Source organism: Salvelinus namaycush, chromosome 32 (assembly GCF_016432855.1).
Source record: "Salvelinus namaycush isolate Seneca chromosome 32, SaNama_1.0, whole genome shotgun sequence".
Lineage (NCBI taxonomy): Eukaryota > Metazoa > Chordata > Actinopteri > Salmoniformes > Salmonidae > Salvelinus > Salvelinus namaycush.
In genome coordinates, this window is record NC_052338.1 from 24,690,844 (window position 1) to 24,762,932 (window position 72,089).

General features: G+C 42.4%; 3 protein-coding genes and 1 pseudogene across 3 annotated transcripts in view; 3 read left to right on the forward strand and 1 right to left on the reverse strand.

Annotated features, from left to right (window-relative positions):
- Positions 1-9,016: 9,016 nt before the first annotated feature.
- LOC120027179 (chloride channel CLIC-like protein 1) lies at positions 9,017-19,273 on the reverse strand. Its single transcript, XM_038972051.1, has 9 exons — positions 18,529-19,273; positions 18,214-18,321; positions 17,998-18,108; positions 17,574-17,798; positions 13,682-13,822; positions 11,463-11,562; positions 11,042-11,139; positions 10,450-10,596; positions 9,017-10,237 (listed from the first exon to the last, which is right to left on the reverse strand). Exons 1-9 carry the CDS (start codon positions 18,667-18,669, stop codon positions 9,428-9,430), a joined length of 1,881 nt encoding a protein of 626 aa, XP_038827979.1. The 5' UTR covers positions 18,670-19,273; the 3' UTR covers positions 9,017-9,427.
- An 18,861-nt stretch (positions 19,274-38,134) lies between these two features.
- On the forward strand, positions 38,135-52,336 carry LOC120027070 (annotated as a pseudogene).
- Positions 52,337-53,822: 1,486 nt separating this feature from the next.
- rp9 (RP9 pre-mRNA splicing factor) lies at positions 53,823-63,918 on the forward strand. Its single transcript, XM_038971971.1, has 6 exons — positions 53,823-54,137; positions 54,471-54,501; positions 54,790-54,919; positions 58,872-58,963; positions 59,763-59,824; positions 62,951-63,918. Exons 1-6 carry the CDS (start codon positions 53,992-53,994, stop codon positions 63,141-63,143), a joined length of 654 nt encoding a protein of 217 aa, XP_038827899.1. The 5' UTR covers positions 53,823-53,991; the 3' UTR covers positions 63,144-63,918.
- Positions 63,919-66,233: 2,315 nt separating this feature from the next.
- The window catches only part of elmo1 (engulfment and cell motility 1 (ced-12 homolog, C. elegans)), a 216,818-nt gene continuing 210,962 nt past the window's right edge, over positions 66,234-72,089 (forward strand). The window contains exon 1 of the mRNA XM_038972332.1: positions 66,234-66,336. The gene's annotated coding sequence lies outside the window, so the exon portion shown is untranslated. The remainder of the gene's footprint in view (positions 66,337-72,089) is intronic.

The following is a 72,089-nucleotide window of genomic DNA, read 5'->3' on the forward strand; positions in this document are numbered from 1 at the left end:
CCAGAGCAGGGTGCCATTGAAAAGAGTGATCACTGGAGTTGCGTTGAGGGTCAACTGAAGTTGAATATTACCGGTGTCTACGCCCGCAGTTTGGTGCATGGTGAAACAGAGAAGACACTGTCTGTACTACTAAGTTTTGATGCAGTTTTTAAAGTCATGTTAGGATGTGTCAGTTATCCCGTGAGAGCTTTTGTCCCGAACCCATTAGTGTTTTAGGTGTCAAGCTTATGATCATGTGGCAGCAGTGTGTAGGAGAGAGATTCCTAGATGTGAGAAGTGTGCAGGAGGACATGAGACAAAGGAATGTGTAGTATTGGTGGAAAAAGTATATAAACTGTAGGCATGCCCATGGTGCTGGAGATCAGAGGTGTCCGGTGAGAGAAAGGCAGGTTGAGGTAAAATTTTGTTGAGGTAACATTTTGATGGAAACTAAAAAAATCCCTACATTCGTTTATAGTCGGAGTGAGGGTCTTGATCAATGTTATGTGAGGGATCCGTTCAAAGTCATGAGGAGTATAATGGAGGCGTTGGGTGAGGTGGCGTCGGTGGGAGTCACAAGAGCTGGTCTTATTCAGATTTTGTGTGTCCGTGGAACAGAATAAGCATACTTTGCGCCTCAAATATTTTTGAATGGAATGTTATGTGTATGTGTTTCCGAAGCATGGCGTCTGTCAAGGGGGTTATTTATGGGGTTGTGCTAGTCTTTGATCTAGCTCTCAAACTCTAGGTGGCATTCTGCCTTCTCCCTACAGTTTTCGGGCATTCTGCCTTCACCCTACAGTTTTCGGACATTAGCTTCACCCAAGACTAATGTTCAGTGGTGTAAAAATACTTTAAAGTACTACTTAAGTATTTTTTTTGGTCATGTCTGTTCTTTACTTTACTATTTATATTTTTAACTACTCTTACTTCACTACATTCCTAAAGAAAATAATATACTTTTTACTCCATACATTTTCCCTGACCCCAAAAGTACTCCTTACATTTTGAATGCTTAGCAGGACATAAAATGGTTCAATTCACACACTTATCATGGCAACATCCCTGGTCATCCCTACTGTCTCTGATCTGGCGGACTCACTAAACACAAACGCTTCATTCGTGAAGTATGTCTGAGTGGTGGAGTGTGCCCCAAGCTATCCGTAAATTTAAAAAACAAGAATATTGTGCTGTTTGGTTTGCTTAATATATTCGTATTTTTACTTTTGATACTTAAGTATATTTTAGCAATTACATTTACTTTTGATACTTAAGTATATTTAAAACCAAATACTTTTAGACATTTACCCAAGTAGCATTTTACTGGGTAATTTCACTCAACTTTCTAGAGCATTGGTCACCGATCTCAAAGGTATTCCTAGTCGATCGCCAAACATTTCTGTAAAAAAACAAAGATAAAGCCTTCTGTTCCTTTTTTCCGTCTCGGGCTGTTGATGGTGGGCGCACCCGATTCAGCTGCCCTGCGCACCGGGTAGGTGAACTGTTGTCATTTTTAACCATGTCTGAAGTATAAACTGTGTGTTCCCGGGGGACCCAGACAGCAGATCAAGTGTACTATTCAATTCAAAATGGCTTTATTGGCATGGGAAACATGTGTTAACATTGCCAAAGCAAGTGAAGTAGATAATATACAAAAGTGAAATAAACAATAAAAATGAACAGTAAACATTACTCACAGAATTTCCAAAAGAATAAAGACATTACAAATGTCATTATGTATATATACAGTGTTGTAACGATGTACAAAAGGGAAAATAAATAAGCATGAATATGGGTTGTATATACAATGGTGTATGTTTTTCACTGGTTGACCTTTTTCTTGTGGCAACAGGTCACAAATCTTGCTGCTGTAATGGCACACTGTGGTATTTCACACAGTAGATATGGGGGTTTGTTTTCAAATTCTTTGTGGATCTGTGTAATCTGAGGGAAATATGTGTCTCTAATATGGTCATACATTGGGCAACGAGGTTAGGAAGTGCAGCTCAGTTTCCACAATTTGTGGGCCCGTGTGCACATAGCCTGTCTTCTCTTGAGAGCCAGGTCTGCCTACGCGGCCTTTCTCAATAGCAAGGCTATGCTCACGGAGTCTGTACATAGTCAAAGCTTTCCTTAAGTTTGCGTCAGTCACAGTGGTCAGGTATTCTGCCACTGTGTACTCTCTGTTTAGGGCCAAATAGCATTCTAGTTTGCTCAGTTTAAAAAATATATATATTTCTAATGTGTCAGGTAAGTATCTTTTTGTTTTCTCATGATTTGGTTGGGTCTAATTGTGTTGCTGTCCTGGGACTCTGTGGGGTGTGTTTGTGAACAGAGCCCCAGGACCAGCTTGCTTAGTGGACTCTTCTCCAGGTTCATCTCTCTGTAGGGTATGGCTTTGGTATGGAAGGTTTGGGAATCGCTTTCTTTTAGGTGGTTGTAGAATTTAACAGCACTTTTCTGGATTTTGATAATTAGCGGGTATCAGCCTAATTCTGCTCTGCATGCATTATTTGGTGTTGTATGTTGTACACGGAGGATATTTTTGCAGAATTCTACATGCAGTCTCAATTTGGTGTTTGTCCCATTTTGTGAATTCTTGGTTGGTGAGTGGACCCCAGACCTCACAACCATAAAGGGCAATGGGTTATATAACTGATTCAAGTATTTTTAGGCTGATCCTAATTGGTATGTTGAAATTTATGTTCCTTTTGATGGCATAGAATGGCCTTCTTGCATTGTCTCTCAGATCGTTCACAGCTTTGTGGAATTTACCTGTGGCGCTGATGTTTAGGCCAAGGTATGTATAGTTTTTTGTGTGCTCTAGGGCAACAGTGTCTAGATGGAATTTGTATTTGTGGTCCTGGCAACTGGTCTTTTTTTGGAACACCATTATTTTGGTCTTACTGAGATTTACTGTCAGGGCCCAGGTCTGGCAGAATCTGTGCAGAATATCTAGGTGCTGCTGTAGGCCCTCCTTGGTTGAAGACAGAAGCACCAGATCATCAGCAAACAGTAGACATTTGACTTCAGATTCTAGTAGGGTGAGGCCGGATGCTGCACACTTCTAGTGCCTTCGCCAATTCGTTGATATATATGTTGAAGAGGGTGGGGCTTAAGCTGCATCCCTGTCTCACCCCACAGCCCTGTGGGAAGAAATGTGTTTCAGTCTCTCGGTCCCTGCTTTGATGCACCTGTACTGACCTCGCCTTCTGGATGATAGCGGGGTGAACAGGCAGTGGCTCGGGTGGTTGTTGTCCTTGATGATCTTTATGGCCTTCCTGTGACATCGGGTGGTGTAGGTGTCCTGGAGGGCAGGTAGTTTGCCCCCGGTGATGCGTTGTGCAGACCTCACTACCCTCTGGAGAGCCTTACGGTTGTGGGCGGAGCAGTTGCCGTACCAGGCGGTGATACAGCCCGACAGGATGCTCTCGATTGTGCATCTGTAGAAGTTTGTGAGTGCTTTTGGTGACAAGCCGAATTTCTTCAGCCTCCTGAGGTTGAAGAGGCGCTGCTGCGCCTTCTTCACAACGCTGTCTGTGTGGGTGGACCAATTCAGTTTGTCCGTGATGTGTACACCGAGGAACTTAAAACGTTCCACCTTCTCCACTACTGTCCCGTCGATGTGGATAGGGGGGTGCTCCCTCTGCTGTTTCCTGAAGTCCACAATCATCTCCTTTGTTTTGTTGACGTTGAGTGTGAGGTTATTTTCCTGACACCACACTCCGAGGGCCCTCACCTCCTCCCTGTAGGCCGTCTCGTCGTTGTTGGTAATCAAGCCTACCACTGTAGTGTCGTCCGCAAACTTGATGATTGAGTTGGAGGCGTGCATGGCCACGCAGTCGTGGGTGAACAGGGAGTACAGGAGAGGGCTCAGAACGCACCCTTGTGGGGCCCCAGTGTTGAGGATCAGCGGGGTGGAGATGTTGTTACCTACCCTCACCACCTGGGGGCGGCCCGTCAGGAAGTCCAGGACCCAGTTGCACAGGGCGGGGTCGAGACCCAGGGTCTCGAGCTTGATGACGAGTTTGGAGGGTACTATGGTGTTAAATGCTGAGCTGTAGTCGATGAACAGCATTCTCACATAGGTATTCCTCTTGTCCAGATGGGTTAGGGCAGTGTGCAGTGTGGTTGCGATTGCGTCGTCTGTGGACCTATTGGGTCGGTAAGCAAATTGGAGTGGGTCTAGGGTGTCAGGTAGGGTGGAGGTGATATGGTCCTTGACTAGTCTCTCAAAGCACTTCATGATGACGGAAGTGAGTGCTACGGGGCGGTAGTCGTTTAGCTCAGTTACCTTAGCTTTCTTGGGAACAGGAACAATGGTGGCCCTCTTGAAGCATGTGGGAACAGCAGACTGGGATAAGGATTGATTGAATATGTCCTTAAACACACCAGCCAGCTGGTCTGCGCATGCTCTGAGTACGCGGCTGGGAATGCCGTCTGGGCCTGCAGCCTTGCGAGGGTTAACACGTTTAAATGTTTTACTCACCTCGGCTGCAGTGAAGGAGAGCACGCAGGTTTTGGTAGCGGGCCGTGTCAGTGGCACTGTATTGTCCTCAAAGCGAGCAAAAAAGTTATTTCGTTTGTCTGGGAGCAAGACATCCTGGTCCGCGACGGGGCTGGTTTTCTTTTTGTAATCCGTGATTGACTGTAGACCCTGCCACATACCTCTTGTGTCTGAGCTGTTGAATTGCGACTCTACTTTGTCTCTATACTGGGACTTAGCTTGTTTGATTGCCTTGCGGAGGGAATAGCTACACTGTTTGTATTCGGTCATGTTTCCGGTCACCTTGCCCTGGTTAAAAGCAGTGGTTCGCGCTTTCAGTTTCACGCGAATGCTGCCATCAATCCACAGTTTCTGGTTTGGGAATGTTTTAATCGTTGCTGTGGATACGACATCGTCAATGCACTTTCTAATGAACTCGCTCACCGAATCAGCGTATTCGTCAATGTTGTTGTTGGACGCAATGCGGAACATATCCCAATCCACGTGATCGAAGCAGTCTTGAAGCGTGGAATCAGATTGGTCGGACCAGCGTTGAACAGACCTGAGCGCGGGAGCTTGCTGTTTTAGTTTCTGTTTGTAGGCTGGAAGCAACAAAATGGAGTCGTGGTCAGCTTTTTTTTTTCAAAGCACTTCATGGCTACGGAGTGCTACGGGTCTGTAGTCATTTAGGCAGGTTGCCTTTGTGTTCTTGGGCACAGGGACTATGGTGGTCTGCTTGAAACATGTTGGTATTACAGACTCAATCAGGGACATGTTGACAATGTCAGTGAAGACACCTGCCAGTTGGTCAGCACATGCCCGGAGCACACGTCCTGGTAATCCGTCTGGCCCTGCAGCCTTGTGTATGTTGACCTGTTTAAAGGTCTTACGTCAGCTACGGAGAGCATGATCACACAGTCATCCGGAACAGCTGATGCTCTCATGCATGCCTCAGTGTTGCTTGCCTCAAAGCGTGCATAGAAGTGATTTAGCTCGTCTGGTATGCTCGTGTCACTGGGCAGCTCGTGGCTGTGCTTCCCTTTGTAGTCTGTAATAGTTTGCAAGCCCTGCCACATAAGACGAGCGTCGGAGCCGGTGTAGTATGATTAAATCTTAGCCCTGTACTGATGCTTTGCCTGTTTGATGGTTTGTCGCAGGGCATAGCAGGATTTCTTGTAAGCTTCCGGGTTAGAGTCCCACACCTTGAAAGCGGCAGCTCTACCCTTTAGCTCAGTGCGAATGTTGCCTGTAATCCATGGCTTCTGGTTGGGGTATGTACGTACAGTCACTGTGGGGACAACGTTCTCGATGCACCTATTGATAAAGCCAGTGACTGATGTGGTGTACTCCTCAATGCATCGGAAGAATCCCGGTACATCTTCCAGTCTGTGATAGCAAAACAGTCCTGTAGTTTAGCATCTGCTTCATCTGACCACTTTTTTATAGACTGAGTCACTGGTGTTTCCAAGCAGGAATCAGGAGGAGAGTTGTGATCGGATTTACCAAATGGAGGACAAGGGAGAGCTTTGTACGCATCTCTGTGTGTGGAGTACAGGTGATCTAGAATTTCTTTCCCTCTGATTGCACATTTAACATGTTGATAGAAATTTGGATGTACTGATTTAAAATTCCCTGCATTAAAGTCTCCGGCCACTAGGAGCGCCGCCTCTGGGTGAGTGGTTTCCTGTTTGCTTATTTCCTTATACAGCTGACTGAGTGCGGTCTTAGTGCCAGCATCTGTCTGTGGTGGTAAATAAACAGCCACGAAAAGTATAGCTGAAAACTCTCTAGGCAAGTAGTGTGGCCTGCAATTTATCACAATATACTCTACTTCAGGCGAGCAAAATCTAGAGAATATTCAACATCTGGTAAAAAAAAAAAAACTTGGCCAACTGACTCGCTACCGGAAAGATGATTGATTTGTCCGGCGAGAGGATGTTTATTATCAGAGCAGAATGAAAGAAGTAACAATATAGCAGATTAAAGTTGAAATGTGAGTCACTGGAACCGCTGCTGGCGGACTACATGCAGGCATCAGGTATCCAATGTCGGATTCAGCCAGTTGATACTGTAGTGTACTGTATTGTGATTTGCCTAGTACCTCAACTCCTCCACAGAGTTGAGTACAGACTACAGTTAATCAAATACAATCACTGACTGTTTCGAAACAGTCGGTAATTGTATTTGATTTAACGTTTTATAAAAGAGTATGGATTTCAGCAAACAAAGACAGTGTCGTAACTATCCTTAAATGTGAAGACTTATATCAAATCAGTTCTCTAGGTTTAATTATGTGATTAAACTAATCATGTAAACATTCATTAACTAGGAAGTCGGGGCACCACGGAAAATGTTGAGATTAAAGTTATAAATTTTCCCAATATAACTATTCAGATATTTTAATATCTGATCAAATAAGTAATTTATTATTACCTCATCAGTTCTCATTACAGAACTTCGCAAACCCTTGGATATCTGCACGAACCCTAGTTTCCAAAATGAATCAGCAATATACAAATTGGCTTAATTATTTATTTATTAAATAATCACACAGAAATAGATAAAACAAACAGTAGATATTGGTTACTAACAATGAAAGAAAAGTCCCTAGTGGGCTAAGCAGATATGACAGCTTGGTAGACAAAGGAAAGGGGTGTGGACAGAGAGCGGGAAAGACAAAATGGATTCACTACACACAGTGGATAATTATACTCATTGAAATGCTAATCCTTTGCACATGAACGGCCACTCATTCAAGAATAATTGCAGTGTATATATTTATGCCCGTATGTCGTTGTTGTCTTCTCTGTTGGAATCCTCGATCGTCCTGTAGAGTTCATCAAAGTGTCTGGTTAACTTTCCCAAAAGTCACAATGCCTTTCGTGGTTGTAGGTGGTTAGAATGGATACTTCAGAGTACCATTCAGAAATGTTCTCATAGAATAGATGTTTCGGCGGATGACGGTATTCTCGTTCTAGATTTACGTAATTTCTAGCTGCAGACTAGTAATTATACGTCTAACATTTGCTCTTATTCTGTAGTGATCGATAGACTCAGAGTTTAACCATTTCCAGCCATGTAGCCAAAACTACAGCTGTATGGTCTCCGTGGCCTATAGAATTGTAGCCATTCCAACGTGGGGACTCTAACTTCTTAACCATTCGAGACATCCGGCTTACGGTGGGTCTCTTTGGCATGAAATGTACATTTCATCACGGGTGGTTTTATACTCTGGAGTAGAAAAGGGCGGTTCCATGACGACGACGTAATGTCTATGCTCACGTACCAAATGAAACACACTCGACATGACTGTCCCTTAAGTGTCCATGGACCATTCCCACACTCTCAAAAGTAGAAATATTGTTTAGTTCTCCCAGGAGTTTTAAACTAAGAGAAGCTCTTTATTCTGGTAGACTCTCTCCCTCAATACGGCATGGCAGTTTCTACCAGGTATCTGTCGTAGGTACCTGTCGTAAAGTCATAAAACTGGAGAGAGGGGGGCTATGATCCTTCCCCCAGGGCACGTCATGACAACAGGCATGCAACAGAGGACAAACATGGGTACACAGTTGAAAAATTTACATTTTTGAAGTATCGATGCATAGCGAATCAGAGGTTATTTTCAAACACTCTAGGCTGGCAATACTGTAATCTTGTTTTTCATTAGAGCGGACTTCTTCCATTTAAGAATGATGGCCACTGTGTTCTGGGGGACCTTCAATGTGGCAGATATTTGTTGGTACCTTTCCCAGATCTGTGCCTCGACACAATCCTGTCTCAGGGCTTTACGAACAATTCCTTCAACCTCATGGCTTGGTTTTCACTCTGACATGCACTATCAACTGTGGGACCTTATATAGACAGGTGTGCCTTTCAAAATCATGTCCAATCAATTGAATTTACAACAGGTGGACTTTGATCAAGTTGAAGAAACATCTCAAGGATGCACCGGAGCTTAATTTCGAGTCTCATAGCAAAGCGTCTGAATACTTATGTAAATAAGTTATTTCAGCTTTGTCACTATGGGGTATTGGTGTAGATTGAGGAAAACAATGAATTCATTACGTTACAGGCTGTAACGTAACAATGTGGAGAAAAAGGGATCTGAACACTTTCCGAATGCACTGTAGTTAACTAGCCAGGCTACAAGATATGTGTTGAATTGGCTATCTAGTTAGTTTGGTCTTTATTTTACAGGCTAGGCCTACCTGCTGCAATGTCTCCCGGCCCACTCGCATACATGCAGCAAACCATGAATTTTACAGGATTTTCATGACCATATGAAGCCTGTTTGCTATAACTCACTAATTAGCAAGGAATATCAACAAATGTGCACACGTGGCTACACACGGATCTCGCAACCAGGGATGATTGAAAGACCGCTCTGCCTATCACTGCAATCCTGCTCAGATATTGGGAGAACAGCAATACATTGCATCCAGACACCACTGATCCTATTCTGATCAGGGCAACTGTTTGATAGGGTGATGTAAACTCAAATCTATAAATGTTAATGTCGAGCCCTAAACACACAGAACATAATTCACATCATTTCAGAAGAGAAGGCGAGTTGCCACAAAACAGTGACAGGTTTATTGCACAACATACATACGTCATTCATAAACATGGGTGTTATTCATGTGTTGACAGTACATGCACATTGACCAGGCACACAAACAAAAGCACAATGGTGGTAAGAAAAACATGTGAAAGAGACAGCAAAAAGAAAATTAGGATAACAAATTTAAAAACACTGAATCAGCTGATTTAAGAGAAGGTACTATTTACCAATTTATGTAGAATCTGAATCATCCCATGTAAAATGCTGTGGTTGGCATTTAAACATTCCTAGGTCAGGGGGCTTATTGACTGTACCCAGAAACATAGTTTCCAATAACCATTAGCATACCGCTTAGAATGAAGCCTATGTGTTGGCCTAACAGACCTGCTACACTGGATGTGCTACTTAAGCTGAGCATGAGCAGCGACTGACATGCTCTCATTGTTGTCAATGAAACCTGCTACACTGGCTGCGTTAGCAGGGTGGGTCTGAAGCGTAAAATTACTCTCTGGTTTGTGTTTCAAGAATTTGTCATGTTGCTCGTGCCCGAGACCACTTGCTGGAGTGGCATGCACTGGGCTGGGGCGACCTGCAGTATACTCAGCCTGGTGCTCAGCCATGCTGTCAGATGCCACGTCCTCCTCATCTGGTTTGGCTTTAGCTTTCACTGGAGAGGGTTTAGCTTTCACTGGAGAGGGTTTAGCTTTCACTGGAGAGGGTTTAGCTTCTTGCGAGTCATTGCCTTCTGTTGTGGATCCAACTTCAACTGGTTCTTGTTGCATCTCTGCCTGGATGTCGGTATTACCCTCTACCGTTAGCGGGTTGGTATCCTCTGCATCGGTGAAATCGTCCCAACACTCTGAGATAATATTGTCCTCGCTGTACCGCCCGTCGGTGTTCCTCAGGGTCTCCACATACCTCCTGGTCGGTTCGTTTCGCGCCCTGTGGGGGGGGCTCCTCTGGCCAACGTAGGTCCTGTCCTGAGCCCCCTGGTTGGCTGCTGGTCCTAGTCGGCGTTTAAGCGGGAGAGGGGAGCATTGAGGGGCGTCCCCCCCTGCCAGTGGGTTGTGGTCTGTCACTCTCAGACGAGCCGCAGGCATGGGCTGATCCAAGGCTGGGGGAGAGGGGTCCCTGGGCCCACCGACACGCGGGTGAGTCAGTCTGGTGATGCCATGCTGGATAGCGGCCTGGGCGCTGCCATACATGAAGACCTGAGGAAGACATTTACTGCTTCAGGGACATGCAGGAAACAGTTTGACTGCTGGGTGAGTCAGGGTCAATTCCACTTCAGAACAGGAAGTAAATAGAAATTCTCGTTCAAGAATTTACCACCAATTCACTTCCTGATTTTACAGAATATAAATGGAATTGACCCCAGACCTTGTGACAGTGTTTCTTTGATTGTGTGTGTGTGTGTCCTTACCAGGATGGAGAGCACGATGGTGATGAGCACAGGGATCTGCAAGGTGACCGGTAGGTCCTTGAGGAGGGCTCGTAGGAACTCGCTGATCGCCTGACCAATGTGCTTCAGAGGCTCCGTGAAGAAGGTGGTGATGGTCATAGTGATAGCCTTCAGAAACAGAGAGATAATACATTATCACACTGCATCCTACAGGTCCAGGAAATAGGCTAAAAGTTAGGTTTAGTTGTCAACAGGGTCGGTCAATTCCATTTGTATTTCAAGTTAATAAAACCCACATTGCAGTCAGACACTGACTTTGATTGATATTGCATTGTTAAATAGACAAAGTTTAAGTTTTAATAAAAGTGAAAATGGCAATATTTACATTTGAGGATACTCAAATAGTTGTTAATTGAGTGACAAGAGTAAGGTATGGGTGACTATCTCTCAGTCCTGGCCTGTTGAATAGGTTAGCCGTCAACAGGGTTACGTCAATTCTATTTCAATGCAGTCATTTCTGGAAGTAGACTGAAAACTTGAAGTGGAATGTCAGTTTACTTCCTGAATTGGCTAAATGGAAATGGACTTTCCCAGGTTGCCAAAAATAGGTTACCTTAGTTGGTGGTACGAGAAGGATGGGGTTGACCATGAGGACTTCGTAGTACATCTTACAGGGGTCGTCTTGGAGAGTCATGGCACCTCTGTACCAATCTGTGGTACAGGCAGAGAGGAGTACACTACAGTAGGCTTCACGACAACATAAACCGATGTGCAGTAAACTTAATGCAACAAAATTGTCAAAATGTATAAGCCCATTTGTAATAAGCTATTTTCTTAAAAACGGCATTACATTATTTGCCAGAAACGAGTGAGAAGTAATGTGTACTTTATTGTATAGTCATGCACCAATGATTATGAAAGTATGATGCATTCAATAAAATGTAGTTTCACTTATATTTCTGAGATGATGAAAATCTGATCCCCCTGTGGAAAGATATGTGATGCCATGCTCACATGTTATTTTTACATCTCACCTTTCAAGTTATCCCACCAGTCAATTTTCTTCCTCCCAGTGCATTTTGCGTCGACGCCCTCCATCTTCACCATTTTGTTTTGGTGCTCGGCAAAGGCAATCTGACAGGTCGAGAAAATCCAATAACATATGGTGGATTAACATAGTGTCATTCGTGTGCTGGAGGCTGGTCTAGCAGTAGTGCTGCCACCCCCAGGACCACACAGTTAAAACCCCAGTACTACGACTGCTTTTATCCCTCATCTCCCAATCACAACTAACCGGTCACAGTCGAGCTCTCCTGGCAAGAAATGTTGTTTCTCTCAAGATATTCCTTGGTAGTGTTCCTTAATTCAGTTGAGTTTTGAAGAATAGAGTCGGCATTTAGAAATACCTGAAATAACTGCTATTTCCCTACCTGCTTATAACCCCCCCCCCCCCAAAAAAACATTATTTGCAGAGACCTGAAATAATATTGTAGTGTTTATTTATACCCTCAGAGAACATGAACCAATCCTGAGTCAGTAAAACCCTACACTGAAGGATGCCAGGAAGCACCTATTCTTTCAGATAATTATACACTGCTCAAAAAAATAAAGGGAACACTTAAACAACACAATGTAACTCCAAGGCAATCACACTTCTGTGAAATCAAACTGTCCACTTAGGAAGCAACACTGATTGACAATAAATTTCACATGCTGTTGTGCAAATGGAATAGACAAAAGGTGGAAATTATAGGCAATTAGCAAGACACCCCCAAAAAAGGAGTGATTCTGCAGGTGGTGACCACAGACCACTTCTCAGTTCCTATGCTTCCTGGCTGATGTTTTGGTCACTTTTGAATGCTGGCGGTGCTCTCACTCTAGTGGTAGCATGAGACGGAGTCTACAACCCACACAAGTGGCTCAGGTAGTGCAGTTCATCCAGGATGGCACATCAATGCGAGCTGTGGCAAAAAGGTTTGCTGTGTCTGTCAGCGTAGTGTCCAGAGCATGGAGGCGCTACCAGGAGACAGGCCAGTACATCAAGAGACGTGGAGGAGGCCGTAGGAGGGCAACAACCCAGCAGCAGGACCGCTACCTCCGCCTTTGTGCAAGGAGGTGCACTGCCAGAGCCCTGCAAAATGACCTCCAGCAGGCCACAAATGTGCATGTGTCTGCTCAAACGGTCAGAAACAGACTCCATGAGGGTGGTATGAGGGCCCGACGTCCACAGGTGGGGGTTGTGCTTACAGCCCAACACCGTGCAGGATGTTTGGCATATGCCAGAGAACACCAAGATTGGCAAATTCGCCACTGGCGCCCTGTGCTCTTCACAGATGAAAGCAGGTTCACACTGAGCACATGAGCACATGTGACAGAGTCTGGAGACGCCGTGGAGAACGTTCTGCTGCCTGCAACATCCTCCAGCATGACCGGTTTGGCGATGGGTCAGTCATGGTGTGGGGTGGCATTTCTTTGTGAGGCCGCACAGCCCTCCATGTGCTCGCCAGAGGTAGCCTGACTGCCAATAGGTACCGAGATGAGATCCTCAGACCCCTTGTGAGACCATATGCTGACACATGCACATTTGTGGCCTGCTGGAGGTCATTTTGCAGGGCTCTGGCAGTGCACCTCCTTGCACAAAGGCGGAGGTAGCGGTCCTGCTGCTGGGTTGTTGCCCTCCTACGGCCTCCTCCACGTCTCCTGATGTACTGGCCTGTCTCCTGGTAGCGCCTCCATGCTCTGGACACTACGCTGACAGACACAGCAAACCTTTTTGCCACAGCTCGCATTGATGTGCCATCCTGGATGAGCTGCACTACCTGAGCCACTTGTGTGGGTTGTAGACTCCGTCTCATGCTACCACTAGAGTGAAAGCACCGCCAGCATTCAAAAGTGACCAAAACATCAGCCAGGAAGCATAGGAACTGAGAAGTGGTGTGTGGTCACCACCTGCAGAACCATTCCTTTTTTGGGGGTGTCTTACTAATTGCCTATAATTTCCACCTTTTGTCTATTCCATTTGCACAACAGCATGTGAAATTTATTGTCAATCAGTGTTGCTTCCTAAGTGGAGAGTTTGATTTCACAGAAGTGTGATTGACTTGGAGTTACATTGTGTTGTTTAAGTGTTCCCTTTATTTTTTTGAGCAGTGTATTAATTTACTACTGAACTTTAGGCACCAGACAGTAAGGGGTAATTAGCATGTGGAAATGCATGGAAGTGTGTGTGTGTGTCTGTGTGTTGTTAATTTACCTTGTAGAGATAGAACCAATTCCAGACCAGACTGATGAGGAAGCAGATGGCAAAGATTCTCTTGAACTGGACAAACCAGGAGACTATAGACCACAGCTCGCTGCAGATGATGACCACTATGATTAAGACAACCACAGACACCTGGGAGAGAGAGAGGCCCTTTAAATACAGTACCTTCAGAAAGTATTCACACCACTTCACTTATTCAACATTAGACTCTGTTACACCCTGAATTCAAATAGATTCTCACCCATCTACACAATGACATACTGAAAACGTTTAGAAAAATGTTTGCAGATTGACTGAAAATTAAATATCTAATATACCAACCAGTCAAAAGTTCACACCTACTCATTCCAGGTTTTTTTTATTTTTTAAAAAACTATTTTCTTCATTGTAGAATAATAGTGAAGACATCAATACAATGAAATAACATATGGAATCATGTAGTAACCAAAAGTGTTATCAAAATATATTTAACATACCGGTATATTCAAAGTAGCCACCCTTTGCCTTGATGACAGCTTTGCACACTCTTGGCATTCTCTCAGCCAGCTTCATGAGGTAGTCACCCTGAAATAATTTCAGGGTGACAAGCTGACAAGTCAAGGTGACGAGCTGACAAGGTAAAAATCTGTCGTTCTGCCCCCGAGCAAGGTAGTTAACCCACTGTTCACCAGGTGCCGAAGACGTGGATGTCGATTAAGGCAGCTCCCCGCACCTCTCTGATTCAAAGGGGTTGGGTTAAATGTGGAAGACACATTTCAGTTGTACAACTGACTAGGTATCCCATTCTTGGGCAATACGCCATCCCATCTGGTTTGTGCTTAGTGGGACTATCATTTGTTTTTCAACAGACTGTGTAAGGGCTATTTGACCAAGAAGGAGAGTGATTGCGTGCTGCATCAGATGACCTGGCCTCCACAAATCACCCGACCTCAACCCACAATTGAGATGGTTTGAGATGAATTCTGCCGCAGAGTGAAGGAAAAGCAGCCAGCTCAGCATATGTGGGAACTCCTTCAAGACTGTTGGAAAAGCATTCCAGGTGAAACTGGTTGAGAGAATGCCAAGAGTGTGCAAAGCTGTCAAGGCAAAGGGTTGCTATTTGAATTTAAAATATATTTAGATTTATTTAACACTTTTTTGGTTACTACATGATTCCATATGTTATTTCATAGGTTGAGATGTCTTCACTATTATTCTACAATGTAGAAAATAGTACAAATAAAGAAAAACCCTTGAATGAGTAGGTGTGTCCAAACTTGACTGGTACTGTAAGTATTCACAACCCTGAGACAAATTATTATTATTATTATTATTTTTTTTTAAACACCTTTGGCAGCAATTACAGATTTATGGGTAAGTCTAAGAGCTTTGCACACTTGGATTGTACAATACTCGCCCATTATTATTTTCAAATGTCTTCAAGCGCCGTCAAATTGGTTTTCCATTTTGAAGTTATGCCATAGATTTAAGCAGATTTAAGTCAAAACTAACTCGGCCACTCAGGAACATTCAATGTCTTCCTTGGTAAGCAAGTCCAGTGTAGATTAGGCCTTGTGTTTTAGGTTATTGTCCTGCTGAAAGGTGAATTCATCTCCCAGTGTCTGGTGGAAAGCAGACTGAACCAGCTTTTCCTCTAGGATTTTGCCTGTGCTCTCCAGTCCTTAACGATTACAAGCATACCCTTAACATGATGCAGCCAGCACTATGCTTGAAAATATGAAGAGTGGTACTCAGTAATGTGTTCTACAGTATTTGCCCCAAACATAACACTTTGTATTCCGTGCAAAAAGTGAATTGCTTTGCCACATTTTTTGCAGTTTTACATTTTTGACATTTACATTTTAGTCATTTAGCAGACGCTCTTATCCAGAGCGACTTACAGTAGAGTGCATACATTTTATTACATGTTTTTTTTTTTTTTAACATACTGAGACAAGGATATCCCTACCGGCCAAACCCTCCCTAACCCGGACGACGCTATGCCAATTGTGCGTCGCCCCACGGACCTCCCGGTTGCGGCCGGCTGCGACAGAGCCTGGGCGCGAACCCAGAGACTCTGGTGGCGCAGCTAGCACTGCGATGCAGTGCCCTAGACCACTGCGCCACCCGGGAGGTTTTACTTTAGTGCCTTGTTGCAAACAGGATGCATGTTTTGGAATTTTATTCTGTACAGGCTTCCTTTTCACTCTGTCAATTAGGTTAGTATTGTGGCATAACTACAATATTGATCCATCCTCAGTTTCTCCTATCACAGCCATTAAACTCTGTTTTAAAGTCACCATTGGCCACAGTGAAATCACTGAGTGGTTTCCTTCCTCACCGGCAACTGAGTTAAGGACGCCTGTATCTTTGTACTGACTGGGTGTATTGATACACCATCCAAAGTGTAATTAAAAACTTTACCATGCTGAATCTATCAGCACTTCACTCAGAGCGCGCAGCTCTCCTGCTAGGCAGTATGGGATATAAAAGTCGTATTTCTTTGTGCAATTAGCAGCTATGAAACAAAACAGCAGAAATACACAGCCAACGTGTATGGTGAAATAGACATTCTTACCCGCCAATACTTTAATCTACCCGCATTTGGCAGGTGTAAATTTTGTCATGATTGCAAAACCTCCCTGGTGTTTGTGGTTGAATCTGTGTTTGAAATTCACTGCTCGACTGAGGGACCTTACAGATAATTGTATGTGTGGGGTACAGAGATGAGGTAGTCATTCAAAAATCATGTTAAACACCATTAATGCGCACAGAATGAGTCCAACTTAAGCACATTTTTACTCCTGAACATATTTAGGCTTGCCTTAACAAAGGGTTTGAATACTTAGACGCAAGACATTTCAGGTTCTCATTTTTTATTCATTTGTAAAGATGTCTAAAAACATAATTCCACTGACATTATGGGGTATTGAATGTAGGCCAATGAGAAACAATCTCAGTTGAATCAATAGTAAAATTCAGGCTGGAACACAACATTTTGACATTTCTGAAGGCAGTGTAACTTCAATGATAGATATTCCTGCCGCTGGAATGCCAACGAGTGGTGTCAGTTCTGTCTCGTTTGTCTTGAATTGAGTTTAAATTACTGCTCTGAATCGTAGTGGTTTATTTCTACTACTACTGATGAACACAAATGTGCCATTTAGCTTTATGCGCTTCTTAGTCATTGCGTACCAGAGTCAAATTGAGTAGATCAAGATCAGACCTTTTGTTTTTATATCCTGTTGCTTCCTAGCCTATCGTCTTCTCTTGTATGAATGTCAAAAGACATTTCCTCACGTTAAAACACGCTTTTTAAAAAATGATTTCATCCTCAATGCCTGTGTAGCCTACTTTACAAACTGTCTAATCATCCATTCCTTTAGGCCAGGGATGGGCAACTCAAGTCCTCTGGGACCTGATTGGTGTCGCTTTTGCCCCAGCACAAGCTATCACACCTTACTCCAATAATCAACTAATCATGATCTTCAGTTTAGAATGCAATTAGTTTAAAACCAGCTTTGTTTGCCAGGGATGGGGAAAAAGAATGACACCACTCGCCCGTCCCTGCTTTAGGCAAACCACATAAAACATGTGGTGTGTGTAACAGTATAGCTTCCGTCCCTCTCCTCGCCCCTACCTGGCCTTGAACCAGGGACCCTCTGCACACATCAACAACTGACACCCACGAAGCATCGTTACCCATCGCGCCACAAAAGCCGCGGCCCTTGCAGAGCAAGGGGAACGACTACTTCAAGGTCTCAGAGCGAGTGACGTCACCAATTGAAACGCTATTAGCGCGCACCACCGCTAACTAGCTAGCCATTTCACATCGATTACATGTGCAGTTGTAAATCCATTTGGTTTTCAGCATCAAAACCCTAGCTCTGCTACGCATTCTCACCTTCATGACTGTGTCGATCTCCACACCAAAGGTGTCCTCAAAGTGCCATCTCCAGGCCTCGTAGTCATGTGGTTTGAGATCCACCAGGATCTGGCTGAGGGCATTGTCCAGAGCCCCCGATCTCCAGGTGTCCATTCCCTCCAGAAGCTTCCGGATCTCCGTCACCGCTTGCCGAGACAGTTTCACTTTGGCGTCGTAGTGGATATCGTTCTTGAGATCGGTGGGCTGGTGGAAGGAATAGGAAAGGAATAGAATAGTACAACAAAGTATATGCACTTAGCATAGAGATAGCATACTACATTCCAAGGTGGTAACATACATTTAAAAAGGTGGATAATACACAGTGGGGAATTGTTTTACATAAAGAGAATAAGATGCATCGATTGTCAGCGTTCATATGAGTTGAGAGAATGCCAAAACGTACCAGGCCAACTTTTTCAATCTCCTTCAGAAGCTTAGTGAGGAATCGCTTGAACACTGGGTTGCTTGACGGCTGCTGTGCAACCTGTGTAATCTTCTTCTTGTACTCTTCAATCTTAAAATAAAAAACAGAAAAGTGACTGCCACTGTTTAACGAATAAGCATTTGAGATGTTGTCCAAAATAATGTTTGATGTTTAAAATCCGTTTCCAACACTAACCTCTTTTTGTAACCCTTCCACTTTGTTGTTGCACTCCCTTTCTTCCATTTGATCCAAATCCTGGCTGTATTCCCTTCTTTTGGTGGGTACATTAGGGTAATTGTTCAGCTGTGAAGATTACTTTCATTTAGTTATCCAATTACATTAATATCACGAGACAAAACCGTATTTGCCTTGTTTGCTGTATTTTCACATTTCATGATTTTGTTTCATATAGTTACTATAATATGGAAAAGGAAAACCACCAACAAAGCAATAGAATGATTTCAACTCATGTCACGGAAACATGCATTGCACAGCTGCTTTGTAATGTACCTCAGCAGGCTGAGCCGGCTTTCTCATGGTCTTTGAGCTTGCATCGTAGTTCAACATATCATGCGGATCAAGCCATTCGTCGTCGTCCATCTGCCCTTGAGCAACCAGCAATAGGCTGCACACAGCAACAGTGATGTGCATCACGACAGCACTTGTTGACGTCTTCACGTTAAAATGTCTAACGTTAGCCAATGGAATAGCTAGCTAACAAACTACAAAGAACTCGGGGCTTATAAACCAGAAACAGACACCCTAAATAAACCCAACAGAACAATAAACATCAATGACAACATAGCTGCATATTCTTCTGAGCTGGTGTAACTGAACAACAGTAGCGTTAGCTATAACTAGTTCCTGTAGCTAAACTATAACTAGTTCTTGTAGCTAGCTGCTATCAAATCAACGGGAAAATTAAATAACAACTAGGTAACAGACTAACATAGAATTTACCATAAATAATGTATATATATATGGATAATGTACTAAACGTAGAATAGGCTAGCAACTGACAGTCCGTACTATTTTCTAACGCGCAGGGCTGAGAACTTTTGAAGACAGCTTGCGTGAGATTCTTCTTCGTGTAGGTTTCAGTCAGACTATGACGACGTGTTGCTTATTGCTACCATTCACAGGTCGGAGTGCGTATTGCACATTTTGCAAAAAAAAGGTGAAGGGAAAAATGTAATTGCGTCACCATCTAACCCTGCACCTATACACTATCCCCAGTGCTTTGTGGGTGCCGGTACTGTTTAAATGTTTTATTTAAACTTTATTTAACGAGGCAAATCAGTTAAGAATAAATTATTATTTACAATGACTGCCTAGGAACAGTGGGTTGACTGCCTTGTTCAGGGGCAGAACGACAGATTTTTACCTTGTCAGCTCAGGGATTCGATATAGCAACCTTTTGGTTACTGGCCCAACGCTCTAACCACTAGGCTACCTGCCGCCCCACACTTAGGTGCAGGAGCTCCACAATACTTTTCAGTTAATATTGTATAAAAGGAACAGGAGCTCAAAAAGCAAGTCACCCACTGACCGTCCCCAAAAACCCACCACCCATCCCACTACTTTGCCCCTAAACAATCCTAGACCGTCGGAAAATGGAACCCTTTGTCTCAAAACTTCCTATAGATCTTCTGCACTAAAATGTCTCACACCCAAACATTTCTCTGCTGCTGCAACTACCACACTTCTGTGATTTCTGCTCCATCAGTACAGTGCAGTTGATCACCATGGCTATAAACACAAATAATCCAACCTTACTAAAACTCATCCTCGCTCTCTCGAGGCCTACTCACCAGGGTCCTCCCAGTCGACATACTCACCCTTGGGCTATCCTCTTCTCTGTCTCAGCACAGGAAATGTTCTGCCCCACTTGAACTTTGGCAATCTCAACATGTTCCTCTCTCACAGGGCACTTCGGATCCCCAGTTGCATGGGCACCCATACAGATTTTGGCTTTCAATCTTCAATAGCTCTTATACAAAGTATGCCATGACTATGAAAATGATATATTCTGACTCGGGGCAGGATGGACAAAAATCTACTGCTTTTCTTGTTGAAATTTCGTGGGTGTTTTTCCTTCGGCTTGCGATCTTCAATGCCACTTAGACAAAACGTGCCTATGGAAATTATATATTCTGAATCAGAGGAGGATGGGCAAAAATCCACAATCTATTTTTATACATTTTTTGAAAAAGGTGTGGATTGTTCTCCATCAACCCCTGATTCAGGATATACCATATTCATAGTCATGGCATGTTTGATTCAATAGCTATTGACGTGAGAAAACCAATCCACCATGGCTACTCCCGCCTCTAGTAGTTGATCTAGAAGTGTTTGGAGAGACTACAGAAAGATAGGGAGGGTGTTGATCCATCTGATTGGAGAGACTACAGAAAGATAGGGAGGGTGTTGATCCATCTGATTGGAGAGACTACAGAAAGATAGGGAGGGTGTTGATCCATCTGATTGGAGAGACTACAGAAAGATAGGGAGGGTGTTGATCCATCTGATTGATTTAAGACACGTCTGTTACTGTGTATCAGGATTTTGTGGCCATTTACACAGATGGTTCAACAGTTCCAAGGACAGGACGTACTTGGTCAGCATTTGTAGTGCAGGAATGTGGGGTGGCAGTCAGGACACGTATTACAGATCATCTGGCTGTATATACGGCGGAGCTGATGGCCATACTGTTGGCCTTGCAGTGGGTAGAGGAAGTCAAGCCAGACAGAGTAGTTATTTGCTCTGATTCATGTGCAGTGTTGATGAGTCTCCAGTCCTTTAGGTCACGTAGCAGACAATACCTGCTTTATGAGGTGCTACAAACCCATGGCAGGATTAGACAGATGGGTATAAAGAGAAGATTTACTTGGGTCCCAGCCCATGTGGGGGTGGAGGGGAATGAGGTAGTTGATGTACTGGCTAAACAAGCACTTAGTAGTGGGGATGTTGATGTTGTAGTTTCAATGAACAAGGCAGAGACAAAAAGCCTGATATGGACAGTGATGGTGCCGGGATGGCAAGAGAAGTGGAATAGAGATACTAAGGGCTGGCATTTATTTCAAGTACAGAGGAAATTTGGGGAGGGGATGATGGCAAGAAGGGACAGAAGAGAGGAAGCTATTTTTACAAGATTAAGGGTGAATAAGACCTTAAATGTGATAGGAAAGCATCCAACAGGAAAGTGTGATTATTGCCAGGAAACAGAGACCATGGAGCATGTATTGCTCCAGTTTGGTCAGTATCAGAGGGATTTTTAAAAATGTATTTAGCCTTTATTTAACTAGGCAAGTCAGTTTAGAAAAAAAATCATATTTACAATGACGGCCTACCAAAAGGCAAAAGGCCTCCTGCGGGGACGGGAAAAATAAAAAATAAATACAGTATAAATAAAGGACAAAACACACACCACAACAAGAGAGAACACAACACTACATAAAGAGAGACCTAAGACGACAACATAAAAAAGGCAGCAACACATGACAACACAGCATGGTACCAACACAACAACATGGTAGCAGCACAAAAGAGGCAGAAATCTAGTATGAGGGAGAAGGGGATACAGGAAATTAGTTTAAAGAGTATATCGAGTAGAACGTCATTAGGTATAGTCTCAAATATTTTGTTATATTTTTTATGAACAACGGGGCATACAGGTAGGATTTAGTTTATCCAGCTTTGGTCCACACTCCAGTACAGTAGGTGGCGGTAATGCACCATAACGTTGGATGTCAACCGCTGATAAACCACACCGAGGAAGAAAAGCAAAAACCAAATATCCACAGAATATTCAAATTTTACCTCATTAAGTAGTAGGCAACAGTGACAGCAAACTCATTTGTTGACAATTATGTGTCGAAAACAGCACTATAAATTGCCGTGCTGCTTGACAATTGAGGTTATAAACTTTGATCAGCGGAGAAGGAACTGCCTGTCCAGTCTGCGCATCCAATCGCCTTGGTCCCGAACGCTTACTAAACCAATAACAAGCTTCAAATCTGCTGCGATTCGGGTTATGGAATAAAGAAAACGATGGCTCTACAGCACATATGTCAGAGTCAAGGCCCGCGGGCCACATCCGGCCCGCGAGAAGGTTTTTTACGGCCCCTGGGATGATCTTGATTTATTATTAGAACCGGCCCGCAGACCGCAGCAAGCCGGCAGCCCGCAGATCTTTTACACGCACCAATACTACATTTCCCACAATGCAACGGTGACGCACCGAGCAGTAGGCTGCTTCATTTCAATATTTATTGGCACAGCAGTCGTCAGCATCACAGTAAAATTAACTTTCAGATACCCATCAAAAATGGCAAAACGGAAGGTGGACACTGAGAACCGGGGGTTTCAAACAAGGTGGGAGTCGGAGTATATGTTCACGGAGGTAGCTGGAAAACCTGTGTGTCTTCTGTGTGGAGAAAGTGTGGCGGTACTGAAAGAGTATCATCTGAGACGACATTATGAAACGAAACACGCGGACAAAAACAAGAATATGGACATGGAACAAAGGCTACAAAAGGCTAGATTTTTGCACTTTATTTTATTGTATTTCAATCCAATTATATTTTAAAAATATTTCAGTTGAGTGGATGATAGAAAATTGCTATTATTGTTTTTTTCTTTGAAGTAAATTTAGCCCACTTTTGCTAAAATAGAAAATATAGGCTACTGATGGTGCCTTGAATACCGGTTTCTTTCATTTAATGTTCATGTTATGGGGATTTTTATATAAAGGAAATTTGTCTTTTGTGTCTGTTGAAAATTAAAGATTACTGACAGAGCCATAAGAAAATATTGCTTTATTTATCTGATCATATTGGAATATATTTGTTAGGTTTTCAGTAGGTTCAATTAGGTTCACTAGACTATATGCGTCATTTAAAAATTTTTCAATGAACATTCGAACAGTCCGGCCCTCGGCTTGTAGCTAAATTTTTTATTTGGCCCTCCGTCCATTTGACTTTGACACCCCTGCTCTACAGGATGAAGCTGCCACGGTTAATGCTCGTGATGTAGAATTGCAGGCGCATATGCTCTTATTTCAAAACAATTTGGAGGTCAAGTTGAATAGTTAACGCACTGAATATACACTGGATTAATTAGAAAATAAAATATACTGAACAAAAATAAACGCAACATGCAACAATTTCACTGTTCATATAAGGAGATCAGTCAATTTAAATAAACCACTTTCCCTCGGGTGAATCCCAGTTGAAACCGGACGCAGTTTGATTGTCATCTTAAGTGGAGGTCAAATTCACAAACGTTGACCCCTCGGCCCTCGATTTAGCAAGTGAAGAACCTTGGCCACTTGCGAGGTTGACATGACCCACAATTCAATGCAAACTGTTGGTCGCAAAGGGTGAAATTTTATCAACAAGGCTGCATTTTCAGCATGTCCGAAAATTTTATATAAAGACATTGATTTTAGCATTGGCAAATTGGCTTAGTCTCGTAGTGAGGAGCCTATAAAAACATAGCTAAATTCAGAAACATATTTTGGGGAATTCTGAAATTTATTGGAATAAATTACCAAACTATAAAACTAGCTAGCCAGCTACGGGTAACTCCTGTCAGTTAGTTTACTAGGGCTGCGTTCCACACACTTAAAAGACACCCTCGTCCACTTACCCTCGCCTTATGCCCTGGCGTAATCCCCATCGCCATCTTGGAGGGCGGTTCAAATGATTAGCCAAGCAAGGGAAGTTTGCAACATAAGCCCCTCAGCCCTCGTTTTTAGTCGGCTTTGCAAGTGTAGAATTATGTTCACTCCGTGGCCTGAAACTCCCCATAATTCAATTCGCAACGATTGTACATAAGAAAAGTCAGCGAAAACTTAAAAACAACATCAATGGAGAAGTCAACATACAAGTGTAAGTATAAACGAATGCAAATAAGTTATAAATTGTGCTACTAATGCACGACAGCACAAACACGTCTCGTAAAAAGTAAATATGTTTTTGTTTGGTTATCTTTTGGAAATTGTAGATAAAACATGTTCCTTCTTCAGAAGTTCCAGCTAGGCAGGCTAACGTTAAATAGCTAATTAGTTTGCTAGCTATCATACAGTAGGTGTATATTAATAATTATATATTTAATATAAGTAGACATGCACTCATAATTGACTGTAGCGCATATAAAGCACCCACAAGCTACAGGTGGCTGAAAACACAATCATCGCGGGATGAACGAGTGACTGCTATTGCTAAATCCAATTGCTAAATTCCCTCTTCACATTTTGTTGATGTAATGATCATATAGTGACACTAGGTGGCAGAGTAACTCAGTGCAATTCAGTTCAAGTTGTACCTTTAGACAAGGAAATACTGTATCTGAGTTTATTTGTTCCGTTCTTGTATTGTGTGTTAGCCGTCCTGAGCCGGTGAGCTCTCTGGGCGATGTACATAGACAATGCCTTCAGAAAGTATTCATACCCATCACGTATTCCACATTTTGTTGTGTTTAGCCTGAATTTAAAATGGATTACATTTTTTTTCTCTCTCCCATCTCTACTCAAAGCAACACAGCATCCTTCACTCATGCTGCCAAACATACCCTCGTAAAACTGACTATCCTACCGATCCTTGACTTCGGCGATGTCATTTACAAAATAGCCTCCAACACTCTACTCAGCAAATTGGATGCAGTCTATCATAGTGCCATCCGTTTTGTCACCAAAGCCCCATATACTACCCACCACTGCAACCTGTATGCTCTTGTTGACTGGACCTCGCTTCATATTCGTCGCCAAACCCACTGGCTCCAGGTCATCTATAAGTCTTTGCTAGGTAAAGCCCTGCCTTATCTCAGCTCACTGGTCACCATAGCAGCACCTACCCGTAGCACGCGCTCCAGCAGGTATATTTCACTTGTCACCCCCAAAGCCAACTCCTCCTTTGGCCGCCTCTCCTTCCAGTTCTCTGCTGCCAATGACTGGAACGAATTGCAAAAATCTCTGAAGCTGGAGACTCATATCTCCCTCACTAACTTTAAGCACCAGCTTTCAGAGCAGCTCACTGATCACTGCACCTGTACATAGCCCATCTGTAAATAGCACATCCAACTACCTCATCCCCACACTGTTATTTATTGTATTTATTTTGCTCCTTTGCACCCCAGTATCTCTACTTGCACACTCATCTTCTGCACATCTATCACTCCCGTGTTTAATTGCTATATTGTAATTGTTTTGCCACTATGGGCTATTTATTGCCTTTACCTCCGTTATCCTACCTCATTTGCACACACTGTATATAGACTTTTTCTATTGTATTATTGACTGTATGTTTGTTTATTCCATGTGTAACTCTGTGTTGTTGTTTGTGTCGCACTGCTTTGCTTTATCTTGGCCAGGTCGCAGTTGTAAATGAGAACGTGTTCTCAACTAGCCTACCTGGTAAAATAAAGGTGAAATAAATACAACTCAATACCCCATAAAGACAAAGTGAAAACATGTTTTTTGACATTTTTGCAAATGTATTGAATATGAAAAACTGAAATATCTAGTTACATTAGTATTCATACCCCTGAGTCAATACTTTGTAGAATCACCTTTGCCAGTAATTACAGCTGTGAGTCTTTCTGGGTAAATCTTTAAGAACTTTCCATACCTGGATTGTGAGAGCGGTACCCAGAAATGTGTTGTATTGGATTTGCCCCAAACATCTCTTTTCAGTGTCAAGGAGGTAATGTTGCCTACCTTCACCACTTGGAGGTGCCCCGTCAAGGAAATCCAGGACCCAGTTGCATAGGGAGGAGTTTAGACCCAGGGCCGTGAGCTTTGTAATGAGCTTATAGGGCACTATGGTATTGAAGGCCGAGCTGTAGTCAATGAACATATTGTCCAGGTGTGGGAGTGCAGTGCAATGGCGATTGAGTTGTCCGTGGATCTGTCAGGGCGGTAGGTGAATTGGGGAGGGAGGAGCTGATATGGCTTTTGACTAGCCTCTCGAAGCACTTCATGATGACGGAAGTGGGTGCTACTTGTCTGTAGTCATTCAGTTCAGTTACTTTCCCTTTCTTGGGCATGGGGATGATAGTGGACATCTTGAAGCAGATGGGTATGGCGGCCTGAGCTAGGGAGAGATATCTCTGAAAATATCAGAGAACACAACAGCCAGCTGGTCTGCATATGCTCTGAGGGCATAGCTAGGGATGCCGTCTGGGCCGGCAGCCTTGCGAGGGTTAACACGTTTGAATGAATTACATACAGTACGTCCTCAGCGGAGACTGTGAGCATGTAGCCCACGTTGTCATCGGGGGCTCTCCTTGGCAGCTCAGGGTTAGTTAGCAATGAGAAACCGGGAGGCCGGCGTCCATCCAGAGTAGTCGTGCACCGTGCGACAGCTTTTTTGCCCATCGCCTCATTAACAGGGCATTCGCGATATGGCACTTTATCAAGCGGCAGCCTTGCTCCTGCTGTTCACATTGTGGTTTTCCGACAACGATGAGACAGCCTATAGGGAGGAGGTCAGAGACCTGGTAGTATGGTGCCAGGACAACAACCCCTCCCTCAATGTGAGCAAGACAAAGGAGCTGATCGTGGACTACAGGAAAATGCGGGACAAACAGGCCTCCATTAATTAATAAAGGTTCTTGTTACTTACAACCTCATGCTAATCGCATTAGCCTACATTAGCTCAACCGTCCTGCAGGGGACCCACCAATCCTGAAGAAGCTTTAAGGGCTTGTAAGTGAGCATTTCACAGTAAGGTCTACACATGTTGTGACAAATAAAGTTTGATTTGATTTGAAGATGCTTTTTCAGTGTCAAGGCAGCGGTGAAATACACCTTACCGTGAAATGCTTACTTACAAGCCCTTAACCAACAATGTAGTTCAAGAAATAGAGTTAAGAAAATATTTACAAAATAAACAAAAGTTTAAAAAAATTATAATAATAAAGTAACACAAGAAAATGACATAACAATAATGAGGCTATATACAGGGGGTACCGGTACCGAGAAATGATTGTGTGTGTGCAAAATATATCAGATAATGCGGGCCAGTCCTGGTTCCCTGGATCAACAGGTGACAAAAAATAAATTAGGTAAAATAAAATGTTTTTTTTTATTGACATGGCAACAAAAGTGACAAAGTAATCAAAGTGACATAGTAAAGGAATCAAATAAAATATACAAAACATTTTAAATAGGACTCAACTAAATAAGGTACAAAAGAAACACGCAGAGCAAAGAAAATAATATAAAACAAAAATAGCCTATAGGCATATTGTATGGACATTGTTTGCCCATGTGCAGAGTAACTGCAGTGAATTAGCAGCATAGAATTATAATTCAAGTATATCTACATTGTGCAGTAAGGTGACGTTGTCACACCCTGATCTGTTTCACCTGTCTTTGTGATTGTCTCCACCCCCTCCCGGTGTCTCCTATCTTCCCCATTATCCCCTGTGTATTTATACCTGTGTTATCTGTTTGTCTGTTGCCAGTTGGTCTTGTTTTTGTCAAGTCAACCAGCGGTTTTTGTATCAGTGCCTGCTTTTACCCAGTCACTCTTTTCTCATCCTCTGGTTTTGACCCATGCCTGTCCTGAGACTGCACGCCTGACCACTCTGCCTGACCCTGCCTGCTGTCCTGTACCTTTGCCCCTGTTGCTGTAATAAACATTGTTACTTTGACACGGTCTGCATCTGGGTTTTACCTTTATCCTGATAGACATAACTATTGCATTGGTCCGGTAGACTAAAGTGATATAAGTATGTCTATGAATAAATGGTTAGTGTGTGGCAGGGTGCAGTAGTCAGCCCAGGGTTCAGCTGTTGGCTCAGTCTTGGGGGTAGAGGCTGGCTTTGAGATAGGTTATCCGAGACCTGATGTTGACCCTCAATTTAGCGGATCCCTCTCCCCTGTGCGCCGCCTTCTCCCACCTTCACGATCGGAGGCCCCTTTCAGGTAACTGGTGACCTGAATCTGGACCCCTTCATCCGTGGCATCCCGGGCTGCAGGGTTCATACGAATGGCTCCTATACACAAAGTAAGAACATTGAGTTATATTTGAATTGCACAAAGTCTTACACAAGAAGTTACAAAAATATATACTTAAAAGTAACACTTAATATCAAAACTTACTGTGAAGAATAGTCTTTAGAAACAAGTCATTAAAACAGCCCATATCCACTGCACCAGTCCAGGTTGTGGCAATGGCAAGCTGATTTGACAGAATGCAGGGTAGCATCCCCCACACTGTTGACTTCAGGTCCTTGGCACCCTTTACAGCCAGACACCTAAGATATACAAATGTAAAAGTATTAGAAATGACACACTATGTTAAGATATTTCCCTCCCCAACCCCCTATGTTTTATATACATTTATTGTGACTGTCTAAAGATGGATGTCAGATTTCTAAAAAGGAATTTAGAACATGCTGCTGTCAGGTTACAAAGATCGCAACAACAGGGTCAAAGTTGAATGTCTCTTGCTCCTTCCCGGAAAAAGCAATGGCTGTATAAAATTCTGAGCACACTTACAAGTCTCTCCTGGTGCTCGGTGTCCTGGCTCAGCCTGGTCTCCTGGAGCCCGGTGTCCTGGCTCAGCCTGGTCTCCTGGAGCTCGGTGTCCTGGCGCAGCCTGGTCTCCTGGAGCTCGGTGTCCTGGCTCAGCCTGGTCTCCTGGAGCCCGGTGTCCTGGCTCAGCCTGGTCTCCTGGAGCTCGGTGTCCTGGCTCAGCCTGGTCTCCTGGAGCTCGGTGTCCTGGCTCAGCCTGGTCTCCTGGAGCTCGGTGTCCAGGCTCAGCCTGGTCTCCTGGAGCTCGGTGTCCAGGCTCAGCCTGGTCTCCTGGAGCTCGGTGTCCTGGCTCAGCCTGGTCTCCTGGAGCTCGGTGTCCTGGCTCAGCCTGGTCTCCTGGAGCTCGGTGTCCTGGCTCAGCCTGGTCTCCTGGAGCTCGGTGTCCTGGCTCAGCCTGGTCTCCTGGAGCTCGGTGTCCTGGCTCAGCCTGGTCTCCTGGAGCCCGGTGTCCTGGCTCAGCCTGGTCTCCTGGAGCTTCAGGCCTTGCCGGATACCTAACGGGAGATTAAGATCATCAGGCAAGGATAAATCTCCAACCTGCCATTGGCCTGTTGATAGGCTAACAACGTATTCATCTTGTGATCCATCTCAAGTGTCTGATACCACCTGGACCTATAAAAAATAAGAAGCAGTTAATTACTGTCTTACTCCTGAAAACAATTATACACAAAAAATAGATGTTATGTTCTCACCAGCTTGCCCTCTCCTTAGCACCTTAACTTCTTCCCTCAGGGTTCTGTTTTCCTGCTAGTCTTTGCATTTCTGCCCTGTCTTCCTTCAGTGATTTGTTTTTCTGCCGGATTTCTACCCTGAAAAATAAAACAACATTTAAAAAGGTTAAAAGTTACCCTTGTGAAAAATTGCTGGTAACTTTTTAATGCAATTGCATACTGTGCAAAACAGGACAGATCCGCATAGTCTCACCTGGGCTAAATGGATGTACCACATACAGTACCTCCAGGACTGTTCATATTTGAAGTCGGTATGTTCTGACCTTCATATCTACGACCATAATTTGGCCCGTTGAAGTGTCTCATTATAGGTCCTGTATGAAACAGTACATTGACATTAAATACTGCAAAAAAGAACAGATAGGCAAAGTCTCATCTTTGAAAAGTTAATGTACTACTTACCTCCATGGCTGTCCTCCACATGCTGCTGTGGTGATATGATGCTGGGGAATATGATGTTTTTCCTAATTGAATACAAATTACATGAATAAAGGGGCTTGTTTCTCCTCTGATATTCCATCAGTATTTAGCAGGACAGAATACATCCTCCAATGGATTTTCTCATGAATAATGCTTCACTTACTTGTATTTGGAATCTTGGCACCTTAAAGTGGAGTCTGTGTTTATAGAAGAAAAGTACATTTGGAAGTTGACCATGAAAGCTGATTATGGATTGGAAATGGAACTTCGCATATAGTCAAGCATTTAAAAAAATCTACTTTACATACCAGTCCGCTGGCACCGCAATGTTTTCAGGGTTGGATATAAGCTCCTGGGACTGGTGGTGTGACTGGAGGAATATTTTAAACCAGCTACCCTAACGTCCACTGGCACCTCTATGTTCATGTTACTTCTGTGCTGTCTCCCAATTGTCTAGACCAGTGAATAATAAGGTAGAGGCATGAATTATCCCGCAAAACACTGACTTTCGCATCAGGCAAGTTAATTACACCAACAGTTCAAATGAGAGTATATCAGAGACATAAATTAGGCCAAATGACCTGCTCCCTTCATGAACTGAAAGCAGCTTCTTTCCCAGGTGCTGTCTGGTGGCGTACACTTGATGGCTCAATTGTTTCATTTGTTATTTTTTCTGCGGCTGAGTGGTGGCCAATAGCAGATGTTATCTTTGATCCCTACTTGTGGAACTACTGCATATGGTTTGTTCTTTTCATCCAGAAACTGAATCACTACAAACTTCATGATCTAAAGACAGCAGAGAAAGAGGAAGAACTAAGCATAAAGACCACTTACAATTTACTAAATAATAATTTACACTACAATCATACAATGAAACCCTAAGATATTTCCCTTTTGAGAGGCAAACAGAAACAAACAGGGCTAGGCCATGTCTACAAGTGGCTCAATGGAAAGCCAGCATATCCATCTTGGCAAGGAAGAAGATAGTATTTCTTCAGCACATTTGTAGAGTTGGTGAAGCAGAAATGATCTGATAATCCAGAGAGGTGAAAAATGGCTGTCTTAGAAAATGGTAAAGGGTAGGTGAAGAAATCGACCATGTTCCTGAACCTATTGTAGATGCCGAAATTGTTTCCCATTTCATCGACGACCACATTCTGTACATTCTGACCTTTTCACAGCAAATTCTCCAAAGTAAAACTTCTCGAACTGATTTGTCACTGCTGTTGTGCTCTCTCAGGGATAGTGCTTTTCATTCTTCTGTATAGTTTCTTCTCTGACAGTCGACGAACAACCTGCTCCAGTGGGTGTGCATGTTTGCGAAGCAGTCTCTTCAGTTGCCCATGGAAGTTTTCAAATGGGAAACAAGAGATTTTGTCAAGGTCACCATACTTCTTGGATTCTTGGCGAAGGTGCACCAATCCATACATGTTCTATGACACTTGTTCTTTTCCATAAAGTTTGCTGCAGTGGTCAACAAACAAAACCATGAGGCTATGGGTATATTCAGCTTGATCTGCGCACAGGGACACATTCAACAGGATGGGGATGGCAACTGCAAGAAGCATGTAGTTGTGGAACACTCTTAAAGAAAAGGTGCTATCTAGAACCTTTAAGGGTTCTTTGGCTGTCCCCATAGGATAACCCTTTTAATAACCCTTTTTGGTTCCAGGCATAACCGTTTTGGGTTCCATGTAGAACCCTTTCTACAGAGGGTTCTACATGAAACCCAAAAGGCTTATACCTGAAACCAAAAAGGGTTCAACATGGAATAAAAAGGGTTCTCTTATGGGGACAGCCAAATAACCCTTTTAGAACACTCTTTTTTTCTTAGAGTGTACACTTGAGTTGGTACAAGCCCTTTCAAGCTGACTGGTACAGTGTACAGGAGGAACTGTCTGAATTTAGTAGCTTTCCAGGGCTCAACTCTCTATAGATTTTTGCTTCCTGTTGAACTCACATGGAACATGAGGTCTGAAGGTCAGGAGTACTTTGGAGATCTCCTTTACCATACTGGGTGCCGATCTTGTTGCCAGATGTCCTTTTACCCAAAGATTCAACAATTTCCTTGTCACTCCTAGGCACACTAGATGCATGTATTTCAGTGAGAACTGTGTCACCAATCCAACAGACAGCAAAGCAAATGGTGTTTCTCCACACCGATGGCTGTCATCTGAGAGTTCATCAGGGACTGCAGTGTCCAATCTCAGAGTTGCATCTGTTTGAGGGAAAGTCATTCTGTTCTCGTAGTAGACCCCTTTTTGAGTGTACTTGTCACATCCATAGTATCCGCTATGGCCCTTAACATTTTTCACAAGTGCACGAGCAGGGGTGTCACAGATAAACACCGACATCTTGAAAGAAAGCTGTGTCCCTTCAAACTCAACTCCTTCCCTTTCCAGTCGCTGTGCCTTCTCAACAAAAAATATTTAAAAAACTGGAGACTGTTTGGCTTCTTCTTCCCAAAGTAAAGACCAATAATAAATGGGAGTTTGTTTTGCTGGACATTGTCCACGTATTGCTCAATTAATCAAAGGATTGGCCAGAACTGAGCGTTTGTAAAGTGGGAGGTAATCAACACTGATTTGGATAGAAATAACTTAGACCACTGCGCCACGTGGGAGGCCGTTTAAGGCACTGCATCGCAGTGCTAGAGGAGTCACTACAAACCCGTGTTTGATCCCGGGTTGTATCACAACCGGCCATGATCGGAAGTCCCATAGGGCGGTGCACAGCGTCGTCTGGTTTAGGGGAGGGTTTGGCCGGGGGGGCTTTACTTGGCTCATCGCGCTCTAGTGACTCCCTGTGGCGGGCCAGGCACCTGCAGGCTGACGTTAGTCGTCAGTTGAACAGTGTTTCCTTGGACACATTGGTTCAGCTGGCTTCCAGCGGGTCTTAAGAAGCACGGTTTGGCAGGTCATGTTTCGGAGGATGCATGACTCGACCTTCGCCCTCCGAGCCCGTTGGGGAGTTGCAGCGATGAGACAAGATCGACATTTTGGAGAATAAGGGGGTGAAATACAAAAGAATAACAAACAAAAAAGTACTTAAATGTCTGCAAGCTTGGGAATTTAAACAGGGCCAGTATTTGCTGCACAATTCTAGAGTGGTGATATATACCACCAGAGAGTTCTGTTTTTTTTTTGGGGGGGGGGGGGGGGGGGGGGATTAGTCTGTGTCTTCAGAAAGTTCTTGGGTCTTTAGGCAGGTCTGGATGGTCATTGACGATAACTGTCAATAGCTTCGAGAGTGCAATGTGAGGAATCATTTTGTCAATAGCCCAATATGCCAATTGTGTCCTAAAGTCCCCCTGTTCCTCTTCACTATCTTCTATGGTGCTTGAGGGAATGTCAGAAGGGGGGCCAAACTCAGCATCTACTAAACAGGGGTTGGTTCTTTCCTGTGCCACATTGATTGCAGTTTGCCGATGGCCTATTGGATCCAAGCCATGATGACTTTCACTTTGAAGAGCATGCGCCCCAGTGGTACAGTCCGGAATAGCAGCAGCCAAAGCAGCAGCGGCGGGGTCTTAACTAGTAGCTACAATCTCCTGTATGTCCTTCTGAACTCTCCTCACTATTCTCCTCCTTTTAGTCCAGTAACTTGACATGGTTAACGTACCTTTCACTTAAAGCACAAAGGTAAGGCTTGTCTGTCAATGTGTCTGTAGGATAAACAACATATTTTTGTTGTTGCAAACAGCATTGTTTATAACAATTCTCAAAAGTTAATTCGATTGCAAGGCAAGGTAGTTTTCCTGGTGTATTTCTGAGTCTTTCCCTTTAATTAAATCACCAATAAAACAACCCCTCTCAACATTGATTGACCGGGGATAGAGGAATAGAAAGCCACAGATCTGAAGATGAAAATGACGAGGGTATCAAGTTGATTTTGATTGGTCTACGGCGCAGAAATGTCTCCAAATGTTACCACCTCCCAACATCAACATATGGAAGCGAAACAACCAGGAGCGGCGGGGTCTAAACTAGCAACGGTCACAACAAACTAACACTTTTATTTCATCAACACTGTTAACTACAAGCATATTACGGTTATAATATTGCAGAGAACAATCTAATTATTATACTGAACAAAAATATAAAAAACATGCAACAATTTTAAATATTTTACTGAGTTACAGTTCATATAAGGAAATCAGTCAATTGAAATGCATTCATTAGGCCCTAATCCATGGATTTCACATGACTGGTGTCACGCCCTGATCTGTTTCACCTGTCCTGGTGATTGTCTCCACGCCCTCCAGGTGTCGCTTATTTTCCCCAGTGTATTTATCCCTGTGTTTCCTGTCTCTCTGTGCCAGTTTGTCTCGTATGTTCAAGTCAACCAGTGTGGTTTTCCCGTGTGCCTGCTTTTCTATTCTCTTTTACTAGTCCTCCTGGTTTTGACCTTTGCCTGTTTTTCTGGACTCCATTCTGGATTCCTGACCTCGACACTGCCTGCCATTCTGTACCTCTGGAACTCTGGACTGGTTCTGACCTTTTGCCTGTCCATGACCATTCTCTTGCCTACCCCTTTTGGATTGTTAATTAATGTCTTGGACTCTAACCATCTGCCTCCCGTGTCTGCATCTGGGTCTCGCCATGTGCACTTATAACTGGGAATACAGATATGCATCTGTTGGTCACAGATATCCTTTTTTTTTTAATATTTTTTTTTTATATGGACATGGTTTAGAAAACCAGTCAGTATCTGGTGTGACCACCGTTTGCCTCGTGCAGCACGACATCTCCTTTGCATAGAGTTGATCAGGCTGTTAATTGTAACCTGTGGAATGATGTCCCACTCCTCTTCAATGGCTGTGCGAATTTGCTGGATATTGGCGGAACTGGAACACGCACTCGTACATGTCAATCCAGAGCATCCTACACATTCTCAATGGTTGACATGTCTGGTGAGTATGCAGGCCATGGACAGAACTGGGACATTTTCAGCTTCCAGGAATTGTGTACTGATCCTTGTGATATGGGGCCGTGCATTATCATGCTGAAACATGAGGTGATGACGGTGGATGAATGGCACGATACTGGGCCTCAGGATCTCGCCACAGTTTCTCTGTGCATTCAGATTGCCATTGATCAAATGTGTTTGTTTTCTGACGCTTATGCCTGCCCATATCATAACCCCACCGCCACCATGGGGCACTCAGTTCACGACGTTGACATCAGCAAGCCGCTCGTCCACACGACACTATACACCTGATCTGCTGTTTTGAGGCCAGTTGGACATAGTGTCAAATTCTCTAAAATGATGCTGGAGGCGGCTTATGGTAAAGAAAGGAATTATTTGGCAACAGCTCTGGTGGACATTCCTGCAGTCAGCATGCCAATTGCGCGCTCCCTCAACTTGAGACAGCTGTGGCGTTGTGACAAAACTGCACATTTTAGAGTGGCCTTTTTATTGTCGCCAGCACAAGGTGTACCTGTGTAATGATCATGGTGTATAATCAGCTTATTGATATGCCACACCTGTCAGGTGGATGGATTAGCTTGGCAAAGGAAAAATGCTCATTAACAGGGATGTAAAGGAATATGTGCACAAAATTTGAGCGAAATAAGCGTTTTGTGTTTATGGAACATTTCCAGGATCTTTTATTTCAGTTCATAAGACATGGGACCAACACTTGTTGCGTTTACATTTTTGTACAGTATAGTTTGGAAGGGGGTCACCCCTTACCCTCTTTTCCCCTGCCACCCTAGCCAACCCATCTGAGTTATTTCTGGAGTTTTGATTAGTTAGCAGGATGTTTCTCTCTCTCCTCCACGCTCTGTGATTGTATCAAATGTCTGTATAGGCCCGAGACTGAGCCTCGCTGCGTTCTAGACTTTAAACTCTTTGATAGCATCTCACTCAGTAGGCTGACTGGTAGTAGGGGACAGTGTTTATCGCCTGCTAAGTGTGCACTTAAAAGAATGTTAATTAGAATAACGTGGCAGAGATCCCCCCCCCCCCCCCCCCCCCCCCCCCCCCTTCCTGTATCACATCTCCAGGGAGTGGCTTGTCAGGAGAGCAGGATGGGTTGTCTGCTGGGTAGACGCTCGAGGGCTTAGTTTGACAGAATGGGGCCATTTACGTTTATGACTTAACGTCCGATATGGAGCAATTTGTAATTATATGAATTGGGTCACTTCGCTGTTGATCTCACTTCTGAAGGTTTTGAGAGGCTTCATGCTGGTAATGGGCCTAGATGATCAACCCAAGTCAAAAGCTGACTATGGGCAATTCCACGGTAACAGATTTTTCACTTAAAATGTATGCCAAACAAAACCCATTGCTTACTAAGTTTAACACAACTCGATGCACAAGGAATACTTTAACAATTTACACTGAACATTTTACAAAAACACATTTACTGGAAGAACTTGGTAACAGAATTTCGGTAAAATCTCCCTCAGTTTGTTTTGTGTCCACGTTTTTTTTGAAAGAACTGTTATGTGCATTTCTGTACCAAATTAAGTTTTAACAAGGTTTTCAGAAAGAATGGCGTGTCAGCTATGACATGACACCTGTAAAATGTATGTGAAACAGCAGAGTTGAAAAATATATGGCACATGGAAATCATAAGAGGGCAGTTTACGGAGATAGGTGGGATGACAGAGTAGCTGAGGGGTGGGTTTACGGAGATAGGTGGGATGGACTGAAAGTAGCTGAGGGGTGGGTTTAAATAGTTCTGACTGAAAACACCATGCATAATATACAAGTACGATCTCTCTAGATGTTATGTATATCAAAATATGTTATTCTTGCTATGTAACTACTGTAAAAAAAAATCTAAAAGCCATGTACTGTATGTAAAATTTGTGTAGACTGTACATGTAACAACAGAAAAAGCTGTAAAATAACATTTATGTTTGTACTCCGAAGAAGAAAAAGACCTTTGCAGCGCCTACCCAGACACAGAATGCCACCAACAGTTTGTTGCACTGTGATCCCAATGTAAATGTCAAGCGTGTTTAGATGTTCCTCACTGGAGTTGAGGTCTGCTTCTGTGTACTGGCCTTTTTTCTAGCAGTTGGACCACCTGGTTACATCTGGTTACCTGTGACACTAAGACCAGGGTTAGATGAAGTTGCTTTAAATCAGGCCAAAACTTTGACTACAGTTATGCCGGAATCCACTCAGTGGCTGGATTCTCATGTACAGTTTAACAGAACAGAGACCCAGACCAAATGAAATCAAAGTATCACGATTCAATTTACAGGGTCATAAATAATCATTACTGACTGTAACAGAGGTTGACGTTTCATCTCTCATATAGTATTTAGAGTTCAATTTCATCACATACATTCTTTATTAGAAACTAAATTAACAACAATCTTATAAAAAAAATACAAATGATTTTGATATTAAACAGACACAAGAAAGAATGGTGTCACATGACACACTGACTAAAACAAATCTCTTTAGGTTATTGAACTACAGTAAATGAAGTGGATTTATACCCGGGAACGGAATTGCTGTAACGGAATTTTATCATGTGTCCCTGATCTGTACTACACAGAAACGCATAATTATGGAGATGAATGTCATTATTTTAATGGATATGAGCTCTGGCCACAAACAAAACCAAATTTGGTCCGGACCAAATCTGAACCAATCATAGACATCTGTTTCACAAGTTTGGACATCAAAGTACAACACAGTAGAGTACAGTACATTATAGTTTACTCAACTCGTGTGCTCTACTTTGTACTGTACTGAACTCTACTGTGCTGTACTGAACTATACTCTACTTTTCTTCACTGTGCTGTCTGAACTTGTGAACCCAACTGTGGTTTGTAACTACTATGATTTCCCATTGTAGCCAATTCAATTGCTGAAATTCCATTACCGATTTTGGTAACGGAATTTCGAGTTAATCAATTAACAATTCATAAAATTGATATCAGTAAAAACACTAACTAATTGATCGGGTCTACCGTGTTGCATCTGTGAACTTTCATTTTCTTCCCTCATGACGGAGAGAAATTAAAAAATATCTTCAAGAAATGTTGGTTTTTGGTAACTGAATTAAGGCACAAGATAATGTTTCTTACTCTTACTGAAGGCAGAACAAATTGTCTAACTAAATATAAGTATTGATATTAGTTGGCAGGGGTCTTTACTTCAACATTTGTGTTTTGATGTATTTCTAAAACACTTTTTAAGAATCTTTGTTAAACTTATTTAATTTGCGAACATTTCTAAAACCATGTTTTCATTGTGTCATTTATGGGGTATTGTGTGTAGCTGGGTGAACAATACTATATATTTATTCCATTTTGAAATTCATGCTTTAACACAATAAAATGTGAAATAAGTCAAGGGGTATTAATACTTTCTGAAGGCCCTGTAGCATTTCTACGAGTGGTCTGAGGCACTTGGTAAATATGTGGGGGTTTTATCTAGTGCAACTTTAGTAACGATGCTTTTGGTAAACAGCTGAGATTTAACGACACCCCTACAAAGGTTCTAACGATGAACTTAGCCTTAAAATGCTTTTGGGAAACAGGACCCGGACAGGCTGTCCTCAGAATAGCAGGATGTCGTCACTTGTATTTATTATTGTATACTCCCATTCCCCACTCAATCTATTTATTGTACTCTCAACTCAATCCAAAATACTTAGTTTATCATGTTAAATTCGTTCCCTCTCCTAGCTCCAGCCCGTCCTTGAAGAAGAGCTCTGCCCTTTCTGTTTCCAGTGGCGTCGTCCAGACAACCGCATGCATCTGCGTCCCAAGCGGCATGCTTCATCAAGGGTGCAGAACGTGCTGCGGAGGGAGGCCAGGGCAAGAGACTCAGCCTAGCTCAGATGAAAATCCTACTGAGGTTCAGGGGCTCCTCCTCAGCACTGGTGAGACTAACACTCCTCTACTCCATTGTCAATCCCCAGTACCTGAAAGTGGGTCGTATTCATTAGTGCAAAATGTTATAAAAAATGTGCTACGGAAAAACATTTAGCAATTCAGGTAGCCCCTCATTCTGGTCCCTTTTCTTCTGTTGTGTGTCTAGTGAATTCCTCCCGATCTCTACCTTTTTACATAATATTGGAACTTGACCATTCCCGGGATAGATGACACTAGACACAGAATGGAGTTCTCAGCCACTTCCATCCACTTCACTGAAAAGCCAGTTCAGATAAGGAAACTATGTCCAACCTCCTCCCCCCATGCCCTGAGTAGCTGGTCAGAGGGTAGATGGGGGCATTTTTCTCCATCAGGGGAATGGAAGGGGAAAGTACCATTGATTGATAAGGCCCTCTAGCTATCTGATCTGACATTGGCCTAATGATGACTCGCATCGCTCATACATTGCGTCAATTAAAATATCTGCCAACATCTACTGCACACTTTCAAATCAGGTCCTGTATTCTCCTTTCCTGTACACAAATTCGCCTTCCTTTCCTCTAGTGATGTCTGGCCCGTCTCCCATTGACTTTGTAGAGGGAAGGGGAATAGGGAGCCAAGAGATTTGCCAATAAATCAAATTTAAATTGAAGCCCTATTTACAACGGCAGTGCTTTTACAGTCTTCTGTTCAGCCTCATTGAGGAGGAATCCTTGGAAGGGCAGACGGGGTCAGCATGTAATAAGCCAGATACTCAGGGTCAGCATTTGGTAGGCCAGCCAGATAATGATCACAGCCAGGGTCAGTGTGTGATAGGCCAGCCTGATAACAATCACATCCAGCATCGGCATGTGATAGGTCAGGATCCAGATAATGATCACAGAGGAACAGGAAGCATTTAGTTAGAGCGAACACGGTATCTATCATGGAGACAGAGGTACAAGGCCAAACAAGATTAGCACATAGATTATGTCAGAGTCGGACACATGTAGTTATTTTGGCCAATTCTGGGGTAAAAGGTTCAATACTAAATTGTAAGGGATTGTTTTGTCTTTGATGCTTAAATGCTTTTTAAGATCAATGAGTGTCCCAGCCCCCCCCCCCCCCCCACCTCACACACACGTATACGCTTATATTTTTATTATTGAGCATCTCTTTCAGTCATTTGTCTTTAACGTGTGATCAATGTACAGTCAGGTCCATAATTATTCACACTAGATAAAGAGGAGCAAGTAAGACTATAAAATAAATAATACAAATACTGAGCTACAGTAAGAGTCAACAGTTTGGACACCTACTTATTCAAGGGTTTTTCTTTGCGTATCTACATTGTAGAATAATAGTGAAGACATCAAAACTATGAAATAACACATATGGAATCATGTAGTAACCAAAAAAAGTGTTAAACAAATCAAAATATTTGAGATTCTTCAAAGTAGCCACCTGTTTGTTACCTTGATGACAGCTTTGCGCATTTAATGCCTATCTGTCTCCGGACTTGAACCCCATTGAAAACCTGTGGTTTGAATTGAAGCAGGCAGTCCATAAGCGCAGACGAAGGATATCAAGGATCTGGAAAGATTATCTATGGAGGAATGGTCTAAGATCCCTCCCAATGTGTTTCCCAATCTCATATAATATTTTAGAAAAATCCTCAGTGTTATCCTCGCAATGGTAGGGTCCTCGAGTACTTAAAACAGGGGTGCCAATAATTTTGACACCCTTTCATTATGACGTTGTTTTAATTAATATTTTGTTTAACAATATTTATCAGAGAAATTGTGTTGGTATAAAATAATTTCTCAAATGTAGCATACGATATAGCTCGGTATTTTTAAAATGTGTTTTATGCAGTCTTTTTTTCTCATCAAGGGTGCCAGAAATGATAAACCTGACTGTATATTGTTGATATATTTTCCCACTGTTGTGTGACTTCCTAGTAAGCGAGTCCTCCTTAGCCACTTTTTCACCAAGGTATTTTTACCCTCCAATTTCAAGGTCACCGGTCACTCGCCCTGGCATAAAATAACAGTATGTAAAAGAGCTCCACAAGCTCCACAAAAGAGCTCCACAAGCTGTGTACCAGGCCCCCATAGACATGCGTGGTTGTGAGAACTGATACCCCTTAAGCAGGCGCAGCACTCTGAAGATAAGGGGAAAAATGTCGTCTCTCTCCTCTCAAGTTTTAATGTCACATGCAAAGGTACAGTGAAATGCCTTTCTTGCAAGCTCTAAACCCAAAAATGCAGTAATAACGTAAGGTAGAAAAATAACAACACGAGAAAGTAAGATGCTATATACAGGGTCAGTTCCAATATGATATTTACAATGTGTAGGGATACTGGAGTGATGGAGGTAGATATGTATAGGGGTAAGGTGACTAGGCATCAGGATATTTGATGAACAGAGTAGCAGCAGCATACATGACGATTGTATATGAGTGCATGTGTTTAGAGTCAGTATGAATGTATGTGCATATTGTGTGTGAGCAAATGGTGGAGTGAATGTTTGTCTGTGTCGACGTGTCAGTGTGCATGGAGACAATGCACTAATAAAATACAAAGGTCAACTCAGTCTGTGTAGCCATTCGTTTGCTATTTAGTTAGTTATTTATTTCACCTTTATTTAACCAGGTAGGCCAGTTGAGAACAATTTCTCATTTAACTGCAACCTGGCCAAGATAAAGCAAAGCAGTGCAACACAGACTTACATGGGATAAACAAACGTATGGTCAATAATACAGTAGAAAAGTCGATATACAGTGTGTGCAAATGTAGTAAGATTAGGGAGGTAAGGCAATAAATAGGCCATAGTGGCTAAATAATTACAATTGATCAATTAAACACTGGAGTGATAGATGTGTGCAAGTAGAGATGCAAAGGAGAAAAAAATAAAACATGGATGGGGTAGTTGGATGGGCTGTGTAAAGGTGCAATGATCAGTAAGCTACTCTGACAGCTGATGCTTAAAGTTAGTGAGGGAGATGTAAGTCTCCAGCTCAGTGATTTTTATTTTATTTATTTTTTAAATATTTTTTATTTTATTTTGCAATTCATTCCAATCATTGGCAGCAGAGAACTGGAAGGAAAGGCGGCCAAAGGAGGAGTTGGCTTTGGGGGTGACCAGTGAAATATACCTGCTGGAGCTCATGCTACGGGTGGGTGCTGCTATGGTGACCAGTGGGCTAAGGCGGGGCTTTACCTAGCAAAGACTTATAGATGACCAGGAACCAGTGGGTTTGGCGACGAATATGAAGTGAGGGCCAGCCAACGAGAGCATACAGGTCGCAGTGGTGGGTAGTATATGGGGCTTTGGTGATAATCCCAGGCTTTTGAGGAAGCAGTGAACCTTCACTGTGGGGACAATGTCACTGATGCATTTCCGAATGAAGCCAGTGACCGAGGTGGTTAGCTCGTTGACGTTATCTTATTTGCCGAATGGCGGACAAGGGACGGCCTTGTATGCTTGCTTGTGGGTAGAACAGTGGTCTAGAACTTTATCGCCCCTAGTGGCGAGGGTTATGTGTTGATGGAAGTTGGGCATCACGTGCCTTAATGATGCAGAATTAAAATCACCAGCAACCAGAAAAGCAGCCTCTGGATGTACGCTTTCCTGCTTGTTTATAGCCTCATAGTGTTCGTTAAGTGCCAGCTTATTTTTCTTGTCCTGAGGTGGAATATATACAACAGTCAGGATAACAGCTGAAAACTCCTTCAGTAGGTAGAAGGGTCGGCATTTGACCACCAGGTATTCCAAGACAATGCGTCGATACTTCCACCGCACTCGAGTCAGCACACCTGTTGTTGATAGAGACAAACCCCTCTCCCTATCAATTTCCTTGACTCCTCTGTCCTGTCTGCATGGTGAATGGAGAATCCATCGACTTGGATAGCAATGGTGTGGGTGTGTGTTGTCCAGAAACATGTTTCCGAAAAGCATAGAATATTGCAGTTTCGAGAGTCCCATTGGTAGCAAATCCACGATCCGAGGTCATCCATCTTATTATCAAGTGACTGTACATTGACCAATAGAATGAAGGGAAGAGGTGGCTGGTTTTCCCTTCTCCTTAATCTCACCAGGACTCCACCTGTCTTTCCTTTGTAAGGTAGGCATTTCCTCTTGGGTAGTCTGAAAATTGGGTCGGAATTACAGTAATCGCTGCCAAAGGTGCTTCAACAAAGTACTGAGTAAAGGGTCTAAATACTTACGTAAATGTGATATTTCAGTTGTTGTTTTTTTATAAATAGGTAAAAAAAGAAAAATGTAATGCCTTGTCATTATGGGGTATTGTGCGTAGATTTATGAGGGGGGGACTATTTCATCCATTTTAGAATAAGTCTAACCTAACAAAATGTGGAAAAAGTCGAGGGATGAACTGTATATTGAAAATACCCGTGACAGTGTGAGCCCCCTCCAGGTGCCTGGGTCCTCTTTCCCTTGTCTGGTACCCCGACCTGCATTCAGCTAATTCCTCTGACTCTCCTTGTGGTGCCATACTTTCCCCTCTTGTGTTTTTAATCCCAACCGGAGTATCTGCCTCCAGTTGACAGGAGAGCAGGCAGAACAATGTGTCACTCGTGGGCTTTGACACCGGGAGAGAGTGAGAAGCCACCAGATGACAAAGGGAGATGAGAGGGCGATGGCCTTGGAGGCATTTTAGACAGGCACGCAGGAGGAAACCCACTACGCTCAGTTGAAAACGCTTATCTCACGTGTAGGGATTTGCCAGGTTTTAAGTGAATTATTTTAAGCATCTCACACCGACACAAAAACTGCAGTCACACACACACCCTGCTGCCTAACATGCACTACTGCCGCATATATATATATGTACACTGCTCAAAAAAATAAAGGGAACACTAAAATAACACATCCTAGATCTGAATGAATGAAATATTCTTATTAAATACTTTTTTCTTTACATAGTTGAATGTGCTGACAACAAAATCACACAAATTATCAATGGAAATCAAATTTATCAACCCCTGGAGGTCTGGATTTGGAGTCACACTCAAAATTAAAGTGGAAAACCACACTACAGGCTGATCCAACTTTGATGTAATGTCCTTAAAACAAGTCAAAATGAGGCTCAGTAGTATGTGTGGCCTCCACGTGCCTGTATGACCTCCCTACAACGCCTGGGCATGCTCCTGATGAGGTGGCGGATGGTCTCCTGAGGGATCTCCTCCCAGACCTGGACTAAAGCATCCGCCAACTCCTGGACAGTCTGTGGTGCAACGTGGCGTTGGTGGATGGAGCGAGACATGATGTCCCAGATGTGCTCAATTGGATTCAGGTCTGGGGAACAGGCGGGCTAGTCCATAGCATCAATGCCTTCCTCTTGCAGGAACTGCTGACACACTCCAGCCACATGAGGTCTAACATTGTCTTGCATTAGGAGGAACCCAGGGCCAACCGCACCAGCATATGGTCTCACAAGGGGTCTGAGGATCTCATCTCGGTACCTAATGGCAGTCAGGCAACCTCTGGCGAGCACATGGAGGGCTGTGCGGCCCCCCAAAGAAATGCCACCCCACACCATGACTGACCCACCGCCAAACCGGTCATGCTGGAGGATGTTGCAGGTAGCAGAACGTTCTCCACGGCGTCTCCAGACTCTGTCACGTCTGTCACATGTGCTTAGTGTGAATCTGCTTTCATCTGTGAAGAGCACAGGGCGCCAGTGGCGAATTTGCCAATCTTGGTGTTCTCTGGCAAATGCCAAACGTCCTGCACGGTGTTGGGCTGTAAGCACAACCCCCACCTGTGGACGTCGGGCCCTCATACCACCCTCATGGAGTCTGTTTCTGACCGTTTGAGCAGACACATGCACATTTGTGGCCTGCTGGGGGTCATTTTGCAGGGCTCTGGCAGTGCTCCTCCTTGCATAAAGGCGGAGGTAGCGGTCCTGCTGCTGGGTTGTTGCCCGCCTACGGCCTCCTCCACATCTCCTGATGTACTGGCCTGTCTCCTGGTAGCGCCTCCATGCTCTGGACACTACGCTGACAGACACAGCAAACCTTCTTGCCACAGCTCGCATTGATGTGCCATCCTGGATGAGCTGCTGGTTGTAGACTCCGTCTCATGCTACCACTAGAGTGAAAGCACCGCCAGCATTCAAAAGTGACCAAAACATCAGCCAGGAAGCATAGGAACTGAGAAGTGGTCTGTGGTCACCACCTGCAGAACCACTCCTTTATTGGGGGTGTCTTGCTAATTGCCTATAATTTCCACCTGTTGTCTATTCCATTTGCACAACAGCATGTGAGATGTATTGTCAATCAGTGTTGCTTCCTAAGTGGACAGTTTTTGTTTGTTTAAGTGTTCCCTTTTATTTTTTTGAGCAGTGTATATCTCACTCACTGTGTTAGTTTTCATAGAGGAGGTTTTAAACTCTATAGCGTACCAACCAGATTCCCCCTGTCCCCCTCTATGGCGTGCCAACCAACGATTAGGGTTCATCCCTTCTCCCTCTCTTTCCACTGCATCATAACGGCATCTTGTGATATGGCATTATTGTAGAAAGGCATCCAGAAGGCTGGGCATGTTTTTTATTTAACTAGGCAAGTCGGTTAAGAACAAATTCTTATTTTCAATGACGGCCTAGGAACAGTGGGTTAACTGCCTTTTTTGAGCCCTACCCCTACAGTACATCACAAACTCCTGCTGTTTAGTACTGTATCAGATTCTGTCAGCGTCCCAAATGGCACCCTATTCCCCCACATAGTGCACTACTTTTGAACAAGAGGGTAAGGAAGATGGTTCCTCTTTTTCCAGACACTCTCACACCATCCTGTATCCATTCAACACATGCCACTCTGTCCACCTGTCATTACCTCTGGAAATGAAAGCAGAACAACAACATGACAAAATAATCCAGCTAAAGCCAGCCTGTAGTCGTCTCCATTATGCATCTGTCAGCGCCCTCAAAGGGCATCTCTCTCCAGTCTCCAAACCAGCTTCCTGGGGGTTTTCCAGGGTACCTCATACCCTGTGTGCATCCCAATTCTTCACACTTCTTCCTACCATGAAGGGGAGTGTGAAAGTGCACACTTTAAAAGAAGTGGGACACTGCCATAGTTTAGAGCAGAAGGACTAAACTATTGGTCAGGTCATGTTAAAGGGAATGGACTACTGTGACTGCAGGCTTTGTCTCGATCCATCCTCGGCGCTTTGGAGTATCGATGTGTTCTGAATCTCCCCACTCACCGTAAACCCAGTGTGCCACCACCATCCACCAGTGCCGTAGGAGTCAAGGGAAGTGATGCCTGTTGAAGCCCCAGAGACAAGGTCATCACAGCACAGCAACCAGCCTGGCTTGGGGCAGCACAGGGAGGACTGAGGGAGGGAGAGAGATTAGGGAGGGAGGGAGGATAAGGGGGCAAGAGAGGAGAGAGAGAGAGGGGGGAGGGATGATAGGGGGGAAAGGAGGGGGAGAGAAAGGCTGGTATTTATGGAACATAGCCTATTAATAGAAGACAAAGAGCCAATCTGCAGAATTTATTGGTTGTGTGTGTCAGAGTTTGTTAGCATGCATGTTGTTCGAAAGTGCTTGTCTCTATGCGTCTGTTTCTATACTTTTATTTTAGAATTAATCTGCTAGCCCATCCCTGATTTTAGATCAAAGGAAAATAACTTCTGAAATATGCAAGGAGAAGAGAGATTGCTTATGACCTCTGTTTACATAAAAAATATGTGGTACCTTTTGCTGTTTGAATGCTGAAGTCAAAGACCCAGCAGGTGCTGTTGGCATTCCAGGCATGATCAGTCTAGTCCAGAAGGATCTAGGCTAGTGCTGACCTGTCTCTCTCTGGAAGTCTGGTGCAGAGTATGGAGAAGTTGCCCCTAAGATAGATGCTGATCTTGGGTCAGTTTTACATTTCTGCCACTAATGGTGAAGGTTAGGATTGGGGGAGGAGGGGAGCCTCTGTTGCTGGGTAACAGGTGGGAAGGACTGTATGGGGCAGCACAGGAATCCAGAGGAGATGAGGGTGAGTCACCACAACCTGAAACTGCAATGCACATTTAATTGGGATGGAATTAAGATGTTGACCTCATTTCATCACAAAGCATCTTTAATTGCTTGAATACGTAGGTTGCACATGCAGTTTAGGCAAGGAATTGGTTACCTTTACTCTAGGTGTGTTTACTCTCAAAGGATGGGACAGACATTCTGGAAAGGTGGGAGGGTTTTACGTGTTTTGCTTCTGCATGCATTGGTGACCTTTGACTTCTAGATGTGTTTGTTTACGTTCAGCGGTGAAGGGTTCAACTTTTAGGTATTTTGTTGGAGTTTTTGTTTAGGAGTTTGCCCTTCAAATGCTCGGACTGCACATACTAGGCACCTATCTTGCCTATCCTGAGTCCTGTCAAACTAGCAAATGTATTGTCCCCCTCAGATCTACATACCCTCAGTCTACATGCTACTAGACTGCTCTATGCCTGTATCCCTGCACCCATGCCAGAATCAACAGGTTTGAATGAGCTGATGAATGCACTGCACTCTCCTTAGCCAGTGACTTACGTGTAGGTATTCAACACAGACGATACATGTCACAGGATTAGGGTTAAATTAGACACTGCACATGATCAGGCAAGATTTCATTGGGTCGGTGTCCTGGTTCTCGAAACTATTCGACAAACATGTCATTGATGGGTCTTTCCGGAGTGGGTTGGTGAGTTTTTGTACCGCCTGCCAGCGGCGATACCATAGCCTTAGCCTGTCCATCAGAGGTGCCTGGGCAGCCTAGACACACCCACCCCCTTTGCCGCCACGTCCTATCTAAACCCCTTAAGGAGTGTCAAACTCATTCCACAGAGGGCCAAGTGTCTGTAGGTTTTCGCTCCACCCTTGTATTTCATTGAATTAAGGTCACTAATTACTAAGGAACGCCCCTCACCAGGTTTAGATCTTAATTGAAAGGAAAAAACTAAAACCTGCAGACACTTGGCCCTCCGTGGAATGAATTTGACACCCCTGCCTTAAGGGCAGCATTCTCTGTTGGATTGAGTTCTTCCCTTTCAGTGTCTAAAGAACTATCCACACTTGCATACTTCTTGGTATGAAGCAATTTATTAGGCATGCATTCTAAATGGTATGCTAGTATGAACAAGTGGGTGGACTCACTACTAGCCAATCATGGACATTACGTGATCAAAAAGTGTAAGGGGATACCAAGTTTGGACAACCTGCAGAGTGGGTGTACAAGAGATGTCTCCATATTCAGACCCAGTGTATAAAACATTAGGAACAACTTCCTAATATTGCGTTGCACCCCCTTTTATCCTCAGAATAGGCTCAATTCATTGGGGCATGATCTCTTCAAGGTGTCAAGTGTTCCACAGGAATGCCGGCCCATGTTGACTCCAATGCTTCCCACAGATGTGTCATGTTGGTTGGATGTCCTTTGGGTGGTGGACCATTCTTAATGGGAAACTTGAGTGTGAAACCCAGCAGCGTTGCAGTTCTTGACACACTCAAACCGTTGCGCTTGGAACCTACTACCATATCCTGTTCAAAGGCACTTAAATATTTTGTCTTGCCTATTCACCCTCTGAATGGCACACATACACAATCCATGTCTCAAGGCTTAAAGATCCTTCTTTAACCTGTCTCCTCCCACTCATCTACACTGATTGAAGTGTATTTACCAGGTGACATCAATAAGGGATCATAGCTTTCACTTGGATTCACCTGGTCAGCCTATGTCATGCAAAGAGCAGGTGTTCCTAATGTTTTGTTCACCCTTAACATTGCTTATGAGCCGATTGTTAAACGTTTAGGGGAGCATTGGCTATTTTGAGGGGGATTTGGGGTAATGTTTCTGATGGAGGATTTTATTGTGAGCTCTCCTCGCTACAGCTTGAGAAGTCCAGGCATCTATCAACCTACATTTCTATTGGTGGCCTATTCTGGGACAGACAAAGTTGCTGTTCACATTTTGTCACCATGGCACTGTTAGATTATTTTGTTAGGATCACCTATAAATACAACTTTTACTGTCTACTTTTATACAAAGGCTGCATAGCAGATATGAATCAGCCTAAGTAAATGTATTTCTTGATATAGATCAGTAGAACAATCTGTATGCAGTGGTGGTCATTTTTAGGCCAGTGTTGTATTTTCCCCTCAATATTGGTGGCACACAGTTTTTGTCCCCAGTCCAAATATATTGTTCACATATAAATTCAGTATTTTTCAACTTAATGTTGGTTCCTCGCCCTGAAAGTAGACTATGGGTTAGGAGAAACTGTCATCCATGGCTCTGTTTTCTTTTAAGACACCACTAACTTTAGCCACCTGAGCTAGCTGCCTGTAGCTAAAGTTAGCTTAAGTTTGTCGTGGCTGTTTAGAGAACCAAACCATAGATTACAGTTTATTCTGGCCCATAGACTAGCTTCAGGGAGAGGAACCATCTAACATGATGTTGTTGTAAAATACTGAACTTCCCCTTTAATATGTATGTAAAAATCAGATGAGAAAACAAGTGGATACCTGGTAGGTTCCACTATCAAAGACTGTCACTGTCTGTATGGTGCTTTTATTATTTTAAAATGTATTGAACTAATGCTAATAGTCAATATTGATTTATTTGTCTGAAGTTCCCTGCCTATGATGTGCAAAATGATATGTGAAAATAGCACACCTGATTGTGCAGATTTTTGGCCATATTACCATTGACTAACTTCCCTTATGGCCTTATGACCCTGCAAGAAAAATAAGGCGATATCTATACATCACCACCGAATCTAAATAGGGGAAACCTTTTCAGCGTGTCCGAGAGTATCTTTCTGTTTTCATAGTTTTTTTCGTCTTCCAGGGAGCACTTTAATCCAGAGTTTGCTGGAGGATGTGCGTATGGATTAGGGTTGTTGGCATGGGAAGTGGCTCCAGTGACAGTCCGTGACAACACAACCGGGTAAATCAAGAACATTTAAACTCCCAGTCCCCTCCCGCCTCTGCTGTTGAACGATTGGTTGAACAGCTGTTGGGCTCGGCCTCTGCTGCTCTCTGCTTTATAAAGCTGGAAACACCAGGCTCCGTCAAACAGAGAAAGAGAGAAGCTCCTGCTTGTTTAATACACTGGTTCAGCGAAACTTTACTTTGAGAACTTCTGTCAACTGGTTCAGAGAAACTAGTCCGCCATCTGTTTGACTAGTCTAGACCCTCCGCAGCAGTATGGCTACCTTCGTCTCGGTGAGTTGTTTTGCACAGCATCAGCATTCAGCGCTGTCAACAGCCTGACTCCGAATATACTGACACTGCGTTTTTCTTTCTGGTTCGTATAACACCTATGGATGCAGTTTGCCTCAGGGAAATTATGAATGTTTGGGATGTGCTTGTCAGTGATGTTGTTTTTGGGGTGTCCTTTTCTCGGTTAACCCAGAACTAAAATCTAAAAATGTTTACGTAGTCTGTCAATGAGAGATTATGGGAGTCCTGACTTCGTTGGGTGGGGTAGATGACTTGATTTCGTCATTGTTCTGTTACTACAAGCATAACACTTTGATCTGCTTGAGTAAGGATTTGCTCACGGGTGACTGACTGATGCCTGTTATTTTTATGTGCTGCAGGGCACGTTATAGACTGGTAACGTTTCAGTGGACCTTGTGACAGGCCCGTTGTGTGGCTGTTTATAGTCCCAAATCATAAAACGAACACACGCACTTTAAACTTTCAGGCCACAAAGGGTTGTTGTTGGGCAGGACAGGCAGGGTTCCAGGAGATGCCAATCATTGTCTTGTATCACATGAACAACATTGTGACATTGACTCCCAGTGGTTTAGTTTCAAGTGTGTATTGCATTTACAATGTCATATAGTAAATCTATTAGGCTAGATGTCATAGGCTTTGCATGTGCCTCATTGCATTTGATTTACCTGCACACAATATTTAATGGAAAAGCGCAACGAGGAAATATTTGAAATGCTGAGTGACTGAGTGACAGTCTTGAGCAGGGGTTGGAACCAAAAGATTTTTCTAATCGTTTAGTTTTGAACAACTTTTATTTATTTTTCTTTACAACCAGCAAAATGAAGTTCTGAACTGGTTCAACCAAGAAACGTAACGGTTTAGATCCTGTTATGCTTTACCTCTTAAGTCATTACTCTGTTCCCTATGTAGTTCATTACTTTTGACCAGGGATCATAGGGTCTTTGTCCTTGTAAGGATCGATTTGGAAAAACATCTCCACAGGAGAATCATGTTCCTTATGTGAAATTAAATGGAAACGAGTTTGTTACCTGTAAAGACAGACCCATCATCACTCATATTTATAATCTCATCCCGTCCGCCTCTCCCCATCACAGATGGCTACCTGCCACACCTATAACAACACGTCCAGGCACAACGGTGTCAACAGGGACTTCATGGCCGCTCTCTCCAAGAGCCACGGGAGCACAGGCAAATGCAACAGTCCCCAGTCGACCAACAGAACCAATGCCATAGGCATACCAAAGTCTGCCCCCAATGACAAGACACCCTGCAGTACGCCAAGGTAAACAAACAATAGCAGGCCTCTGGTACCTACATTGTCACCTATTTTATTTATATAGTCTACATCTCGCCTAGGTGAAAATCAGCATTTAAGGGACTTCTTGAGAAGTGAGGGCAATGGATGATATCACTAAACTGATGGACACTGTGTGGTCCTACACTTTTCAATAGGTCACCTTTAATCTGTGTCAGTGTGTAGATTCTGACATGACTATTTCCAGGTCGATATCCTCTGAGACCACCAGTTCCTCCTTGGCCTCCAAGCCCACCAGTGTGAAGAAGTCTGCCTTCTCCCGCCTCAAGAGGTTCCTCATGCTGGAAGACAACCAGAAGACCAAGACCAAGGGGAGGACTCAAAGACTTACTCTCCTCCCTCTTAATGACTGACAAACACTTGGCTCCACTGCAATGACCCAACAGTCAGCCATTTTACCACCATGATATGACACTGACGCACCAGGCTCTCTGGCCTGCTTGCAATTCAGAATGGTCCTCCTGGAATTCAGGACGGGGGATGGGTCAGCAGTCAGTCAATAAGTAATACAGGGCCTCCTGTTGCACTAACTTTTTTTTATTTTTAAATATATATATTTTTTACTTCACATGCCCCCCCCCCCCCAACTACCCCTGAGGTCCCCCTTCCGTAGAGCTGTTCAAACATAATGGCCCCACACCACGGCATCGTTCAGGAATTCCATTGTCCCTATGGATGGCGGGAACGGCATCGGAAGCAAAGCTCCCCCTTTTCTTCCATGTTATTTATGACGGGGCAAGCAGAATAACTTATTTCGAGTTATAGGCTGTTTTGATTGAGAGGGTAATTTTTATTTGTTACAAACACATTTATATGATAAATGACTTACACATTTATATTTACGCTTAAGTTTCATGCTTCTTGAAGTATGTTTTTATTTTTTACTTGGTTGTCATTTATTTTTGTAAACTTAACTTTCTCACTCTTCTCTTGAGGTTACCAGAGCGGATCTGTAGCTGTTTACAGGATTGTTTGTGTGGCTCTACTATTTTATGATCACTGCCAAATGTTTTACTTTTATGTAAAGGTCAAATTTTTGTATACTGGTGGTTTTGAGATCATATTTGGATGAATGGGACGCATCAACTGTTAACATTGAAATTGTTTATATGCCTGAACTTTAATGACAATGCAAATGTGACTACTGTGTTTCAGTAGTTTCATGTTTGTTGAAGATGGGTTTTGCTGTTTGAAGGCTTCACTTTTTACCTGTTAGTTTTGAAGATTAAAATATATATTTTAGATTTACAATGTCTATTAGACTGCTTTTGTTCCAACACACTTTATTGTATTTAGTGACATGTTTAATTAATCCAATGTGTGGGTCTGTAGCATTTCACAGAATACTGAAATACCTCACATTTTATATTCTTTTTACACCTTGCTTCTGTGAAATAGAGATGTTTTCAGGTGTTATTACTGTGTTACATGATAGAACATGATAGAACTCCAAGAAGATATGTCTACCCAATTGTCATACTTGAGTAAAAGTAAGGACACTTTAATAGAAAATGCCTCAAGTGAAAGTCACCCAGTAAAATACTACTTGAGTAAAAATCTAAAAGTATTTGGTTTTAAATGTACGTTTATCAAAAGTATAAATAACTTTTAATTCCTTTAAGCAAACCAGATGGTGCCATTTTGTTATTCACGGCTCGCCAGGGACACACTCCAACACTCAGACATCATTTACAAATCGTGTTTAGTGAGTCTGTCAGCTCAGAGGCAGTACGTATGACAAGGGGGGTTTTCTTGATAACTGTGTGAATTGTGTATTTTCCTGTCCTGTTAAGCATTAAAAATGTAACGAGTACTGTTGGGGGAGGGAAATGTGTGGAGTATAAAATATATTTTCTTTAGGAGTGAAGTAAAAGTTGTAAAGTACAGATACTGTAAAAATACTTTGAATTACTACTTAAGTACTTTACACCACTGGCATTCACAATGTGTGTTTTCAGCTTACACATTTTTAAGTGCTACAGAAAACCTTAAGGGTACACCACTACATGTTCTGATAAACACCTCTGGAATGGGGCTGTATAAATGTAACCATGCAAATTCAGAGCTATTGCTGCAAGGACTGATGATCCACGAGATCAAGATTATAGTTTAACCATGTTTTGAAACTATACTGTTTGTTTATAATTACATTGTTTACAAAGCAAGCAGTTTAACAACTCATGAGGCATTTTTAAGTTAAAATAATCAATGGCTCATTAATTTAACATCCAAAAATGGTTGTAGAGTATGAATCCCAGATTGTCCCTTTTAATTTAACTAGGCAAGTCAGTTAAGAACAAATTCTTATTTTACAATGATGGCACACCCCATCCAGACCCTCCCTTAACCCAGATGACGCTGGGCCAATTGTGCGCCGCCTTATGGGACTCCCAATCACGGCCGGGAATTATACAGCCCGGGCTCGAACCAGGATCTGTAGTGATGCCTCTAGCACTGAGATGCAGTGCCTTAGACTGCTGCGCCACTCAGGAGCCCTTTGCTTCCACACGTAGACTGTTTATAAGAACATTATAGTGTATAATATAGCTTGGGCTCCTTCGCTGATAATAAGGATAACTGCCACTAAACTCCAAAGAAGAATGGAATGAATAAATGCTCTTTATAAACCACCACAGACCTCACCTTACCCAACCATAGACCTTGCTGTTGATCAAGCGTCCTCGACTACATTTGACCTGCGGGCGGCGCTGCGTTTACAGATGGCAAGCGCAAACAGAAACAGGAAGTAGCTGTGCAGAGTTCGAGAAAAATGTCCTGACGTAGTCCCGAATGTATTTTCTCTAAAAAGTGATTCACTTCAACGAATTTGCGATTAGAAATCGTGCCAAACTCAAATTAAACGGTTATTTCATAAACATAGCTAGTTACCCAATGACATTGAAATGTCTAGTAGAAAGAGATCGCGAGACTCGGAGGACAGAGGGGACCGCAAAAGGCACAAGGAATCAAAACACGATGTAGAAAAACTCAAGAAACAAGCGAGAAAACTCAACCAAGAAGTGCAAAAGCTGAAGCATTTGGAGACCTTGTGAGTAAAGGACACCTTTTTCGGTCGTATCGAAATTGTGTATTAATAAGACGTAACTGTAGTTGATCTGCCTTGGGATTTAGCCTTAATGCTAGCAACTCATCCCATCAGTTCAGTTCTGATACTGTGCCTTGCCCTTGGCTGGTAGAACTTGCACACGGGGTACTGTACCTTAACCAGCATCTGGACAAGGGAGACGATGCGTGCCACATGATTCATATACATCGTCTCCTTTGCTCAGATACTGGTTCAAGGGGTACCTAGCTACCTACGCACAAAGTTGTTCATCGTATTGATTCTCACAAGCATTGTTTTCTTTTCCCCTCTATGCAGTTATGAAAAACCTCCTCCTGGACTCATAAAGGTCTAGTAGATGCACATGTTTGTCTACTTGCGTTATTACCAGTCAATTAATCACTGAAATATTATGGAATAGCTCATTTATCAGTAGAAGGACATGTATTTAACCTGGTCCAAGATCCGTTTGTGTTCTTGCCAGCTCTGTCTGTTGTTTTCAAGCCAAAGCATGACGATGAGTTACAAGGAGTTGGCATGAGCACAAGCAGACTGACACTCAGGCTAACATGCATTATTATGGAAACTGAAATATGTGGCATCTTGCATCACCTTGAAACACAGTGACTTTTTTTAGGCGGAGGAGTACAAACCAGAGGACTGTATTCCTGCTGATCCAGGAAATGAGGATGCTAGGGACTTCCTGGCTCATGCCCCCACCAAGGGGCTGTGGATGCCTCTGGGGAAGGAGGTGAAAGTGATGCAGTGTGAGTTTAAACACAGAGTGTTATTATGAGTGTCCTGCATCCACAATGGCACCCTGGGGACTGGTCAAAAGTAGAGCACTATATAGGGAATAGGCTGCCATTTGGGACGCATCCCTAAACTTTGTGATGCATCTCAAAAGTTGAATGTAGCTTCTTCCCCTTGGTCTTTGTCTATTGTCCTTCATTTACATTTACATTTAAGTCATTTAGCAGACGCTCTTATCCAGAGCGACTTACTTCATCTACCCAGGGTTTCTTAAACTATGGGTTGGGACCCAAAGTGGGCCCTGGGCATGTAAGAAGAGGTGGGTTGTGAGAATACTTCTATAGTCACACACTATTTATTCATAATTTATTATTATTTTTGTGTGTGTGTTGGGGGGGGGGGTTACAGGTACATTATCAATTTCAGATTATACGTTTATAAAACCTGTACCTTTAGGCTGCCACTCAAAATAAAATAAAACGTCAAGAAATACAATAATAAATAATCATAAATTCAGTATAAACAGGAAAAAACTAAAATAAGTGGGCCTCCACCACCCCAACCTCCCATCCCATCCCATTTCCCCCAACCCCACCCAGCCAACATGTCTCCATCCAACGGTTCCACTCCCGGAAATCATGTTTCCCCACCCCCTCAAGCAACTAGGGTTGTTCGTCAGTCAACCCCCCCGCTCCCCTTCCCGGCTATATACATACAGTACCAGTCAAAGGTTTGGACACCTACTCATTCAAGGGTTTTTCTTTATTTTTTACTATTTTCTACATTGTAGAACAATATTTAAGACATCAAAACTATGAAATAACACATGGAATCATGTTGTAACCAAAAAAGTGTTAAACAAATCAAAATATATTTTATATTTGAGATTCTTCAAATTAGCCACCCTTTGCCTTGACAACTTTGCACACTTTTGGCATTCTCTCAACCAGCTTCATGAGGTAGTCACCTGGAATGCATTTCAATTAACAGGTGCGCCTTGTTAAAAGTTAATTTCTTTCCTTAATGTGTTTGAGCATTAGTTGTGTTGTGACAAGGTAGGGGTGGTATACAAAAGATAGCCCTATTTGGTAAAAGACCAAGTCCATATTATGGCAAGAACAGCTCAAATAACCAAAGAGAAATGACCGTCCATCATTACTTTAAGACATTAAGGTCAGTCAATCCGGAACATTTAGAGAACTTTGAATGTTTCTTCAAGTGCAATCGCAAAAACCATCAAGCGCTGTGATGACACTGGCCCTCATGAGGACCGCCACAGGAAAGGAAGACCCAGAGTCACCTCTGCAACAGAGGATAAGTTCATTAGAGCTACCAGGCTCAGAAATTGAAGCCCAAATAAATCCTTCACGGAGTTCAAGTAACAGACACATCTCAACATCAACTGTTCAGAGGAGACTGTGTGAATCAGGCCTTCATGGTCGAATTGCTGCAAAGAAACCACTACTAAAGGACACCAATAATAAGAAGAGACTTGCTTGGGCCAAGAAACATGAGCAATGGACATTACACCAGTGGAAATCTGTCCTTTGGTCAGATGAGTCCAAATTTGACATTTTTGGTTCCAACCTCCTCTGAACAGTTGATGTTGAAATGTGTCTGTTACTTGAACTCTGTGAAGGATTTATTTGGGCTTCAATTTCTGAGCCTGTTAACTTTGTGAGACGCATAGTAGGTGAACGGATGATCTCTGCATGTGTGGTTCCCACCGTGAAGCATGGAGGAGGTGTGATGGTGTGGGGGTGCTTTGCTGGTGACACTGTGATTTGTTTAGAATTCAAGGCACACTTAACCAGCATGGCTACCACAGCATTCTGCAGCGATACGCCATCCCAGCTGGTTTGCGCTTAGTGGAACTATAATCTGTTTTTCAACAGGACAATGACCCAAAACACACCTCCGGGCTGTGTAAGTGATATTTGACCAAGGAGAGTGATGGAGTGATGACCTGATGGTCATCTGATGACCTGGCCTCCACAATCACCTGACCTCAACCCAATTGAGATGGTTTGGGATGAGTTGGACCGCAGAGTGAAGGAAAAGCAGCCAACAAGTGCTCAGTATATGTGGGAACGCCTTCAAAACTGTTGGAAAAGCATTCCAGGTGAAACTGGTTGAGAGAATGCCAAGAGTGTGCAAAGCTCTCATCAATGCAAAGGGTGGCTACTTTGAAGAATCTAAAATATAAAGTATATTTTGATTTGTTGAACACTTTTGGTTACACCATGATTCCATGTGTGTTGTTTCATAGTTTGATGTCTTCACTATTATTCTACATGTAGAAAATAGTAAAAATAAAGAAAAAGCCTTGAATAAGTAGGTGTGTCCAAACTTTCGACTTGTATGTGTTATATTATGTATGTGTTTGGCTATGGCTTTAGACAAGATTATTCTTTACAGAGTCAAGTATATTTGTCCAGGCCTCAATTGTTCCTTGACTAGCACCATTCATTCTCTCTGTCGATAAATCTAATGGTTTAACTGCTAATAGTAACTGTATCTACTGGTTAAATGGGAGAGAGTGAGGTGATTGCCATCTAAGAGCCAACATCTTTTTTTGGGGGGGGGGGGGGGGGGGGGATGCATTAATTGTCTCTGATTGAGAGATTCAAGGAGCTATCCTTGATAAGTAACATAGTAGATGCTAAGTTTGGATTCATGCACTTCTAAATGTATTTTGTAATTTTGCCCTAGAAGCATTTAACTGCAGTGCACTCCCACATCATATGGAGGAATGGGCCTACCTTATTTAGGGGACACAGTGAACAGTTGCGAGTTTTGGCAATTCTCACTGTAAAACATTTCCTTGGTATTAAATACAGTCTGTTAACTTAATGTATAAGTTGATGGTTCATATTACGACATGCCAAAGTCATATTTTTCCATATTCTGTTCCAGTTAAAGGGTTGTTCAGATTCAATTAGATCTGTGGACCATACTTTTGAATGGCTAGCTCAGAATATGAGCTTTCCAAAAGTTGTTTATATATTATAGAGAGAAGTCCTTTCGGGAGCCCAGATCATTTATTTATAAATCCCATTATTGGATGATTTGGTAGTTGGGTTTCCTAAGGTACTCCATAGGCCAGCATAAGTGATCTAAGTTGTAAATATAGAAAAAAAGATTTGCCTGATAATGTGTATGTATCTTTCAAATTTGGTAATTTTCTCAAACCATTGCTGTCCATGATATTGGTGAGGGTATGGATTCCACATTGGACCATTTGGGGGATGCAAAAGGGGTGGCAGGTAGCCTAGTGGTTAGAGCGTTGGGCCAATAACCGAAAGGTTGCTGAATCGAATCCCAGAGCTGACAAGGTAAAAATCTGTCGTTCTGCCCCTGAATAAGGCAGTTAACCCACTGTTCCCCGGTAGGCCGTCATTATAAATAAGAATTTGTTCTTAACTGACTTGCCTAGTAAAATTTTAAAAATTCAAAGGCTGCCTCCAGATCGCAAGGCCGTGCCATTTTGATTCCCAGTTACATTGTTTTTCAATTTTCGAGTCAGTGTAGCGGAGATTAACTTTTGTACTGCTTGTCCCTCAAAGAACAAAGGCTTTCATTATTTCCCACCAATAATTCCACCATCCATCCCTCTGTCCCTCCCTCCCACTCGTTTTCATGATATGCGAGGGGACAGAAGGCCTACAGGGTTAGTCTACAAAGTTCTCAATTGTTCTCCTGTGGAATTCCAAAGCCTAATATGTTCCAGATAATAATTTGGCAAAATGTTTGAATGTGATTTTTAATTGCGTGTCATTTCAGAGATGAGAACGAGTTGAGAAACATTTTGTCAGATGTAGGCTAAGTCATAAACAGGTGTAGCCTACAAGCCATATAAGATAAATATGAATCTCTTCCAACACGAGCTTGTTTGGGTGATTTCTGAGGGGCCAGGAGACGTGTTTGTGGTACAAACATTACTATATTCTCCCTCGCCTTCTGCAGGTTGGAGATGCAAGCGCTATGGACACAGGACAGGGGACCGAGAGTGTCCCTTCTTCATCAAAGGAAACCAGAAACTGGAGCAGTTCAGAGTGGTGAGTCTCATCTGTCCATCCATCCATTCATCCATCTTTCAACTAATCATCAAGCCTTTTGGCTACTTAAATAAAATGTGTTACTACTGGGTTTGAACAAACATGAGTCCCTAGGACCAGGATTGGTACTGGCAGTCACCCTTGGGGACGTCTGCTCCTGGTCCCAACCATAACCCTTTGGGGGGACGTCTGCTCCTGGTCCCAACCATAACCCCTTGGGGGGACGTCTGCTACTGGTCCCAACCATAACCCCTTGGGGGGACATCTGCTCCTGGTCCCAACCATAACCCCTTGGGGGGACGTCTGCTTGCTTGCCTACCTGGGACCATGAGCATGCTTGGTTGATGCAGCTGGATACAGTATATGTGCATCCCAAATGGCACCCTATTCCCTATATAGTGCACTACTTTTGACCAGGAACTATATTGACTTTGGTCAGAAGTAGTGCACTATATAGGGAATAGGTGCCATTTGGGATGCATAAGGTATCTGTGCTGCTGCTGGATGCTTCTGGATCTGGACTCTTCAGCAGATTCACAAGGCAGTTGTTCTGTAGGCCTGCATGCAACAATGCCACTGCAATGATTATCATAAGTGCAAGTGTATCATATTTTGTAATAGAACCAGATTTTAAAACGCTGATCCGGCAGAGGAGAGTTGAAAGGGTGGAAATAATGTTGCCCAAAAACAATACCTGAATGGAGTTTTACCTTGCAGTGCTTGTTATCATTGGAGCTTTGCAATGTATGTTATCTTTGAAATGTTGTAAATATGTAGCTAAACCATCTGTTTCTTGCAGGCACACGAAGACCCAATGTACGACCTGATCCGAGAAAACAAACGCAATGAAAAAGAAACAAGGTACTTTCTGGCCTTATTATGAAAAATATCAACCTTTTATTATCAACAAAAAATATTTTCAGAAGAATGTTTGAAAATATTTCCCCTTCTCTACTGTTTGGAGTTGGTCATCGTTAAGGTAGTCTGGTGCATTGGACGGACGAGACTCACCACTCGGAACTAGAGGTCGACCGATTATGATTTTTCAACGCCGATACAGATTATTGGAGGACCAAAAAAAGCCGATACCGATTAATCGGCTGATTTTTATGTATATTTTTATAATAATGACAATTACAACAATACTGAATGAACAATGAACACTTTCATTTTAACTTAATATAATACATAAATCAAATCTATTTAGTCTCAAATAAATAATGAAACATGTTCAATTTGGTTTAAATAATGCAAAAACAGTGTTGGAGAAGAAAGTAAAAGTGCAATATGTGCCATGTAAAAAAGCTAACGTTTAAGTTCCTTGCTCAGAACATGAGAACATATGAAAGCTGCTGGTTCAATATTCCCAGTTCTTCAATATTCCCATTTAAGAAGTTTTAGGTTGTAGTTATTATAGGAATTATGACGCGTCGACTATTTCTCTCTATTCCATTTGTATTTCATATACCTTTGACTATTGGATGTTCTTATAGGCACTTTACTATTGCCAGCCTAATCTTGGGAGTTGATAGGCTTGAAGTCATAAACAGCGCTGTGCCTCAAACATTGCTAAGAATTGTTGGCAAACGCAGTAAAGTTTGAATGAATTCTTACTAGCCTGCTGCTGCCTACCACCGCTCAGACTGCTCTATCAAATATCAAATCATAGACTTAATTATAATATAATAAACACAGAAATACGAGCCTTTGGTCATTAATATGGTCAAATCTGGAAACGATCATTTTGAAAACAAAACGTTTATTCTTTCAGTGAAATACAGTCTAAATATTCTTGTTACATTGCACAGCCTTCAATGTTATGTCATAATTATGTAAAATCCCGGCAAATTAATTCACAGTTCACAACGAGCCAGGCGGCCCAAACTGTTACATATACCCGGACTCTGCTTGCACTGAACGCAAGAGAAGTGACACAATTTCCCTGGTTAATATTGTCTGCTAACATTAATTTCTTAACTAAATATGCAGGTTTAAAAAATATATACCTCTGTGTATTAATTTTAAGAAAGGCATTGATGTTTATGGTTGGGTACATTTGTGCAACGATTTTTTCGCGAATGCGCTTTTGTTAAATCATCACCCGTTTGGCGAAGTTGAAGTAGGCTGTGATTCGATGATAAATGAACAGGCACCGCATTGATTATATGCAACGCAGGACAAGCTAGTTAACCTAGTAATATTATCAACCATGTGTAGTTAACTAGTGATTATGTGAAGATTGATTGTTTTTTATAAGAAAAGTTTAATGCTAGCTAGCAACTTACCTTGGCTCCTTGCAACCACAAGGTCCTTTTGACGCTGCACTCGCGTAACAGGTGGTCAGCCTGCCACGCAGTCTCCTCGTGGATTTCAATGAAATCGGCCATAATTGGCGTTCAAAAAGGCTGATTATCGATTGTTATGAAATCTTGAAAATCGGCCCTAATTAATCGGCCATGCCGGTGGACCTCTACTCTGAACTGCTCTAGTTTCTGGTTTCCTTTGATGAAGAAGGGGCACTCTCGGTCCCCTGTCCTGTGTCCATAGCACTTGCATCTCCAACCTGCACGAGGGAGAATATAGTCATGTTTGTTGATTCAGACAAGCTATTTTGGAGCACGGTCACAGGGGACTTAACGATTCTCTTTGTTTTTCTCCCAACAATGCTGATGCTTAGCTGCAGCCAAGTAAACAAACTCCAATCTTCAGTCTCTGATGACGATACTCTGCTTTTATAGACTAGGCTACTTTCCAGTTATTAGGTTAAGATGACATAAGTTTATAATTAGTGTGAATTAACCCTTTCATTTTCCGACTGTCTCAGTCAGAATTGTGTATTATTAATGAAGTGCCTTTTAGCACAGGGAAATAACAACAACCAAGTAATAAAAAGAAAAGGCTCAGAGTCATCGAAGGACACACTGAAGTAAATGGATAAATCAATCACATCCTGAAAGCTGACAGAGCACTTAATCAAACAGGTGAATAAAAGTACTTTTAAAAACTACTATGAACGACATTGAATGTGAACTTGAGTGTATATAGAGAGGTTTTAAAGTACCATCTGAAATGAGGTGCAATATGAGAGATTCATGTGAGTATGATTGGAGAGAGTGTGCGATGGACATGTTCTACCATCTACAGGATCATCTATGATATGAGAGAGTGAAATGTAACCGTGGTAGACTTGGCCGGAGGACCTACGAGCCAACCCAGCTCTGTCTGAGTGCTTGCCTTGAACAGTCCTTATGATTGCGTCTCTGTTCTCTGGGTGGAAGTTGTCAACGTTGAAGACACCGCTCCTCTGATGAATTCTTAATGACGTTTGAGGATCACTTGGGAACCGCCGCGTTTGAGTTGCTTTCAGTCTCTTGCAACTTGCACAAGCTTCCTTGTTCCTCTCTGAGCGTACCGAATCAATGGAAATGTAAAGTTTTGGGCTAATCAAAGGAAGTGGATGCCTCGGTCTGTGAACTGTTTGATCATTCGTGTTAAATCCATATTTTATTGAAGAATTTTGTTTCTCAGGCAGTGTTTCAGCATCATGATATTTGATCTGGTCTTGTGTGAGCTGCAGAGCTACTTTGCTGGCTGCTTGAAATGAGCTCTGTCTCTCTCTCTCCCCACTTTAGCACTAGCTGCAGACACATGTAGCCCATCATAATCCCCATACTCAGTACTCACCAGCTGTCAGCTGACCATCACTGTTAGAATACTTGTTTCATAACCAGGGACACGTCTGAGTGAAATCTGAAATGGCCAATGATTGTAGAGGAAAACCCTCTGGCATATTCCAAGAAGTGTGTGTGTGTGTGAAGATACTGTGTTTCAGTTCATACCATGCCTCTCCTTGAATGTTTCTAACCCATCTTCCTGTCTCTCTTTTTCTCTCTCCATCTCTCCTCTCCCTCTCTCCATCTCTCCTCTCTCTCTCTCCATCTCTCCTCATCTCTCCTCTCTCTCTCTCCATTTCTCCTTTCTCTCCAGGATCCAGCAGCTGCAGCAACTCCTGCAGGACACCACCTCCTCCGACTCGGACAGCTCCTCCTCTTCCTCCTCCACCGGCGACCGCAAGAAGAGGAAACACAAGAAGAAGGACAAGAAGAAGGACAAGAAGAAGAGGAAGAAGAGGAGGAAGCACAAGTCCTCCAAAACCAGTGACTGTTCTGAGTCCGATTGAGCCATAGGAACCTACCTGGATTGTTCTAGCAGGGAGATGGCTACACTGCAGTGTCTATCAGTCAGTGAGCAGCTATGGTGGTTCTTACCCATTGGCTCAGGGTCGCCTCAGTGGCACACTACGAAGTGAACACTGGAGGACCCTTTTTGGTTCAGTATTCTTCCCTCCATCTGAGCCTTTAAATAATGCATGACTTGTCCCATCCCTCATATGGTTGATGCCTCTATTCCATTAGATCATACAGAATAAGATTCTATGGATTCGCAATGCTGATTGTGAATGTAGGGCCCCTCAGGCGAGGATCTCAGAAAGCCCTTACAGCATGGGTAATGACATGGCTGCCTCGGGGGGCCTGAGCCAGCCAGAAGAGTTGAAATCAGTTTGTAGCTGTTATGGAGGATGTTGGCTTGATGAATCAGATCCGAATGAAAACGTGACAGAACAGAGCATGTTGTTAGAGATGGTTTTGCTTTGTATTTAGCTTGATTGTAGGCCTGTTTGACAAAAAGAGTGGGGGAAATTGCAGCACATATTTTTTCCATATTTATTTTCTTCCAAATGACGCTGATGGATGTTTGAATGCTTATTACTGTACATAAATATTTGGAATAAATTGAGGTTGGAATTTACATATTTGATTTAAATCCAGCTTGAGAAAGGGAGAGAGAATGTACTGTATTTCAGTGTGTTCTCCGTGGCCAAGGATAAAGCCTCTTACTCATCAAATTAATCTTGAAGCCGCAAGTAAAAAATACTTTCAATTTGTCATTATTCACATTGTCTTCCAATGTTTTTCAACTGCATGCATTTTGTTTGGCTCATTGACTGATAGTGACAAGGACAAGACCGGCCAACACGGACCAGAACATTGGCTGTCATTTCCTGTTTATATCCCGACGATTCTACATGTTGAATAGCCACCGTCCGTCAACACCCGGCGGGAGTGTATTCATCATGGAAACCGTTTACCTTTATGAATCATAAACAGAACCAAATGGGGAGGGAACTAACTGAATTTGTCCAATAGAAACTCACGTTTGTTTTTTCCATATGAGTAAATGGATTTTGCAACAGAATCGGTGTAATGATGCAACGACGGCCAACTTTTGTGTAGGTCTTTCTTGTCCTTCATCGATTCTTAGAATGACACATCTCTATCCACTATAATGTCCCATTCAAGAAGCAACACTGGTTAGCACTGTTTCCTTTTGAAAGGCCAAAAAAGAAGACCCTTTGATCTTGAAAGACCTCAGAAAGCCCAGGGCTGACTAGGGAGTGTGACTCACTAATGTGCCGTTTTGTAGTCAGTACAACAACAACAAAAAAACAGAACACATCAAAAGAGTTCTCCACTTTGCCCCTCCCTAATGATAGGATGTTCATTTAGAGAAGTGTGCTATCAGCTAGAGGACCAGATATATGCGCTGCTTATTTTAATGACCCCAATAAGAGGACTGTTTAAGGAGTCCTTCGGGGAGATGTATTTGAATTTTGATTAGCGTCCTAGTGGTTTCTGCGTATAGTTAAGCCTGAAGGGGTCTATTTGTGCGTCAGAATGGGTTAGTGTGTGTGTATATTTCCTAGTAACTGAAAGCTTTATTTGATCTCTCTCCTCCATCCCCCCCCCCCTCTTATCCTCCTTCACATGGCAACTCCCTCCATTCCTTTCTGTGGCGCTTTGGCCAAAGGCCTCCGATAAATCAACAGCATTGAAACAGTGTGTCCCAGCTGCACCACGTAGCTCTCTCTCTCTGAGCAGAAGCAGACATGAATCTCCTAGATTACTTTCACTGAGACACTGCCACTTTGGCAAAGTTAGAGCAGAGAAACCTCTATATTGAACCACTCTATCTTATGGGGCAGGATAATGGGTTAGGGTCAGTTAGGAAGTATCAGTAAGGTCTTGAGATCAGGGAAGTTAGTCTAAAGATAATTAGGATACGATCTTCCTTTTTGTGTATGCCATTTCTCTCTGCCACAAACTGCCATCAGGCCCTAACATTGAATGATGGCACAATTGACACAGTCAACTTGACAGATTCCATTGGCTATAGTTATGCTCCGACTTGACTCAAAGGTACTGTGGTCAATGACTGGGATAGATTTTATTTTATTTCAAAGTCTCAACAATCTATGCTGTTTAGATGGCTCAGACAAATTCTTGTGGGTATTAAAAAGAAAACAAATATTTGTACAAATTTTAACTATCATATGATAGCTCATATCAATCAAATACATTATGCAACACCACTTAATACTGATCATATTACATGGCTTTGCTCATTTTGACCTAGCTGTGATCTCGTACTAGAGAGAAAGCCACAGGATTCAGTCATACAGACAGGTTCCTCAGGATGGGTGTTTGGACACCATTATCCCAGATTATATTCCAGACAGTAGAGGCACATGGCCCTGTATTAATCCTGTTGATATACTGTGGAGAGGAGAGCTGTGTGAGCCTGGCACAGTGGCAACAGTTCAGATCACTCACTCTTAGATGTCTTTCTCTCTCCTGCTGGGTAGCTTAGATATTGGAGCCAGTAGGTGTAGCTATATGACATGAATTTAATTAAGTCTGGTTTTGACTGTACTGTAGCTTTTGTATGATTGTCTATTATTCTCATCTATATACTGTCTGTTTCCATCTATTGTGAAATGTGACCTAGGGAGAAACTATGTCCCAAAGGTATCAGATTTGAATGTTCAAAATTATTTTAATTTTAAGGTCTTACCCAATCAAAGTTAGTTTCCCCCTTTTATTTCAAATAAAGGTATCTTATGGTAGGCTACAAGGTTATAGGCCTAACCCCCACCCCCATATGCTCTCTTTGATATATTATGTATTAATTCATCGATAGCTATGAAATATTAAACGCTTATCCCGAGGTTCAAGCATGACATTATTCATTTGCTATCATAATAATTGCCACACATCAACGGGGAGTGTCCTGTCGCCCCATTCAATTGTTCAATTGTTTGTTGTGTTTTAATTGGTCAACGTCCCTCGCATCGCTGCTCGAGCCTCGGAGGAGAGAGGAGCCAACCAACAGAAGGCGAAGAAAGAGGAAGTGAAAACATCAGCACAATCTAGCGCGCAGGAGAGGGACAGAAAACACAGAACTGACTGTCTATCTGTGACACAAACTCCGAACATCAGCGCTTTGGCACAGGATAAGTCCCCGCGCTTTGCCAGGTTGGTAAACATTCAAAATGTTCTTTAATTTAGCCCACACAGAAAGCATGCATTTGGGTTTTTCTCTTTGCTTCTACTGATTTAGGCTACACGCTATAAAACACCTCGCTACTATTGCCAATGTTACTGCCAGTGTTAAATTTTAGGTTATATTTTAGGTCTGCGCGCCCTGGAAATTGTATCAGTAGGCTACTTTTCAGCAGGAGTGGCCGCCAGCGGTTCTGGGCGCTGTTCTGTTGATTGACAAGCTTGCTCAAAACAATCCAGCCGCTCTTGAAGTTGGCTCGTTCGCCTCCAGTTTACAATTCCATCCTGAACACTGGACTTCCCATGAAATAGGTCGTGTATGAAGTCGTTGTTTGTTGAAACAAGTGGATAACTTGTTTACAAAATAGCTCTGTCCAGACTTTGTTCTGTAGCATACAGGGCAAGTTACAATATATCCTCGATCAGTTTAGATGTGTTATTTATATAAATAAGAAGATTATGGAATGACTAGGCATACAGTCGTATTTTTCTTTTAGTTAATCAAACAGCTCAAACTTCCCTTGTTCAGCTTTGGCCACTGTAAACAAACCTGAATTAACTTACAGGAGAAGTCCGCTCATCGCCCCTCCTGCCTATGTTTCCCTTGCACGTGGTTTTGAACATTTTTCACCTCCTTCAGATTGAGTTGATTTTATTGTGGGAGGGATATACGCAATGACTCGCCCAGATATGGGAGGCACGCTATCAATTCAACCACATTCAATTCATTGCATTGCAGTCAATGGCATTTTGTGTGTAATTGTAGGCTAGAAGATGCATCCAGTGGCAGCAGTTTGCCTGTAGATGTTTTCTCTAGAAATGTTTTCTCAATAGATGTTTTCTCTATCCTATAGATGTTTTCTCTATCCTATAGATGTTTTCTTTATCCTATAGATGTTTTCTTTATCCTATAGATGTTTACTCTATCCTATAGATGTTTACTCTATCTTATAGATGTTTTCTCTATCCTATAGATGTTTACTCTATCCTATAGATGTTTTCTTTATCCTATAGATGTTTTCTTTATCCTATAGATGTTTACTCTATCCTATAGATGTTTTCTCTATCCTATAGATGTTTTCTCTATCCTATAGATGTTTTCTCTCTAGATGTTTTCTCTATCCTATAGATGTTTTCTCTATCCTATAGATGTTTTCTCTCTAGATGTTTTCTCTATCCTATAGATGTTTTCTCTATCCTATAGATGTTTTCTCTCTAGATGTTTTCTTTATCCTATAGATGTTTTCTCTATCCTATAGATGTTTTCTCTATCCTATAGATGTTTTCTCTATCCTATAGATGTTTTCTCTATCCTATAGATGTTTTCTCTATCCTATAGATGTTTTCTCTAGCCTATAGATGTTTACTCTATCCTATAGATGTTTTCTCTATCCTATAGATGTTTACTCTAGATGTTTTCTCTATCCTATAGATGTTTTCTCTATCCTATAGATGTTTACTCTAGCCTATAGATGTTTACTCTAGCCTATAGATGTTTACTCTAGCCTATAGATGTTTTCTCTAGCCTATAGATGTTTTCTCTATCCTATAGATGTTTACTCTATCCTATAGATGTTTTCTCTCTAGATGTTTACTCTATCCTATAGATGTTTACTCTCTAGATGTTTTCTCTATCCTATAGATGTTTTCTCTATCCTATAGATGTTTTCTCTATCCTATAGATGTTTACTCTATCCTATAGATGTTTACTCTAGCCTATAGATGTTTTCTCTAGCCTATAGATGTTTACTCTATCCTATAGATGTTTTCTCTCTAGATGTTTACTCTATCCTATAGATGTTTACTCTCTAGATGTTTTCTCTATCCTATAGATGTTTACTCTATCCTATAGATGTTTTCTCTATCCTATAGATGTTTTCTCTAGCCTATAGATGTTTACTCTATCCTATAGATGTTTACTCTATCCTATAGATGTTTACTCTCTAGATGTTTTCTCTATCCTATAGATGTTTTCTCTATCCTATAGATGTTTACTCTATCCTATAGATGTTTACTCTAGCCTATAGATGTTTTCTCTAGCCTATAGATGTTTTCTCTATCCTATAGATGTTTACTCTAGCCTATAGATGTTTACTCTAGCCTATAGATGTTTTCTCTAGCCTATAGATGTTTTCTCTATCCTATAGATGTTTACTCTATCCTATAGATGTTTTCTCTCTAGATGTTTACTCTATCCTATAGATGTTTACTCTCTAGATGTTTTCTCTATCCTATAGATGTTTACTCTATCCTATAGATGTTTTCTCTCTAGATGTTTACTCTATCCTATAGATGTTTTCTTTATCCTATAGATGTTTACTCTATCCTATAGATGTTTTCTCTATCCTATAGATGTTTTCTCTATCCTATAGATGTTTACTCTATCCTATAGATGTTTACTCTATCCTATAGATGTTTTCTCTATCCTATAGATGTTTACTCTATCCTATAGATGTTTTCTTTAGCCTATAGATGTTTTCTTTAGCCTATAGATGTTTTCTTTAGCCTATAGATGTTTTCTTTAGCCTATAGATGTTTTCTCTATCCTATAGATGTTTTCTTTATCCTATAGATGTTTTCTCTATCCTATAGATGTTTTCTCTCTAGATGTTTTCTCTATCCTATAGATGTTTTCTCTCTAGATGTTTTCTCTATCCTATAGATGTTTTCTCTATCCTATAGATGTTTTCTCTCTAGATGTTTTCTCTCTAGATGTTTTCTCTATCCTATAGATGTTTACTCTATCCTATAGATGTTTTCTTTATCCTATAGATGTTTTCTTTATCCTATAGATGTTTACTCTATCCTATAGATGTTTACTCTATCCTATAGATGTTTACTCTATCCTATAGATGTTTACTCTATCCTATAGATGTTTACTCTATCCTATAGATGTTTACTCTATCCTATAGATGTTTTCTCTATCCTATAGATGTTTTCTTTATCCTATAGATGTTTACTCTATCCTATAGATGTTTTCTTTATCCTATAGATGTTTACTCTATCCTATAGATGTTTACTCTATCCTATAGATGTTTTCTCTATCCTATAGATGTTTTCTCTCTAGATGTTTTCTCTATCCTATAGATGTTTTCTCTCTAGATGTTTTCTTTATCCTATAGATGTTTTCTCTATCCTATAGATGTTTACTCTATCCTATAGATGTTTACTCTATCCTATAGATGTTTACTCTAGCCTATAGATGTTTTCTCTATCCTATAGATGTTTTCTCTATCCTTTAGATGTTTTCTCTCTAGATGTTTTCTCTATCCTATAGATGTTTACTCTATCCTATAGATGTTTACTCTATCCTATAGATGTTTACTCTATCCTATAGATGTTTTCTCTCTAGATGTTTACTCTATCCTATAGATGTTTTCTTTATCCTATAGATGTTTACTCTATCCTATAGATGTTTACTCTATCCTATAGATGTTTACTCTATCCTATAGATGTTTTCTCTCTAGATGTTTACTCTATCCTATAGATGTTTACTCTATCCTATAGATGTTTACTCTATCCTATAGATGTTTTCTCTCTAGATGTTTACTCTATCCTATAGATGTTTACTCTATCCTATAGATGTTTACTCTATCCTATAGATGTTTTCTCTCTAGATGTTTACTCTATCCTATAGATGTTTTCTTTATCCTATAGATGTTTACTCTATCCTATAGATGTTTACTCTATCCTATAGATGTTTTCTCTCTAGATGTTTACTCTATCCTATAGATGTTTACTCTATCCTATAGATGTTTACTCTATCCTATAGATGTTTACTCTATCCTATAGATGTTTACTCTTGATGATTTCTCTATCCTATAGATCAGTGGTTCCCAAACATTTTATAGTCCCGTACCCCTAAACATTCAACCTCCAGCTGCGTACCCAGCTGTGCACCAGGGTCAGCGCACTCTCAAATTTAGTTTTTTTGCCATCATTGTAAGCCTGCCACACACACACTATACGATACATTTATTAAACATAAGAATGAGTGGGAAGTGACAAAGAGCTCTTATAGGACGAGGGCACAAATAATAATAATAAATAATTTTACTCTTTATTTAACCATCTTACATATAAAATCTTATTTGTTCATTGAAAATGGTGAATAACTCACCACAGGTTAATGAGAAGGGTGTGCTTGAAAGGATGCTCATAACTCTGCAATGTTGGGTTGTATTGGCGAGAGTCTCAGTCTTAAATCATTTTCCACGCAGTCTGTGCCTGTATTTAGTGAGGACTGAGAATCCACTCTCACATAGGTACGTGGTTGCAAAGGGCATCACTGTCTTAACAGCGCGATTTGCCAAGGCAGGAAACTCTGAGCGCAGCCCAATCCAGAAATCTGGCAATGGCTTCTGATTAAACTCCATTTTCACAGAACCACTTGTTGCAATTTCCTTGAGGCTCTCTTGTTCAGATATTGGTAAGTGGACTGGAGGCAGGGCATGAAAGGGATAATGAATCCATTTGTTTGTGTCATCCATTTCGGGAAAGTACCTGCGTAATTGCGCACCCAACTCACTCAGGTGCTTCTCTGTTTGACATTGTCCGTAAGCTTGAGTTCATTTGCACACAAAAAAATCATACAATGATGGAAAGACCTGTGTGTTGTCCTTCTTAATGCAGACAGAGAAGAGCTCCAACTTCTTAATCATAGCCTCAATTTTGTCCCGCACATTGAATATAGTTGCAGATAATCCCTGTAATCCTAGATTCAGATCATTCAGGTGGGAAAAAACATCACCCAGATAGGCCAGTCGTGTGAGAAACTCGCCATTATGCAAGTGGTCAGACTAGTGAAAATTATGGTCAGTAAAGAACTTTAAGCTCGTCTCTCAATTAAAAAAAAAAAAAAGTGTCAATACTTTGCCCCTTGATAACCAGCGCACTTCTGTATGTTGTAAAAGTGTTTCATGGTCGCTGCCCATATCATTGCATAGTGCAGAAAATACACGAGAGTTCCGGGGCTTTGCTTTAACAAAGTTAACCATTTTCAATGGCGCCGGAGGGTAGGGCTGCCGTCTTATCGGCTCTCAACCAATCATGCTATTTTGTTAGTTTTTTTTCTATTTGTTCGTAACTTGTTTTGTACATAATGTTGCTGCTACCGTCTCTTATGACCGAAAAGAGATTACTCAAATTGGACGAGGAGTTCTTCTTCAACGAGTCTGACGCAAGGGATATATTGCAGACAATCGACCAGGCACGATCCCCGTGACTCGCTGGAGAAGGAAACAGAGCTTTCAAGGCAAAAGATCCGGGTGCCTTGCGAGGATCAGACGACGGTGGCTAATTTGCCCTTGCTTTCCATTCTGCAAGCTAACGTTCAATCACTGGAAAATAAATGGGACGAACTGAAAGCACGTATATCCTACCAACGGGACATTAAAAACTGTAATATCTTATGTTTCACCGAGTCGTGGCTGAACGACGACATTAAGAACACACAGCTGGCGGGTTATACACTCAGACACAGGGCGGGGACCTATGCATTTATGTAAACAACAGCTGGTGCACGATATCTAAGGAAGTCTCACAGTTTTGCTCGCCTGAGGTAGAGTATCTCATGATCTACCTAGATAGTTTTCATCTGTATTTTTCGTAGCTGTCTACATACCACCATAGAGCGCAGTTGGCACTTAAACTGCACTCAATGAGCTGTATTCCGCCATAAGCAAACAACAAAATGCCCACCGAAAGGTGGCGCTCCTGGTGGCCGG

Coding starts and splice junctions, on each gene's coding strand:
- LOC120027179 (XM_038972051.1), bottom strand. CDS start 18,669: ATGCACATCACTGTTGCTGTGTGCAGCCTATTGCTGGTTGCTCAAGGG. Junction 17,799..17,997: donor AGATTGAAAAAGTTGGCCTG/GTACGTTTTGGC, acceptor TCCTTCCACCAG/CCCACCGATCTCAAGAACGA. Junction 13,823..17,573: donor AGATCGACACAGTCATGAAG/GTGAGAATGCGT, acceptor TCTCTCTCCCAG/GTGTCTGTGGTTGTCTTAAT.
- rp9 (XM_038971971.1), top strand. CDS start 53,992: ATGTCTAGTAGAAAGAGATCGCGAGACTCGGAGGACAGAGGGGACCGC. Junction 54,138..54,470: donor CTGAAGCATTTGGAGACCTT/GTGAGTAAAGGA, acceptor CCCTCTATGCAG/TTATGAAAAACCTCCTCCTG. Junction 58,964..59,762: donor AACTGGAGCAGTTCAGAGTG/GTGAGTCTCATC, acceptor TGTTTCTTGCAG/GCACACGAAGACCCAATGTA.